The 68,859-nt window shown below is 46.8% G+C and overlaps 6 protein-coding genes across 14 annotated transcripts; 2 read left to right on the plus strand and 4 right to left on the minus strand.

Annotated features, from left to right (window-relative positions):
- Positions 1-649: 649 nt before the first annotated feature.
- On the minus strand, positions 650-6,768 carry LOC120708561 (interactor of constitutive active ROPs 2, chloroplastic-like). 6 transcript variants are annotated; one of them, XM_039993868.1, is made up of 6 exons: positions 6,473-6,768; positions 6,131-6,371; positions 5,698-5,813; positions 4,653-4,735; positions 3,256-3,394; positions 650-2,299 (listed from the first exon to the last, which is right to left on the minus strand). In XM_039993868.1, the coding sequence occupies exons 4-6, from the start codon at positions 4,673-4,675 to the stop codon at positions 956-958; spliced, it is 1,506 nt and encodes a 501-aa protein (XP_039849802.1). In that variant the 5' UTR covers positions 4,676-4,735; positions 5,698-5,813; positions 6,131-6,371; positions 6,473-6,768; the 3' UTR covers positions 650-955. The 6 variants fall into 6 exon arrangements, with proteins under 6 accessions (XP_039849802.1, XP_039849801.1, XP_039849800.1 ...); XM_039993867.1 differs by having other exon boundaries at positions 4,994-5,813; XM_039993866.1 differs by having other exon boundaries at positions 4,653-5,813; positions 6,131-6,274.
- A 2,310-nt stretch (positions 6,769-9,078) lies between these two features.
- On the plus strand, positions 9,079-19,931 carry LOC120708562 (V-type proton ATPase subunit a1-like). Its single transcript, XM_039993871.1, has 18 exons — positions 9,079-9,389; positions 10,405-10,449; positions 12,620-12,742; positions 12,865-12,972; positions 13,534-13,647; positions 13,727-13,900; positions 14,127-14,264; positions 14,423-14,530; positions 14,657-14,764; positions 14,862-15,010; positions 15,207-15,360; positions 15,962-16,122; positions 17,924-18,130; positions 18,205-18,388; positions 18,476-18,559; positions 18,777-18,970; positions 19,056-19,115; positions 19,265-19,931. The coding sequence occupies exons 1-18, from the start codon at positions 9,249-9,251 to the stop codon at positions 19,467-19,469; spliced, it is 2,457 nt and encodes an 818-aa protein (XP_039849805.1). The 5' UTR covers positions 9,079-9,248; the 3' UTR covers positions 19,470-19,931.
- Positions 19,932-22,612: 2,681 nt separating this feature from the next.
- Positions 22,613-24,876, minus strand: LOC120708563 (nuclear transcription factor Y subunit B-3-like). Of its 3 annotated transcripts, none has more exons than XM_039993874.1 (8): positions 24,723-24,876; positions 24,390-24,613; positions 24,143-24,272; positions 23,988-23,993; positions 23,410-23,502; positions 23,288-23,338; positions 23,114-23,152; positions 22,613-22,913 (listed from the first exon to the last, which is right to left on the minus strand). In XM_039993874.1, exons 2-7 carry the CDS (start codon positions 24,581-24,583, stop codon positions 23,132-23,134), a joined length of 495 nt encoding a protein of 164 aa, XP_039849808.1. In that variant the 5' UTR covers positions 24,584-24,613; positions 24,723-24,876; the 3' UTR covers positions 22,613-22,913; positions 23,114-23,131. The 3 variants fall into 3 exon arrangements, with proteins under 3 accessions (XP_039849808.1, XP_039849806.1, XP_039849807.1); XM_039993872.1 differs by having other exon boundaries at positions 23,114-23,166; positions 24,723-24,874; XM_039993873.1 differs by lacking the exon at positions 24,723-24,876 and having other exon boundaries at positions 23,114-23,166; positions 24,390-24,677.
- Positions 24,877-27,065: 2,189 nt separating this feature from the next.
- LOC120708565 (40S ribosomal protein S23) lies at positions 27,066-29,585 on the minus strand. Its single transcript, XM_039993877.1, has 4 exons — positions 28,817-29,585; positions 27,770-27,925; positions 27,563-27,689; positions 27,066-27,467 (listed from the first exon to the last, which is right to left on the minus strand). The coding sequence occupies exons 1-4, from the start codon at positions 28,819-28,821 to the stop codon at positions 27,327-27,329; spliced, it is 429 nt and encodes a 142-aa protein (XP_039849811.1). The 5' UTR covers positions 28,822-29,585; the 3' UTR covers positions 27,066-27,326.
- LOC120708564 (zinc finger CCCH domain-containing protein 11) lies at positions 29,146-33,206 on the plus strand. 2 transcript variants are annotated; one of them, XM_039993876.1, is made up of 8 exons: positions 29,146-29,501; positions 29,613-29,697; positions 30,073-30,213; positions 30,300-30,388; positions 30,992-31,180; positions 31,307-31,437; positions 31,511-31,613; positions 32,698-33,206. In XM_039993876.1, the coding sequence occupies exons 1-8, from the start codon at positions 29,325-29,327 to the stop codon at positions 32,881-32,883; spliced, it is 1,101 nt and encodes a 366-aa protein (XP_039849810.1). In that variant the 5' UTR covers positions 29,146-29,324; the 3' UTR covers positions 32,884-33,206. The 2 variants fall into 2 exon arrangements, with proteins under 2 accessions (XP_039849810.1, XP_039849809.1); XM_039993875.1 differs by having other exon boundaries at positions 29,292-29,697.
- Positions 33,207-62,931: 29,725 nt separating this feature from the next.
- On the minus strand, positions 62,932-63,523 carry LOC120708567. The gene has a single exon (XM_039993878.1). The coding sequence runs from the start codon at positions 63,506-63,508 to the stop codon at positions 63,215-63,217; it is 294 nt and encodes a 97-aa protein (XP_039849812.1). The 5' UTR covers positions 63,509-63,523; the 3' UTR covers positions 62,932-63,214.
- Positions 63,524-68,859: the final 5,336 nt, after the last annotated feature.

Genomic DNA, 68,859 nt, shown 5'->3' on the forward strand with positions numbered 1-68,859 from the left:
CTCATTCCATAGACGCGCCAGTGCATCCGCATCGCTGGCACGAGGACATGCTGTCGGTGAAGCACGACAGCCACCTCCAGCAACTCCATCCGACGTCCCCCAGCTCGAACCGGACGAGGTGGCAGGCCACGGCAAACACCGCGGCCAGCTCGGGGCCCAGCGAGAGCACCGCGGCAGCACTGACACCGGCGTCGCCGCGACTTCCAGCCGGCCACAGCGACCACACCATCGCCGAAGAGAATGGAAACGCGGAGGAGAAAGCAAAACCTACCTATTCATAAGCTAAATAGCTAGGCTATACACACCGGACGCCGATTCCGTAGCCCCCATCCGCCCCGCGCCCACAGAGGACGCCGCAGACAGACGAGCGACGGCGGAATCGGCACCGTAAACGGAGATCGCCTTCGATATCGCCCTCGGCTGTGAGTCGTCGGGACGATGATGATAAAAGCATTGGGCCGTAGGTAGTAGTGTAAAATTGTACCGGATCATGGCCGAGATGCACACAAGATCTGGGCCGAAACGCTCGCCACCTGCGCGGCTCAAACTTAAAGATCAGAGGTTCTCACGAGCGCCATTTCTCCTCACGAATCGAAGGATGCTCTCTTTCTGAAAACTAAAACCAGTGAATCGAAGTGAATCAATGGGATTTCCATTTTCAAAAGAAAAAAAACATCAATTCGAATTCTTGATGGCTAGACACTTTTGAATGTAACTATAAGAGAACCCCTACCACGACCTGTCACGCCCGGATGAATTGATCCCCTCCATATACCACGTTGTATAATACAGCTATGAGCACGTTTCCCCCCGACAAGTACAGCACTGTACTATGTTTTTTACACCACACGAACCGGCAAAACAATTACACCTGAGAGACCCCGGGCTCCCCGGAGCAGCAGTACAAGCCACGCCGCCGCCGCCGCCGCTCCCGCACAGATGGCCGATCGCCCTCTCATTTCTTCCACATCCCGCTGATCCTCCTCAGCACGTTGCCGTTCTTCCTCGCCGCCGCGTCGTCGTCCAAGTCCTCGCACAGGCCCGCGTACTTGCCGCCCTCCAAGGACTCGCTCCGCTCCACGACCTTGCCGTTCCCGCCCTTGCCCACGGTCAGCAGCGCCATGGCCGTCTCCGCGGCCTTGCGCCACTGCTCAGCCTGCACCCGCAGGCGGCGCAGCTCGGCCTCCATCTCCCCTTTCTTCGCCGCCTCCGCCGCGTCGGCCTCCGGCGTCCTCGCCGCCGCGGAGCCCTTCTCGGACTCGTACTGACGGAGCTCCTGCTTCAGCTGCCCGTTCTCCTGCAGCGCGCCCTGCAGCTGCTCCTTGAGCGCGTCGGCCGAGCTGTCCGTTCTTGCCTCGGCTTGTAGCTTCTTGTTCGCGTCCAGGGCGCGCCGCAGCTCCGACTCCTTGTCGAAAAGGCTCGCCTTGAGGAAGATGACCTCGGACTTGGCGCTCTCGAGCGCCGCGGCGAGCTTGCCGTGCCGCAGGTCGGACTCGGTCTTTATCTGGTCCATGAGCTCGTACGCGCACTGCGTCTCCACGGTGCTAAGGATCTTCTCTTCTTGGTACCTGGCCTCCGCGGCCTCCAATTCCGACCTCAGCTCGGCGGCCTCCGAGCCCGAGCAATTGCAGTGCTCGCTGGCGGCGATCCTCGATGGCGCCTCCGCGACCTCCTCCTCGAGAGCCTTGACCTTGGCGCGCGACTCCTCGAGCTCCTTGACCACCAGGCTGAACGAGTCCATCAGCTTGGAGCCGTCGGTGAGCAGCGAGTCGATCGTGGCCCGGCTCGCCTCCAGCTGCTGCTTGCACTCCTCGTGCATGGCGCGCGCCTGCGCCTCGGCCTCCTCGCTCGCCTTGAGCTTGACCCTGAGCTCGTCGATGGTGGCCAGCGCCTCCGCCACGTCCTGCCGGCGGTCGGCGCGCGCCGCGGCGGCGAGCTGCACGCGCAGGCGGTGCACCTCGCCCATGGCCGCGGCCAGCGCGGTCGAGTCCGCGGCGTGCTGCTTCTGCAAGGCCTCCAGCTCCGACTGCCACGACCGATCGCGCTCCTGCGACAGCCGGCGCAGCTCCAGGAGGCGGGCCTCCTCTGCCGACGAGAGCTCGGCGAGCTGGGCCTCGGAGTTGCGCACCTGCGCGGACGCCGCGGCGGCCTGCGCCCTGGCGTCGTCGGCCTCCTGCAGGGCCCGCTTCCTGGAGACCTCGGAGGAGTGGAGCTGCTCCTTGGCCTTCTTGAGCTCGTCCTGCAGCTGCGACAGATGGGCCTCCAGCTCTGACAGCTTCGTCGTCGGTGGCCTCCTTTTCTGGTGAGTTCATTGCATACAAGGACAAATTAATGCCGGCAATATCACTTATGCGAACAGTAGTACTCCCAGAGAACTTTTTTTTGAAAAAAAAAGGTGATGATCTGATTTCCTCAGTGACATGTTTAGCTACGGAGACACTAGTGAGCTTAAACAATGCAATGGTTGTGAGAAATGATGTGATAATCCTGATTAGTGTTCTGTACTGGAAAAAAAGACTAGCATGATGGGCGGCATATTAGCACAGATAGCCACCCAGCAGTGTGCTTGAAATGTGCAACCGCCTACATTAGTCCGCCTACTTTTCCGGGTGTTTGTCAGGATCATAATCAGTACAGACAGAATAAACGCACACAGGTGTCAATTACGGGTTGCCGGTCCCGAACAAGAGTTTGCATCAGTTCAGACACGCCTGTTTTGCCGTTGGTTGCAGAGACACGATTGGTAGCAGAACTGGTAGTCTGGTACCACTATCATAATTCGCCAGTTTGGTGGTAACACGAGGACGAGCTTCCATTATTTCTAAGGATCTGCTAGCCATTCAATATCCTGGACCATCTGATTCAGCTAAATACCTACTAAACATGTCGGTTTCAGTCTAATTGACAGTTTGCTCCATCCAGAGAGACAGAGCAAGACCCAAACTGCTCCTGATTGAGAGAGAGGGAATATCAGAGATAGACGGATATAAGTAGCAGTACTGTCTAATCAAATGAACCATGAGAAATGGATGGTACATAAATGGTCTTTCAAAACCTTGTCACGAATTTGTTGAAAAGTTAAAACTTGTCACGAATTTAATTGGGCGGTGCCCTGATATGACACCAGCGACGTACTACCAAACAGCAACAATTAAGCTTGCTTTATCTTTTTCCAGGCGGACTTATTACTGAAACCGCATTCTGAAATGGAGCAACTTCAGACTTTCAGAGCAGGGTTTTTTTTCGCCATTTTACCTCTCTCTCGGCGCTCATCGCCGAGCGGCGGTCGACCTTGGGCCTGAGCCCGGTGGGCGACTCGGCCATCCTCCCCGTCCGGCCGGCCTTGTTGCTTCCCTGGGAGGACGTCCGGGTGGGGTGTTCCGCGGAGCCATTCCTTTGCAGCCAAAAGAAAAACAACGGCGTCAGGTTGAATCAGAGGGACCTCAGATAAATCACACAAGGGCAGGCAAGGCAATCTCACAACCCGAAGCAGCAACATTACCTGGAGCTGTTGCTGCTGGAGTACAACTTGAGGAAATGCATTTTGTTCAAGGATAGCATGCTTAGAAGTTAGAACAGGGGGGACGTCTCAGCGTCTCTCCTCATGTCAAATGCAAGCAAAAAAAGGGGGAAACTTTTGCTTTGGGAGGCTCCAAAATACAAACCCAGTAGAACTGATTCAAAGCTCTGATGGGGGGAAACCAAACCAAAGAGCGGTGGAATCTAGCTGAAGCCGCCTCCGCCGAGCAAGGCGGATCGATGCTCCAGCTCAACCCAGATGCAAAGCGAAGAAGCAGCAAGACGCAATGGGGGAGCACAACAAAGAATCCGAGGCCCGGAAAGCGTCAGAGGCCGACAGGAAGAGGAGGGGAGGGGCAAACACCGAGCCGAGGAAAGGAGGCCGCCGCATTAGCTTAACATAATCCCCTCCGCAGCGTAGGCAAGCACGGGCGGGATCAAAAGGGCAGAGGGAGATGGCTGATGAGGGTGGAGAGGCTTTGCTTTACAGATGCGGGTTAGGCAACAAGTGGACCTGCCTGTCCTCCTTGGCTCCGAGCTCAAGAACGGGACAGCCCTTGCCCATGGAGCTATCTGCGAACAGTCGCGGTCACATGCGGCCCTGATTTGAAAACTTGGTCGCTTCCTCCTCGGCTCCGTGAAAAGATAGTAAAAAATAAATGAAAAGGCCGGACAGACAGATGGTGATAAAGAGGGAAGTGTAGTTTAGAGCCGCCCAGTCGCATAATTCCATCTCGCAGCTCGACGCTGGTAAATTCAGTGCTGCAGCTGTGGCTGCTCGGAGTCTTTTCTTTTTTTTTTCTTTTTTGCTATTGTTGAGCAAGGAGTACCGAGCATGAACAGTTCTCCCTGAACTTTCGTGAGCCGTGTACAGTCATAGGCTCATAGCTCGTGCGTACTCCAATTGAACATGGGGGCTAATTGCCAAACTGAAGAGTGAAGACCCAGAACATGAGAGAAAGAGAGAGAGCCACGGTGCATATGCAAACACATTTGACTTGGCGAGGAGAATCTAGCATCGCCACGATTGATGCAAAGGAGAGAAATAAACAAAGCATGCATATGCAGCAATCATCAGACGGCACATGGAATTTAGCGCGGAAGGGGGATGAAATGAGGCAAACGGGACGAACCTTGCCTTGGGCGCCGCCTGCATGGCGATATCTTTTATTCCCGGAGCTCAAGACTCTGAGCCGCCGCGCCTCCAAGAGGAAAGCTGCAAGGGGACAAGACACGAAAGCGGGGTCGTCAGCTAGCTCCCGCTCGCTCGCTCTGTCATGGACGACCTGGAGCGCCGGCAGGAGAGACGACAGAGAAGCCAAGCGAGCTATGGAGCTATGCAGCAGCAATGGCGACGGCCGAGCTGCTTGCTAGCTAGCTATCTCTCCCTCTTTCTGTCCGTACCTATCTTCACGCGCGCAAAGGCAAAGCAACTAAATAATGGACAACACGGAGGATTTGGCTGCTGGCTTACCCGTCTAATCTGGCACTAACTAGTCCTCCAACCACTTAGCCAACGACAGGGACAGCCGTGTGGTCTTTAAACAAACAGTAGCACCAAACTAACTGGCATCCTTAAACCGGGGGACACAATGACACATGGTGAGGTTCGCCGTGCGCGCAATCCGATTCTTTAAGCTTCAGTTCGCCACGGGTGATTGTGGCTTGGCTCTGGACCCTCGTCATGGCTCATGACCCATGATCGCTGTCGCTGCTTGCTACTAGTAGAGCTCTTTAGAGGGAGAGGCCATGTACATGGGCGTGGCATGGTCCGGTCCGGTCGGTCCCTCGGCGGAGGATAGCTAGCTAGCGCGCCACTACAACCACCAAGCTTAAGGCTGCAGAAAGGTAGGCCTGAAGCAAGCGAGAACCCACCACTCCACGGCTTCCCCTTTTGTTCGCTCTCGATCTCGCTCCCGCGCTCGCTTAGTCTTTCCCCTTACTCAACGCCGCCCCACACACGCACAAAACAAAAGCAGGCGGCGCCGGCCACACTCGACACCGCGGCCTGGAATCATGCGTGGTGCATAAGTAGTTGTGGGGTCTTTGAGGCTGAGATGGCCGAATTGGCGACCACGCCCACGGATACGGCAACCTTTTTGTTGATTAACTGAAGCACCACAACAAACAGATAGAAGAAGAGACGCGGATTGCTGCTGCTACATTAGATTCACGTACCTCTGGATAACTAACTCTTGATAGCCACAGCCACGCAAATGAGCTGGGGTTCGGATGCGTGGAGGCGATGAGACAAAGGCTTGGCGATGATCCAAAGCTTTACAGCTTGTCTGTACCTGGATGGATAGGTAGTAGGAGTAGGCGGTAAGCTTGCGAGCTAAACCATGCTGGTAGTAGCCTAGTAGGTGCGAGACTTTGACGGGTTAATTTTGTGAGGAGGAAAGTGAAAGTGGAGATGGTTTTGGAATGCATTCATTCTGAACCGGATGGCAAACTATAGCTCTGAACTTTTGGACCAGTTCCAGCATAGAGTTGGCAACGCAACGCGAGCATCCGGGGCCTGATTGATTGGATCGGCCATGCTTGCATGGTGCAACCGCCGATGATGTGATGCAATGCAGAAGAAAGAAGAAGAAGAAGAAGCGCCTCTCACCTCGCTTCTGCAGAATGGGCTGGACGAAGATGGCTTTCGTCTTCTCCTTCCTCCTCGCCGCCCGGCATTCATATCATGCTCCGAGACCGGGAAGCCATTGCCTGAAGGGGATGGAGGCGTGGATCACTGGATAGTAGTAGTCACCTGCGCTGCATAGGGCCGGGAAGTAGTGTAGGATGCCATCTTCTTTAAGTAAGTAGGATAGCAGACAGGTCGTCAGGATTTCTGAGAAGGCTGCAGCCTGCAGCGGCGAGACGAACTACAATCATTCCGTTCCGCTCGGCCTCTCGTGAGAGAAAAATCAGATGGAGAGCGACTAAGCGAGATAATCCGTATCCGTACCTGATGATTTTGGGCAATATTTTTGCGAGGAACTTCAACGCTCGCTGATGTTGCCGTTGCGCTCCCTCGGAGGTCGCTGATCCCCGGATAATGATCGTCCCGTGTTGGCCACTTGATGACTGATGATGCTTGGTGGCGTCCGGCTCAAAGGATGGGAAAGCGTGTAGACGCTGGCACAGCACCGCCGCAGCACGTGGCAGCGGCGTGATCAAAAGATTCAAAGGCCGCCAACACTTGTGCTTCCTGAATCCTGAGCGTCTGCTGTGTTTTCCGCGATACACACGCATCCCCGATGGCAAATGCAGTTACCGTTCCAGATTTAAAATAAAAAGAACCAGCAGGTGACATTTTTATCCAGCAGCAGTTTAATTTCTTTGCTAGATCTACAGTGGCATTCTTACCGCCAGAAAAGGACCAGCAAATCCACGGGTTTGTGCTCTACAGCTCTAGCATTCCGGCGCGCATGCCTGCCGGGGGTTCCCCACCGGTACGAAACGGTCACACGAGCGGGCGACAAGGAGACTGGTCAGTCAGAGCTGGGAGCCAGGACACCCCGCCCGCCCCCAGCTCGCGCCCGGAACACGACAAGTATCTTTCTTCCGAGCTCGCTCGGCGCGGCGGACCACTCGTCGCCGCAGCAGGCGCGCGTGACGGCGCGTCGGGCTAGCGTACAAGCGACGCGCGCGGCGGCGACCCGTGCCGTGCCCCGATCGATCGCCCGGTGCCCCCGCCGTGCCTCGCGGCGCGCGGCCGGGTGCGCAGGTAGGCGCCAAGCCGGCAGGAGCCGCCGGCGCGCATGTGAACGCCGGGCGCGGGAGAGTCCCGCGCGCCTGTGACGAGCCATCCTTTCGGAAAAGCGCATGCCGGGGCCGGCCGTGTCGCTAGTTACAGACGGACGTGGCTCCACCTCCACGGGTAAATTCCCGAGATGTACTGTACTGACCTCAATGGAGTTACATGCGTGTTTCTTCTACACACCGATCTGAATCTGAAGCCGCAGGGCTTGTTGCCTCAACGCTGAAGGCAGTGCTGGGAATTCGAGATCGATTTGAGACGATCATCTGAAAGCGACTCTCCCTGGCTGCGGTCTCCATCCCCAGCGCAGGATCGCGTCGACCACGCAGCTGCCGGCGGCGGGTGCGCGTCGTACTCGACTTGCTTGCCGTCGTGTCCACTGCTCGCCGGGCACCTACGTCCGTCCAGCTCGCTCCGCCGCCGCCCGCCGCCGCCCACCACCGCCCGCGCGTGCCGCGAACGGAACGCATTCAATACGCCCGCCCCCTGCTCGCGAGCGGTGTCACCATCGCGACGCCGACGGCCGACCCCTCCTCCCGCTCTGTTAGCAACCACCGGAGTAATGGCGGAGAGATACGGTCGCCCGGCGTGCGTGCGGCGTGGCGCTAAGCTAATCATGCGGACGTGCTCGACGGTCGGCGTCACGTAGTGGTAGTAGTACGTCGGCGTCGGGAGGAAGGGTTTCCGGTCGCTGCTGGGTCGGCATCAGACGTCGGTCCCGTAGCCTCGAGCCCCCGTGCAGCTTGGAGCAATGGAGCTCCGCTGACCAGGCAACGGGTGTAGCGGCGGCCCTCGTCTGTCTACGTTGCTCACTGTATCGGCGAATCACGCGTCGTTTTCGCGAGGTGGTTTCCGTCCGCGGGAGTCTCTGCTCAGACGGTTCCAGCAGCGCATCGGCCAGTTCCAAGTCCGGACCTTTTCTGGCTTGACGTTGCGGTTCACCGTTTAGACGAGGAAGAGACGAGCTGGTGCCACCACTTTAGTGCAGAGCTGCCGAACAAATGGTGAAAAATGAACGTCCTGACCAAGACTCGTGAAAGTGAGAATTGTGCTTGGACTGGACGCATTGACAAGGGAGCCACAGAACCATCATGGTGAATCAGTGGGAGTAGCGGAGAATGTGGACCGGAGCAACGCAGCACCTTGGAAGAATTCCCAAGTCAAAAACTTCACCAGTATCACTTCCAAAAAAAAAGAAACTTCACCAGTATCACACAAAAAACCCTTCACCGGTACTCCTTACTGAAGAGACGCTGCGAAAGCAATTTTGTAACTAGCACACACGACATAACGTGAACCGAGACGTCGAAGTCGAGGATGCCCCCTGTCCTGCACGAATGGGCATCTCAAACTGCGTGATCACTCGCAGATTTTGCGTGGGAGAAGGGTTCATCGGTCCATCCAATTTTTTTTCCCTCGACAGACGGAGCAGCCAGACTCGGGTTAGGAATTCCCAAGCCAAAATCTGCAAATGGGCTGTGCCGATTCCATATGAACCTGATACGGCCCGTGCATATTCCTCCCCACTAGCCACGCACAACAGGGCTACCAACAAAAATCGGCCTGGGCCCAACCCATCCGGATCGCGCGCGCCAGCTCGGCCTTTGCGTTCCACTCACGTCTGTTGACTTGAGGCCCAGTCCTAGAAACGCGGGACCGACAGGGTCACTCGCGTGAAAAGCACCAAACCCGGGGTGCCGAGCGACCAACCGAATGAAACACCGGCGCCCACCAGGGTTGGGCCCACGGGCCAGCCACCGCCCACCGCGCGCCTCCCTTCCGAGCCGCTCCCTCCCTCCCTCCCCCGCGATGGGGCTCATGGCAGTTGCGCACTCGTAGAATAGAGTGGAGAACAGAATTAGGCCGCCCCCTCAGATCTGAGGCGCCACCCGGCCACCGCACCGCGGCGTCCTCCTCCGCGCGCTCGCGGCGCCTTCTGGAAGCTTCGGGAGGGCGCGCTCCGCTCCGGCGGGCGGGCGGGATGGGTGTGTTCGACCGGCTGCCCCCGATGGACCACCTGCGGTCCGAGAAGATGTGCTTCGTGCAGCTCATCATCCCCGCCGAGAGCGCGCGCGTCGCCGTCACCTACCTCGGCGAGCTCGGCCTCCTCCAGTTCAAGGACGTGAGTCGCCTCCCTCGCCCCCCCGCCGCTCCTCGCTAGCCTCTCCGCCTCTCGCGTTCTCGCTCGGATCTGCCTGATCCAGCCTCGGGAGTCGTGATCTCTCTCCAGACCCCGCTCGCGCGCGTCACTCTCTGCGGTCTGTTGGATCCAGCTCTAGGCCGTGGTCGAATTGGAGGGGTAGTGTTTGATCTCGGGTGTCATTGGATCCCGGTTTGGCGCGTGTTTCATGTTTGAGCTTGTTTGGGCACCTGCAATGATCGATTAGTGTGGGGTGGTTGTTTTAGATTGGACTATTGGAGGGCACGAACCTGGCAGTCTCGTTGGGGCCTCAGGTTCACGTGAATGGGTTAATGTGACAGAGCTGCAGAGGTTTTCATGACAAGCGTGGAACTGGATCAGTGTGCTTCAGCTTCATTTGAATATTCATAGTATCCATCTGTACTGACTTGAACCAGTTTAAGCAAATGAACGCCACTGTGTCTTTTGTGACAGTCTGCACAAACGAATTATTAGAGGTCATCAAAACAATACTATACACCACATAGTTGCATGCTTTGAAATAGAGAAAATCATACTCATATACTGGTTCAATAAAATGAGTAATGGCGTTCTTTTTCTATTTTGAGATTGGGTGTTCAAACCCCTGTATGCGTAAATCTTTTTTTACTCTCTTACTTCTATAGTCTTTTTATGTACCAGCCTATTATCATCACGTTTGATTATTATTTTGAGGAATCAGGTGCATTGTTAGTTTATTGCAATGTTGGGCGGATTCAAAACAATATTTTTGTTGTTAATTCATTTCAGCTATTGGCTTTATTTGAAGAAAGAGGCAATATTTGTTGACTTTGTTGTTGCAATGTCACTGTAGAAAACTTTGTTACTGTATGGGTATTGTGGTGCCATCATTGGGTGGGGATAGAGCCTACTTGTAATTTTTTAAAGTCTGTTTCTGTTCGTGTTAGCTGCTACAATGGGTTTTGCTGATTTCTTTTATCATCTGTATCTGCTGCAGTCGAATGAGGATAAGAGTCCTTTCCAGCGTATATTTGTCAACCAGGTACTCCAGCTTACTGTATTCTTCATTTCACGTTTTCCTTTTTGTGTTGATGACCTTGCTTTGCCCGCACATATCTTTTGATTCTACTACAGAAATGCCTTTACTTAAACATGGAGTTTGGAACATATTTTATTTTGTTTTATTCTTCAAGTATGTCACTGCTTTGGTTAGCTCAGAATATTTGCTGTGCAGTCAGATTACTAGTTACTTAAGAATTAACAAGACAGAGCATTACAAGGGAATTACATAGCGAGAAACATTTTCAGAAAGTTTTATTTGATCTGTTGGAATTTAAATCGAACACAATAAATTAAAGCAATTTGCTGCTATGCGCTGTATCCTTGTTAGGGGCTGTTTGGTTGCACGCTGTCGGTTGCCACGCCTAAAGTTCAGCGGCTACGGCCACTGCTTGGTTCCAGCTTAAGCTACGGCTGCCACAGCTGTCGTTTTCCTGCCTGTGCTTGTTGTTATCCTGTGGCAAGGCTGTGGTTTGTGGTGGCCATTTCGGTCGCCACGGCGCTGTGGCGCTGCCGAACGTTAGGCATGGCAGACTGTGGCCACAAACCAAACAACCCCTTAGTTTCTTTCCCTGAAAAATAAGTATCATCAGCTAAGTTTGTTTTCCCCCCTTAATTGTGGAGGCACATTAATTATGACCATTCTGTTCTCTAGTACAAGTGCAAACAAGCATCATGGATTGGGTGTTTTACTTTAAAATATTAACAATGAATGTTGCTCTTCATAAGTCAACTACAAAGAATATATAGGATTATATTGAATCAATTTATCATATGATTGAGACTAATATTTCTTTCCCTTTTTGTTAATGAGAGCTGTTGGAAGCAACTGATAAAATAAGGATTTTAGTATTATATATGTGAGACATGACTCTTGTTGGGGAAGGGGTAAAAATACATGTGTTGCTGTAAATAAGCCATGGCTCTATTTGGTATTGTGAGTACTGTATGTTCGATTGAGTTGCCTTTTGAAGTACGCTAATGGCACAGAGTACAGATTGTGTAGATGATGGAAAATTGGAATATTATGATGAAGCAATGTTTTACAGTCGTCCAGTCGAACCTAGTCGCCATGGCACTGATAAGGTGATTAGTCGAGATTAGTCGTCGATCAGGCCGATTATTCGAGCCTAGTCGAGTCTAGTCGTCATATCATACCAGGACCGATATGATATGTATACTATACATTACATTGCATATATCAAGCATGAACACCGCAATGATGCAGTGCTCTAGAGTAGGTTGAGAAGTCCTCGATTGATGCCTATTTGCTACTACTACTTCTGGTGGATCACAAAGCATGGAACTTACTGACTTGGAGTACTTCTGTGTTTGTGGGTTTTACTGGACCAGAAACTATGAATGAAGTGATTGCAGTTTGAGCAATTTTCATCTTGGCATGCTTGACCTTTGTCTCAGAATTTGGTACCGGTACTCTTGTTGTTCCTTGTTCTGCGGTTTCAGCCCCTTGCTCTTGTTCACCTTCATCTAATTGCACAAGCACAATTCTTGATTTCTTATTCAAGTAAGCATGCGTGTCTTTCCTGACCATCTCTAGAGCTTTCGGACATTTCACTGCATCCCCATAACCCCCAGCAAGGTGCTTCTTGAACCTTTTAATTCCTAAAGGAACAACCTTCTTGCAAAATATGCATTGCACCATCTCCTTCTTTAGAGGATACCTAAAACCTAATGGGCCTAATACCAGCCCAGTAGTCCAAACGCCCAGTGAACACGGCCCATTACAGCAAAATTGATCGTTTTTCAGCCTAGTCGGCCGACTAATCGCCGACTAATCGGACGACTAGAATTCTAGTCACGCAGACCTAGTCGTTACTCCTTATCAGTGTTACAGGAACGATAAGCCCGACTAATCGCGATTAGTCGGACGACTGTAAAACATTGTGATGAAGTCATCAGTAATGGAACTTATTATTTCCATTGAAGTTAGTATGATCATGGCACTGCTCTGTCCTATATTTAGCACAATTAGAATGATGAAATGATCAATAAATTAACTTTTTATTTGGGCTGTTGCTTTTATTTATAGATATTTCATGTACACCAACTCCCTGATCCCATCCAAAATTAAAAAAGATATATCTGGTTCCAAGTAACTTTTTTATATAACAAACCTTCATAATTCCCTGCAGGTAAAGAGATGCGCAGAAATGGCACGTAAACTAAGATTTTTCAGTGACCAGATCAACAAGGCAGGTGTCAGATCTTCAGTTCGACCTGCACTTGAACCTGATATTGATCTGGAGGAGCTAGAGGTGCATTAATAATCTTTCCTAGAACAGAAAACATTATGCGTTTTTCCCAAAGTAGCCGATCTAATCGACAATAAATAGTACGCTTTGTTGAAAATAAACACTTGTTCTTGTTGGTCCTCTAGGCAAGATTGGGTGAGCATGAGCATGAGCTTCTTGAGATGAATACCAACAGCGATAAGCTACAACAGACATACAACGAACTTCTTGAATTCAAGCTGGTCTTGACAAAGGTTGTATCTCTATTCTTGTTGAATATGGAACTATCAATCCATATATTTCCTACGTATGTTCCATGGAGATAAATGATCTGCACTTATATATTTATGATCGCATTGGTAGCCTAAGTGAATTTTCTTATGAATAGATGGAATGTGCCAGAAAAATACAGCATAGTTAATGATTGGTGCCTTGTTTTAACCTATGAACTGTAATATTACTTGGGCCTTGTTTAGTTCTCTTCAAAATTCCAAAACTTTACAAGATTCCCTATCACATCGAATCTTTTAATGCATGCATGAAGTATTAAATGTAGCTAAACAAAATAACTAATTACACAGTTTGTCTATAACTTGCGAGACGAATCTTTTGAGCCTAGTTAACCTATGGTGGGACAATAATTACCAAATACAAACGAAAGTGCTACAGTGCTTTACACCCAAAACTTTATGCATCTAAACAAGGCCTTGGCGAGCATGCCTTTATTGTCACTTGCCAGTAAAATATTGACTTTGATTTAAATATTGCGTTTGCTCTTCTTTCTGTTCCATGTTTTCTCAAACAACATCTTGCAGGCAGGTGGCATCCTTGCTTCTTCTCACAACCATGCAGCTTCAGCTGAACGGGAACTAGATGAAAACATATATGACAGGGAAGTGGACGAGGGAAATGCCTATTTGCTCGAACAGGTCTTATTTCTGCTCTGATCCATAAAGTTAACATTATTCCATTTTCCTGTTCCATTATCATAAAGCAAACTGTTGCCAGGGAGTGCATCAAGGATCTTCTGGAAATTCTGGGGTGAGGTTTGTTAGTGGGATAATATTAAAGTCTAAGGCACTGGCTTTTGAACGGATGCTTTTCCGAGCGACAAGAGGGAATATGCTATTCAATCAGGCACCTGCAGGGGAACCTGTTACTGATCCCATATCTGGTGAAGAGGTCTGATTAATCATGGTTTGCCCTTGCTAATTCCTGTGTATATTGAGTTAAATGTTTTGCTAAATTTGTCTCAAATTATTTACTGATTGCACTAGCTGCACTCTATTCAAATTTCCATTTGGTTCTGCCCAAATCAATACATATTCTAGTTTACAAATCCAACTTTGTGTGGTGCAGTTCATTTGATACCTTTGAAACATCTGAAAATGTTTTGACATTTTGACAGGTAGAGAAAACTGTTTTTGTAGTTTTCTTTTCTGGGGAACAAGCAAAAGCAAAGATACTAAAGATCTGTGATTCATTTGGAGCAAGTTGCTATCCTGTTCCTGAGGAGATGATCAAGCAGAGACAGATTTTCAATGAGGTATTTTAGTTCCCTGTTTGCACCCTAGTTCATCAATTCATTTGTGCAATTTGAAATGCAATGCATCATTTGATTTTTTTTATTCTCCCTATTACTATATTATTGGAGTGTTTTGAGGCTTCTATGATAGCAACTTACAATTTTACGACTTCTGTCAGGTATCTGCACGCCTCTCTGACCTGGAAGTTACCTTGGATGCTGGAATCCAACACAGAAACAAAGCTCTTGAGTCAGTAGGATCACAATTGTGGAGGTGGACAATCATGGTAATAAAGTAAATACCAATTTCTCATTTTCTCTTTCTGTACATTTTCACCCTACAAGGTCTTTGTTTTTTTTTTCCATGCTGGTACATGGAACTGTGAATCATAACATTTTTGTATTCCTTTTAGGTTAAAAAGGAGAAAGCTGTATATGACACACTGAACATGTTAAACTTTGATGTGACAAAGAAATGTCTTGTTGGAGAAGGATGGTGTCCTATATTTGCTAAATCTCAGGTCAACAACTACACATTTGTTCCAATCGTTGTGGCCATTCCTTTTTTTCAGAACAAAAGCTTTAGAAGATGTTTCTTACTTTGAACTTGCGTTTCAGATCAAGGATTGTTTGCAGCGTGCAACACTTCACAGCAATTCACAAGTTGGAATAATATTCCATGAGATGGACACCCTTGAATCACCACCTACATATTTCCGAACTGATAAATTTACCAATGCTTTCCAGGAAATTGTTGATGCATATGGGTATGTACAAAGATGTCAAAGCCAGCATGAAAGTGAAATACTCCCTCTGTTCCAAATTATGTCTAGATACATAACAAAAACTATGCATCTAGAAATGCCCAAACGACCAATAATTTGGAATGGAGGGAGTACTTGTTCTGATAGTTTCATCTTTTATCTTCCACACTGAATTGATTGTGATTTTTTTTTGTTGCAGTGTTGCTCGATATCAAGAAGCTAATCCAGCTGTATATTCTGTTGTGACATTCCCATTTCTTTTTGCTGTTATGTTTGGAGATTGGGGTCATGGGATATGTCTGTTACTAGGAGCTTTAGTACTTATACTTCGTGAGAAGAAACTCTCCTCACAGGTATACTTGGTTGAATTTGGTCCTTCTTTCTTTCTTTCTTTTGCGTAGCCACTAGAAACAAATCTTGTATCATGTTATTACTGTACTAAATAGTTTCTTAATCTGTAGTTTGAGCAAATATTACAAAGGAATTTGGGCAACTGAATAAAATTCTTAAAATGGAAAAACAGTCTACTCCGTATTGTTTCTTGAACATCTACCTCATTTCTGATTGTAGTGGTATAAAGGCACAAGGGACCTGTTATGTCATAGGACTCGTTCAGAAACATGGCAGATAAACCTGACATATTTTCATACAAGTCGAGAAAATTCCTTATAATGTAGACGGGATCCAGTGCAACATATCTGCATGCAGGAACCCAGTAAAGAGGTGTTCTGGGGCTTCTGGCTTGGGCTGACAGTTGTCTGTTTAAGTCTTAGTATAATTTTGTGCATTAAAAAAGTTTCCGTAATAAATATGATATTGTTTGGAAGCTATTAGTTGCTTTAAGGGTATCTTTGAGAAACTTAATCTGAGCTTGGCATCTTGCCATTTATTCCACATTGCGTATGTGAGTTTGCTTAACCTCTTCAAGTAACCTCTGCCAATTACTTATTTCAGAAGCTTGGCAGCTTTATGGAGATGGCATTTGGTGGACGATATGTTATTCTTCTGATGGCAATATTCTCAATATACTGTGGCCTTATATACAATGAGTTCTTCTCGGTTCCATTCCATATATTTGGCAAATCTGCCTATGAGTGCCGGGAAAAAAGTTGCAGGTATGTCTGCTATTTGTGTGTTCAAGTTTTAGTGGGACAATTGCTATGTTACACGGATACGGGTATCGGATACGCGGATACACACTTTCTCAAAAAACACCGATACGGGGATACGGCTAGAATAATTAATAATTATATATAAAATATCACATAATCAGATATCCATCCTTATCTAATCTCGAGGCTCAGAGAGAAACTGGTGCTAAAATCATCAGGATCGAGCGTACTGTAGCCACGGGACCTTATCCCTTCCTCCCTTCTTCCTCCGCCAGCCAGCTCCCCGCACAGCTCCAGCCGCCGCCTTTGGCCTGCGCGTTGTGCCCCACCCACGCGCCACGCCCCACCTCTGTTTCTGGCCCACACGCCGCACCCCGCCTCCACCGCCGCCCAGCTCTCCGACCGCACCTCGCCACCGTCCGGCTCGCGCGCTGCCGCCCCACTTCCACTTGCTCCCTTCCTCCCCGCCATTTGCTCGAGCGGGAGATGGCGAAATCGAGGGGGCTAGCAGCAGAATCAAACGGGCGGGCAGCAGAATCGAGCGGGGGTCGGCCGCCGTCTCGCCGCGGACCCCCCGGCACGGGCCCAATCGCCGCAGATCCAGAGGGGCGGGGCGACAGGGAAGGGCGTGAGGGAGAGACCTCTGCCTCCGGTCGCAGCCCCTCCTCTGCCTCCCCATCCCCTCCGCAGCAACGACCGCCGCTCCTCCTCTACCTCCTGTCCGCAGCAGCTGCCGCCGCCACTCCTCTGCCTCCCCTTCGCACTCCGTAGCAGTGGCCGCCGCTCCTCCTCTGCCTCCCCTCCATAGCAGGGTGAAGTATTGGGCCGTCTGATGGTTTGGGCCACGTATCGGATACACGTATTCATAGTAGTACGTATCCAAAATTTTAGGATACGGCTTGGAACGTATCCGAGGCGTATCTAGGGCGTATCCGTATCCGATACGTACCAGATACGAATACGCCACCCTCTTGACGTATCCGTGCAACAGAGGACAATTGTTCTCTGGAGTTTCTAAAATGCTGGGGAAATCACCTAAGCTATATTATTTGTTAATTAAGAGTCGGTCAGGATCGGCTTCTCTTCTCTCGGACTTCGTAGTAGAAAAATCTGTTTTGGTTAAGAATTACTGTGAATCCATTCCAATCTAATATTGAGTAATCAAATCCTTCACTTCATTGTTTTTGAGATCTTTAAATAAGTGGATTAATCGAACGGGGATAAAGAGAGAGTCACCTTCTACATGTTAATACTGACAACAATAAGATTTCTAGTAAAAGGAAAATCCATTGTATTCTGTTTTGCTGGTTGCTGGATGATCTAAATCCCTACAGTTTTGGGTCACAGTATCTTGCGATGACATCAATCACTGTATCTTCATTTTGCCCCCATGTTGCTTTCACAGAATATACAGTCTACGTGATAAACATATTGAATTACAGGAAATGAGGAAATGTATCTTTTGTACTACTAAAGAGCTATATGCATCAAACATTAGACACGCGCTGTCGCTCATTCTTCAGAAGAGAGCCTTTATAAGATACACACCTACTACAAAAATCATGGTCGTGAGTTTAATTTAGTGCATTGGCTGTAGTAAAGTTCGTGCTCAGTGAGACATATTTGTTGCTCGGTGCTAGTCCTTTTTGTTGCATGTTTGTAGAGCTTTGTGCGCTTGTTTATTCCTTTTCTGAATGTAGCCTCGTAGTTAATGAAATGTTGGACCTCCTTGAGTAATGGTGTGAGATAGCAATGTGCCAAATGTTTTATTCTGGAAGATCTAATACCAACCTGTGTGCTTCAGTGATGCACATACTGCTGGTCTCCTCAAAGTCCGTGATCCCTATCCCTTTGGGGTGGACCCAAGTTGGCGTGGAAGTCGGTCTGAGCTGCCCTTTCTAAATTCATTGAAGATGAAGATGTCTATACTAATGGGTGTTGCTCAGATGAACTTGGGAATTGTATTAAGTTATTTTGATGCGCGGTTTCATGGAAATGCCCTTGACATAAGGTATTGTATCTTCTGTTGGGATGTAACCGAATTTGAGGGAACTTGCAGTATTTTTAACTGTTAACATTTTTCAGGTATCAATTCATACCACAGATGATTTTTCTGAATAGCCTTTTTGGTTACTTGGCACTCCTGATTCTTATCAAATGGTGCACGGGCTCTCAAGCTGATCTTTATCACGTAATGATATATATGTTCCTTGATCCTGCTGGAGATCTTGGAGAAAATCAACTGTTTTGGGGCCAAAAGGAACTCCAGGTTCAATAAAATGCCCCCTTCTTAGAATAGAAGACTCTGTATTTCCAACACCCTTTATGTGATAACTTATCTGCTTTTCCCTTTCAGATACTTTTGTTGCTTATGGCTTTGGTAGCTGTTCCATGGATGCTCTTCCCAAAGCCTTTTATCTTGAAGAAACTTCACAAGGAGGTATATTGATATTTGACATGGAAAATGTACTTGGGAAACATATTAAGGAAACTTTCTATACTAGTTGCTTTTTGACCATGCCAACTAATTAGGGCACCCCGAAAATTTCTCAAACATTCAAACTAAATGATCAATGCTTATGAGAACCAAATTGAAATTAATACCTTCTCTTTTCAAGTATGCAAGGTGAATTACTAATTTTCATACCTGGATGCAGAGATTTCAAGGTCACACCTATCGTTTCCTAGGGACATCTGAAATGGATCCAGATTCTGAACCTGATTCAGCCCGAGCACGTCATGATGATTTCAATTTCAGTGAAGTCTTTGTGCATCAAATGATACATTCCATTGAGTTTGTACTCGGTGCAGTTTCAAATACTGCATCTTATCTTCGGCTTTGGGCCCTGAGGTTCGCCTCTTGTGATGTTTTGCGACAAAAATCTTATTTCTCCCAGTTCTACTGCTCACTTCTATGTGTTCTTCATCCGTTCCAGCTTGGCACATTCAGAGCTGTCAACAGTTTTCTATGAGAAGCTGCTGCTACTTGCCTGGGGGTAAGCACATTCTTCCTCGACTCCGACAAACTCCATATATATTGTCTACATCATAAAAGGAAACTGTATATCAAAGTTTTTTTTATTTATACTGGCATGATGCACAAAATTTAATGATCGTTCACTTCTTCATTCTTTATTATTCATAGGTATGATAGTCTTATCGTGAAGTCAGCGGGACTTGTAGTTTTTGCTTTTGCTACTGCCTTCATATTGCTCATGATGGAAACACTGAGTGCCTTTCTGCATGCATTGCGTCTGCACTGGGTTGAATTTATGAACAAGTTCTACCACGGGGATGGCTACAAGTTCAAGCCATTTTCATTTGCTCTGCTAGCAGACGACGAAGATTGATGCATGCGAAATTCAACACTTAAGGAGATTCAGTTCGTTTCTTGCAAATTTTTGGAGCACGGCAGTGGAACTTTGTGGGCGAGATGGGTTTTCCCAATACACAGTATTTTGTCAGACCGCCGGACTCCTTCCCAGCACATGCGTGCAGTCGTCATTTGGATTGCCAGCGTCGGGAAGGAGGTTTTGCAAGTTTACGGCAATATTGTAGAGGGCAGGTTCGTCGTACAGTTCCTCCAACAGAGATGCAGATTATAGTTGCTAACAAGAAAGATAGAAATGTAGATTTGCCCCCACCTACTTTTAGCTTTAAATTTTATCAAAGTGACTGGTCCTTACCACTTAAATGGAAACGACTTTTTTGGCCATTCTTGTGCCGAGGGCTGGAAGAAAGGCATGACAGATATTTTACTGTATTGTTTTACGATTCAAATAAATATTTATCCTTGTGCTTATTCTTTTAAATGCCGCTCTTTTGTCTGCTGTGTCCAGTGTTCGTGTGTGGGTTTGGCTTTTTGGAAGTTTAATTTTGAGTATGCAAAGTCAGTCGCAAAACTGTCATTTCTGTAAATCACCTAGAAATATTAAAATATTGATGCACTCCAGTGTATTATTTGCATAGCTGCCACGATGAGCAACAGCATCCTCATTTCCATGATGCGTGGCTGATGTCTTTCCGGGACGGGCGTGACAGGAACGTTGTCTTATTGCAAATTTTAGTGATGGTTGGATTAAATTCCATAATATACAAGTCTTACTCCGATCTATACCAAAATAAAATTGTCTAGTAAAGAAAAACTGGCAAAAAAAAAACACTGCAAGCTAGGGAAGTTTTTAGAACCCCTACACCTCAAGCACTAACAGTCCCTGAGATTTCTTACACCACTTTAGAGATGGGTTAGCGCAATGGCAGGGGCCATTTTGGACTGTAGGTGGTGAGCAAGTAGGGATATAAAGCCGCCGATGATTACCGATTATGCAGAGAATGGAAGGAGAGGAGAAAGAAAGCGAAGAAGATAGTAGGACTGGACTTTTTTTTAGAAGAAAACACGGGATGAGGAATAGCTATTACCAATTAGCCAACCGCATGGTCAATATACTGGGGTGGGGTTAGAGAAAAATAGAGGCTTCATAATATATAGATAGATCATTTAGGTTCGCCCTACCTTCTTCCCCGTTTCCTTCCTCTTCTTCATACGTGGATGAGTGTGTGGGTGGGGGGGGGGGGGGGGGGGGGGGCTACAGCCCCCGCTAAGATCCGCCCTTGCCTATGAGTCTATGAACATATCAGGTGCAAAACAATCTCTCCGTGCAAATTATAGAAACTTCAATCTGGATCATCAGATAGACATCCAAGGGGAGGGGTGCAGAGAGGTGGGAGGGAGGATTTGCAAAAGTGTTGTCGGTACACTTAGACAAGGGTGCCCTCTCCTACAAGACAAGGACGAAGGCGCTCAGGAGCGGCAACCACAGACCACGAGTCCGGACCCCCGCGGACAGTTCCCGAACCTCCGCGGGCCGGACCTGGGCCTCTACAAGTGGAAGCCGGACCTCCAGGAGGCCTGAGTCATCAAGCCTCAGGATCTCCGCTCCCCGCTCGGGCAGGGGTCCGGAGCCGCCACGTGCCCCTGTGGGCGCGGCTGCCGACCCCCCGGGTCCGGTGCCGCCATGTGTCCCACAGGCGCGGACCTCTGCTGCCCGCTCGGGCAGGGGTCCGGAGCCGCCACGTCCCCCTGAGGGCGCGGCCGCCGACCCTCGGGTCCGGTGCCGCCACGTGTCCCACAGGCGTGAGTCTTCTGCCTGAAGCCAGCCTTCCTGCCGCATTAAATGCTGGTGGTTGAGGCGTGCGCTGCCAGAGCAGGGCATCGGATGCCCTCTCGCTGGACAGGCGTGACATGACAACACGGTAAGTCCGCCTATTTCCAAGGCGGCTCGTCTGTTACCGAGGCATGTAGCAGTGTCTCAGCGCCGCGCGCGTGGGCGACGAGTCATGATGACCAGTTACTAACTAGAGCAACAGTGCACGCTGCTACAGCGGACTGAGTCAGTAGTTCGGCGCTTCATCATGACCTCGACGCGCGGCTGCAAAGGCTAGACTCTACTCCAACAGGACAGCTCAAGACCATCCCTAGTCAGAAGCCACGCACGGAGGCCGACGACAAGATCTCCGAATCTGAGACATTGAAGGTCGAAGTCTAGTTTATAATACATCGCCGGACCCACCTGTCGGGGTCCCGCTCAGTGTACTGCTCCCCTTGGGCTTATAAAAGGGAGAGCACACACGGTAGAAAGACAAGTTCACACAGACACAAGTTCTCGGGACTTCTTCCAGGTCTCTCTCCTCCTCCACACTCTCGCTCAAGCCCAGGGCTCTAGCAAGCTCTCATACAGCACTCTCTAAGCTCTGGCAATACAACTCACAGTGGATGTAGGGTATTACGCTCCGGCGGCCCGAACCACTCTAAATCCTTGTGTGCTTTTCGTGTTCGTACGCCTCTAGATCGAGCATTCCTTGGCTGTCCCCAAGCTCATCCTGCACTTAGGATTAGGCGGGTGCAATCCGCCACCCGGCTGGAGAAATCCTGCGACAAGTGTGATTATCCAGTCCAAAAGCGGGTCCAGATTGTAAAATTGCTCAATCTCTCATTCCCCTTGGATGTTAATCTAGTGACTCAGATTGAAGTTTTCATAGTTTGCACAGAGAAGTTGGTTTGCACCTCATACGCTGCCTAAAATTTGTGCAAGGAGGGGAAAAAAGTGAAATAACATATGAATAGTACAGAGTTGCTGCTTAGGAATGAACAGTTCAACTCACAAATATTCTTGTGCTGATTTCTCCCTTTTCTGTTTCTCCTTGCACAATATTCTGTTGAAGCTCAAAATTGATTGGACATAGATGAGCATATGATATATTCCTTTATATATCTTTCTTGGAAAATTCTATTCACTTTTAGAGGCGTTGGTAGCACGGTAGACCTAAATTGTAGGAGCACGTAAACACCCAGTGCCCTCAGTGGAAATGCTTATAGCAGCCCTGCAACACACGTCACAGAACTCACGGCCGCATCAACTAGGATTCAGGCAACCCTCACATTCTGATCGGAGGGGCAAACATAGCAGGATTTAGGTTCCAGAAAACGAGCATAGGCTGATAGCAGACCTGTATGGTAATCACCATTATTTGCTCCTAGGACTACTACATTATATTTATGCTCCACAATACAGATCTGTGAATGTAAAAGGCTGCCAAAATAGCAACGGTCAAATCATTCTGAATATACAGACAAAAGCAAGCGCTAAACCATATAGGCGAACTATTCTCAAGGAAGCCAATTTACATCTGAGAGGCAGCCCTAGCAAAAGTTGAACACCCTTTTTAGGTGCCTTCAATTTTCTGCCAATAAACATAGAAGCAATGCAGCGACTTCCCTAGATGATGGATAACCACTGGAGAAAGAGACAGAAGCAACAGTCAGTCAGATCAAAGAAAATGAGGATTTATGCATAGGGCATAAAGAGAATTTTCTGCTTTAGAGCTGAAAAGATGCATCTTTAGGTTCCATTGTTAAACAAATACAGATTTCAAAAGAGAATAGAAAATTTGCGTATGTCATGAAAAGAAAAATGCACAGGGGCAATAAGATTACCATAAATTGCTGCTGTCTTCAGTTTTTCCCCTTTAGGTATCCCCATTATAGTACTGAGTGTGTACATGGAAAAAATTGTCAGTGAAATAATGCGACGTTTAAAATTTTGTGCCAGGTTTAGTATCAGCTATTTACTAGCAGTGTTTACTGACAAGTGAAAGGATGGTAAATTACCTGTGGTTGCATATAGCCCATCCCTTGGTTGTAAACTCCATGTTGAACCAACTGCAGGTGACATGATTAGGTCAGTTTCGGGAATAACTGGGAGGAGATCGATACAAGTTAAAAATGCTAACCTGGTTACTTGAGCTACTGGTACCACCATGGGGACTAATTGCATCCTTCTTTACAGAGCCCTCACCAGCCTTTGTAGACAACTTACTATCACCCTACCAGAATTTAGCAAAAAATTGTGATCAGTATTACATTGCATCTTTGATGTGCAAATATTACATGAAAGTTCTAAATTGCTCACAGCAACCACAGCAAAGAAGCTTTGGTAGCCCAACAAAGAATAGGCTATTACCAAAAACAAATAGATCATCTATGCAATGTTTCTCAGAACTAGCATCTACAAACCATCAGGTACCTTACTAGATGGCATACAAACCATCAGGTACCTTTCCTAGGCTGCAAACTAACCACAATAAGGATATATCCAGTCCTGTTCAGGTGTAATGTTTGCTATTATGCATTCCTCAAAGCTAGTTATGCGCATTTCCTGCCAACTGCCAAATATTTTCTAAGGGGTTATAGCTCAATAACCAGAACCTGAATAGGTTGTGTAGACAGTAGACTACACAGTTCAGCGGAAGCAAAGGCAAACAAGTGCTGCTATGATGGAGAAATTAATAAGCGTATGAAGACCAGATACCTCCATCTGCAGTCACCAGCCGGTCCCCAAAGAGAATATGCAAGGAGCACAGAGAAGCGTCATGAGACAGATGCACAAAAACATTAAAAAAAAAGAAAAGACATTGAAGAAGATCCACATCTACACAACAGCGAGCAGGAGCATCACTGACTGACCTCTCTGTACTTATGTAGGTACATCTTGAGGGGCTCGACGTACTCCTCGAATCCGAGCGTAGCCATCGCCCACAGCAGATCGTCGCCGTTGATGGTCTTGCGCTTCTCCTTCTGGCACTTGTCGCTGGCCCTGCACGCACCCACCGGCGCCGCCAGCGCACAAATCAGAATCATCCCAGAAGAAAAGGGCGAGAAGCCAACCTGATCCGAGGCCGAGGGGCTACGCTACCGGGCCGTGTCAACTCACTCGCTGGTGACGAAGGAGATGAACTCGGAGACGCACTCCTGCAGGGTCTCCTTGGCGTCCTTCGCGATCTTGCCGTTAGCCGGGACGGCCTTCTTCATGATGCGGCTGATGTTGGCGATGGGCAGGAACCGGTCCTGCTCCCGGACGCCGCCGCCGCCGCCGCCGCCCTCGTGGCTCCCGCCGTCGTCCGCCATCGCCGGGGACCGGGCGCCTCCGCCGAAACCCTAGATCCACCAAGACGAAGCCACACGGCATCGATCGCGTCAGAGCTCAGAGGCGCCGCCGGGAATCGGCAGGTGGCGGGCGGGCAGCGTGTCGACGCGCCGTACGTACCTTATAAAAACGCGCGCGCGGGGAGGCGAGGCGGGGAGGAGAGAGAAGGGAGAAGGGAGGAGAGAGAGAGGAGGTGGCCGCGGAGAGAGGAGGAGAGGAGGGGAATGGTGATCGGACGCTGGAGAAGAGGAGGCGGTCTGGGTGGGTGCGATGGAGGAGGCCGGGGTATCCGGGCCGTTCGTCAGCTGCAAATAGGGACAAGGAGGGGAGTGGGCCCTGGGCCGGTGCCCCCCTAGATCTGCCCATGGACCCGCGGGGCTAGATGCAATACAGTTTTTTTTTATTTTCAATTATTTTTAATTTTTTAAAGAAAAATGAGAAAACTTTGGATTGCCATATCTTGTTTTCTTACCAGGGTTGGAATATAAATCTATTTCAACATGTCAATTTTCGTCGAGAGATTTTGTCTGAATAATTTTCATTGAGAGATTTAAACCACACAACAATTAAAAAGACTTGCCGTACTAAATACAAGACTATTTCCTTAACTCTCAACTTAAATATAGCAAATTTGAGTAGGAGTAAAGGTCTATGGAAGTATGGAACCAATCAGCCAAATGCCTAATGAGGAATCAACTTATCTAGAATGGAATGGTCAGCTATCCATTGATTTTAGTGGGATGAATCAATTCCTCGTTAATGTAGACTTTAACTGTGTATTTGTGAAGGATGATATTGTGATGGATCAGTTTATTCTACTCCCAAAACCATACAAAATTGTTAGCAGCGAGACTATGATGGATCGCCTCATTTCTCTAACCAAATGTTCCACGGATGAGGTGCCATAACAAAACTTGTACTTAATTTCAATGATTTGAGTACTTTCTCCAATTCACACACTTTCTTGGCTGCCCCTCAACGTGGAAATTCAAGTTGGGTTTCATATTCTTCGAATCTTGGGTTTCATATATTCTTCGAATCTAACATGGTTGCAACCTAGCACGCCCCAATTTTCCAGGATTGCTTTAATGTTAAATTTCAGGAGTGGTGTTATAAGCTGTCACTTGCATCTAAACATATGTATAGCTTTAAAGATAACCATATATAACAATCCAATCATTAGTAGAATTCAACAAGTTGAACAAAAATTGTTACAGCTAGAGCCACAAGGAGCCGAGCATTTTTCCTTGTAGCAAAATCACAATTGCATCCAAGACATTGTTTTACCACACCATAAGCACCCCATCAACAGGAAAAGTATGAGCACCAGTACATTTTTCCTTATTGCGAAATCACCATTGCATCCCATACATTGTTTTAACACATCCTAAGCACCACGTCAACAGAACAGAATTGCGCCAAGAACCAGGGTGTTGTGGGGGTTCTAGGGGTACCTACAGCCGGGTGGCGGAACGCACCCGCCTATTCCCAGTGAGGGAGTACTCGGGGAAGTACTAGGCGACGGGGCTGGATCTACGCTGAGACAAGGACTCAAGAACACACGATTTAGAGTGGTTCGGGCCGCCGGAGCGTAATACCCTACGTCCACTGGGAGATGTATTGTTCTTGGTGGTGTGTCTGAACCTATCCTCTGCTGGCCTTGGCTCTTGCCCAGCCTGAGGTTTTCTAGCGGCGCCCCCTCCTTTTATAGATCAAGGGGGAGCGGATACATAGGACGTTGGTGCCCCGACAGGTGGGCCCAACGTGACTGTGGCTACAGTGGTAGCGAATCTTTCCTCCGATATGCGTACTGCTGCTCCTCTGACTCAGGGGGGTCTTTTCTTGTCCCGTCAGCTAGGCGCCCGTTGGAGTAGCGTAGCTTGCGGCGTGGCCTGCTGAGGCTATTATGTAGCGTCATAATGGGCGAAGCTGAGCCGTTGCATCCATCTGGCAGACGCAGTATGGGCGGCGCCAGCGGCTCCACTGCCTTGGTAATACGCGATCAATAGTATCCCTTGGTCAATGAAACGCCTCAGCTTCTGCTATATCAATGCAGACGTTCACCTACCGCAATAAATGCAATGGTGGGTGAACGTTGGTATGGAAACTCAAACGGCCATGTCTTGCAGACACGTGGCGGCCCCGGACCACCCCGACGCGGGGCGTCGATCTCTTCCCTTAGTGAGGGGTCCGGTTATTATGCAGGGGGTCCGGGACCCCGTGGGAGGTCCGGAGCCTCGGCTGCTCGCGCACGAGTTCCTGCCTCCTCCGGGACACGTGGTGTCTCCGGACCTTTCCCAACTGTGGAACGGTCCGGGCCGCTGCTGGGAGAACAGGACTCCGGACCGCAGGGGTCCGATTGTTTGGATGTAGTTAAGGATAACTACAAGATCCTTGCCTAGACACAGCAAGAGGGGGTACCCCAGTCCTGGGGTACCGACACAGGGAGCAATGTAACCTCAATGAAAAATAATCAGACATGAATCGCAAAAACCAGATATGATTCTGCCCAAAAAAGGCAAGGGGACTAAACATTCTCGGTGAACAAAACTCATGATAGTACTATTCTCTTAACAGAAGAAAAGTCTGACGGGAAGTTTTCACCAATAGAATCTTAGGTTAACAACAGCAAGAGTGCGCTGTAAACATAGCAAGCAGCCATTCTTAAACATCTAAAGCCTTCAAATTTTCTACTCCATGCTTGCTGATAGTGTCGAGAGCAATTTAAGACCTTGGCTTCTCCTTCTTCTCCTTGAAAAGGGCAAGCAGAGACACACCCGAGACCTTGACGACCTTGAATCGTACACCGGGAATATCTCCCACGGCGTGACCCTTCCGACCAAATCCAGCAATCAACACCTCGTCCTGGACAGAGACACGAGGAAAGACAGTCATATTTCTGATGCACCATAGGTTTTGAGATAAGCATTCAAACTTAAAGAGCTCTGGATGAAGAATACATTTTCCTCGATATAGTTCAAGCAACCATCATTTGGCACGAAAGCAGCAATCTTCTTGCCATTCTTCACAAGCTGAACACGAGCACACTTACGGATAGCAGAGTTCGGCTGTTTGGCCTCAATACCACTGCAGTTGAATCAGTGTCATTTGCTCAGTTGCATTCAAAGTGAAGTGTCAAAAATAACAAAGTTTCAGCATATGCTTACATCTTCTCCAGAACGATGCCCTTGGCATGAGATGACCCAGCAAAGGGTTTCTTCCACTCATTGCCCAAATGGCTCTTCTTGTATGCTTTGTCAGCCCACCTCTGGTTCCTGCGGTGGGTCTTGAGCTTGCGCCCAGCTCCCATACCACGTGTCTTCCTGTATAAGACAACTTAAACATGAATATTCACAGCTAAAACAGACAGCACAATCACAAAAATACTACCATGGTACAATTGACAGTCCATCCAAGCGAAATGCCCAATAGCAATATGCTAGCAAAAAGCATTTATTAGGGTCAATCAAGTTAATGCATAACAGTTAGAATAATCAATAACAGAAAAAAGCCATGGTCAAAATTCCAAATCACAACATCCGAATAAAGTAACAGTTGGCATAGCTTGAAATGAGCCAAAAAGTTGTATCTAAGCATACAACACCAGACACTGCCACATTTATCTATAACCAATTACCAACAAATAACAGTTTTAATAAAGAGACTTGAAGTTCTATCGCCTCACTGTACAATAGAATAATTCTTCAGAGCACGACACTTAAAAGAGCACCACTACCAAATTTTTACTGGAATTGCCTAATGGTTGGCTCTTGGATGGATTGAACTCTTCAAAATGTTTCACGGCACCAACGACGACTTCGTGAAATGTTCGGAATGAAGTGTATGCTACCACGCATAACTTCCTAGATCCAACTAACCGGATCAAGAAAGATATCGCTACAAGGCAGCAACGAATTATTATCGCTTATGAGTATGTTTAGCACTGACGTTTTTGAATCTGATCAGCACTGGACCGTCAATAAGCTTGGTTTTATCTGACTTAATAAACTAATTCTCAATAAAACAGTCAGACAGGGATAAAATCCGCAACAAAGCATAAAAAATCACGTAGTATTCTGGATACCAGGGCAAGAACGCATCACGCTACCAGGTGCAGACACACCAAACCACACTGGATTCATAATCGCCAAGACCAGAAAACCGACAGTGACACGAAGAGATCACAAGAGGGCGAATAGGAGAGAGTGAGCTACCCCATGTTGACGGAAGTGTTCCGAAGCGCTTTCGCGGCGGAGGTGCGGCGGCGGCGGCGGCGAGGAGGAGCGGAGCACGGGCTGGGAGCGGCGGCGGCTGCAAGAGAGGGGAGAACAGGGGAGGCGACGAAAATTTATATGCGGCGGCTTTGCAGTCTAGGGTTTGGCCGTGCTGGTTCCTGCTTTGCGATCCGTGCCTCTCTAGGGAACCAACGGTTGTGATACTGAGTGAAGGATTTTTTTTTAAGTGGAGAAACACCACGGTAATACTCCTCTCCTCCGAAGGCCCAAATCCCTTACCAGGATACCCCCGCTTCCTCACATCGCCACGTGACCTCCACCATCTCTAGAAACTTCCTCCTCGCCTCCGCCATCCCCTTCCTCACAAGCAGCCCCCAAACCCACGAAACCCTCCTCTCCTCCCCTCGCCGCCGCTTCCTCCTCCCGCCGCCCGCTCCCGAACCCAACCCGGCCTTCGCGACAGCGGGAATCGGAGCCGCGGGGCAGGATGCCGCCGAAGAAGGCCGCCCCGTCGAAGGCGGAGCTGGCGAAGAAGCAGAAGGTCGTGGAGGACAAGACCTTCGGGCTCAAGAACAAGAACAAGAGCAAGAACGTCCAGAAGTACGTCCAGTCCCTGCACCAGGCCGTCCAGCCCAAGCCCGACCCGACCAAGACTGCCGCCAAGGTACCAGAGAACGCTCAGATCGAGAGCGCTTCCGTCGCTTCTTCCTCCGATTGCCTAGCTCTCTTGATGTTTCTTCTTTTCTTTGATGTGGATGTGGATGTTTGTGTGCAGAAAAAGAAGGAGGAGGAGAAGGCGCGCGAGAAGGAGCTTAATGATCTGTTCAAGGTCGCCGTCAGCCAGCCCAAGGTCCCAGTTGGTAAGGCATCTTCTCCTTGCACTTAGGCGTCTTGAGTTGTCCCATCATATATATGCTGTATAGTTCGTTTCGGTTTACATGTGGATGAAATGAATGATACACACAGTTCCTTTTGATGTCACTTTTATTATCAAAAGTGGTCTGCACAATGTTAGCGTGATTGTTTGACAAGGTTTGCTTAATTTTTGTTTAGTGTAAGTTGTGCATTGTGAAATCCCAACACCTTAGAGCTCTTTCACGCCCTGTAGGGTGGACATAATACATAGCAAGTTATTTAGGATGGTTGCAACTGCGAGTTTTAGTGTTTTACATGTTGTGGCTGCTATGTTGGTGCACAGTCTGACAAATGTTGATGCCTCAAAATATGTTCTGCAGGTGTTGATCCCAAGTCAATATTGTGCGAGTTCTTCAAGGTTGGCCAGTGCCAGAAGGGTTTTAAGTGCAAGTTCTCACATGACCTAAATGTCCAGAGGAAGGGTGAAAAGATTGATATCTACACAGACAAGCGTGATGCAGGTATTGGACCAAACATGATTAGACTACCACCTTCTTCAATTCAAATTGGTTTTGTATAAATTCTTATGCTATTTTGTTATGGCTAGAAACCATGGAGGACTGGGATCAGGAAACTCTCGAGAAGGTTGTTGAATCGAAGAAAACAGAGTATCAGCAGAACAAGCCTACTGATATTGTACGCACTACTCTGAGCCTATTTTGCTGTCCGTCTGTAATTCTTTTCTGTCCAATGATGCATCCCCTTCTATGTTCCTTTGCATGTCATGCTAATATCTACATTTATCAAGTTTTAGACTTGCTAGAATTGTTGTTATCCATCTTGATTATTATGTCTGAAACATTCATGAGTTGAAATCATAATTAAGTGACTTAACATGTTATAAAATCCTACTAAGAGGTTATAGTAGTGAATTGCCATTTGGCAGAAAATCTTATGAATCTGTGAACTTTTGTATGCTGACTAACTGAATGCAAATGTATATGCACTGAATATATTTTTCATGAGTGCAATTTTGAAAAGATTTACCATGCTATGATATTCTGATGTAAAGGCACATTGGAACTAGTGTTCCAGTTTTTATTGTGACTGGGCTATAGCTTTCATAATCAGAGTTTTGTTTCTTTATATGATGTTCTTTGTTTTTTCTAGAAACGTGGTATTACAACTGTTTCTTTTTGTCATCAGTTGGCAATTCATTTACACTAGTGCCTTGTGTACTCAGTCTGCAAACTGTTGTTAAATAGAAAGCACTTTTGGTAATTTGTTTGTTCTGTGCAGGTCTGCAAGTACTTTCTTGATGCTGTGGAGAAGAAACAGTACGGCTGGTTTTGGGTTTGCCCAAATGGTGGTAAAGATTGCCACTACAGGCATGCCCTTCCGCCTGGATATGTACTAAAATCCCAAATGAAGGCCTTACTGGAGGAAGAGAGTGAAAAGTTATCTATTGAAGATGAGATTGAAGATCAGGTAAATGAACTGTAATAGGCATCATTTCTCTGGAACTGTGAAGTTCCTGTTCCCCCCATTTCTTTTGTGTAATTGTATTCCTTTAACACTGTGATTACATATTGTCTTGCTGTGCTGGTTTCACAGCGCAAAAAGACAAAGTCTACCACTCCTATGACCACGGAATTGTTCATGGAATGGAAGAGGAAGAAGGCAGAAGAAAGAGAAGCTGGCCAAGCTGCCTTGAAGGCAGAAAGGGCTAAGAATGATCGCATGAGGTAACCTCCTTTTCTTTAGTTAATTGTTTTCTGCCCTTCTCGATGTACTAAATGTTGCTGTACTTGTTTCCAGTGGTCGTGAGTTGTTCATGGCTGATGCGAGTGTGTTCGTTGATGATGCGGAAGCATATGAAGTTTATGAGAGAGAGGAAGAGTCTGAGGCCAACGAAGAATCGGTAAATTTCCCTTCCTTTGATGATATTTGTTCCATGTTTAGTAGGCATGGTCAAAGTGCTGATAGGCACCTGGTCCTGTGATCCAGGTAAGTGCTGATAAGTTAGTAATTCAAGAATTTGACTGTGAAGAAGACCTAGGCACCTGGTCCTGGCCCAGCCCATGCTCATGAAACACAAATTATCCCACCGCCCACCCAATCGGAAGCAAAGTGGTATATGTCATGTTGGTTTCCGCTGAAATTATCATGGACATGTTGTGTATCTTAACGGAGGAACACAAGAATGAGTAGGTTGAACTACTCAAGAAACAAACCTTTCTTGGTCCTCACATGATTTACCATATCCATCCTATATCCATGTATTATCTTGACCTCCAAAATGTCCAAAACATAAAGTGGATGTTGCTGGTTCAGATGTAGACTTAGTGCCTTGGTCCTAGCTGAGCCTTGGAAGTTTCCCTCCTTCGCCATGTGGCAAATCCACAGGTGGCCATTTATTTGTCTATATTCATTTAGAAGTTGGGTAGATAATTTTTGGATGCATTTAAGAATCAAAGGAGTAATCCAGCATCTTATTCTGCACATATTGTATGGACTGCACAGAGATTTATTTTTCTCACACCTGATATTAATCTCAGATAGGATGTCTTACTACTGTGATGATTTTCACAAGCTATATCTCTTATCCTCCTTTATGCTGAGAAGAAATACATAGGCCTGGAATCAACCATTAAATAGGAAAGATGGAATCAACCATTAAATAGGAAAGATGATCAAGTCATGGATCTCATATCACAATTATGTCAGCTTAATGAATTGAAATACGTATTCTGGAAAAGGAACTTTTGCTATCTAATTTCTTTTTCTTATCCTTGTTAACTTTTTTTTTGTGAAGTTATCCTTGTTACCTAATTCCTAGTTAATGGTGAACTGCTTTCATACCTGCTGAATGGTTGCATGTTTTAGCTTGGAATTTGACAGATGCTTTGATAATATATCTATACGAAGGCTGGTTTTCAAACTTGCACAATATCTGTTTTCTCTGTAGATCTATTCTAATATATATTTTGCCTCCCACGTGACAGAGCAAGAAAAGTCAGGATGCAGGTCCAAGTTCATCAACTTCAAATGGCAAGGAGGTTGAGGAGCCCGATGACGAAGATATCGATGTTGATGATGACTTGGACATTGATGAATTGAATGAACTTGAAGCAAGCCTGTCGAGAACTTCCATCCAAATCCGAGAGCCTGGCGAGGGAACATCATCTTGAGCAAGTAGTATAATGGAAGATTGTTGAGAAGTGCTCTCTATTTTTGGGCTCCTCAAACCAATCTAGTTGCTATTGGAAACAGAAAGGTGGAGCGTAGATGCAAGTGGAATGTATTTCTAGGAGACAATGTGTCGATGTTCACTTGCTATCTCGAGGGAGCAATGATCAACAGATGACGCCCAGTGTTATGATTACATGACAATTGATGCCCTTTGATCCTGTGACCCTTTAGGGATATATGCTGGTACTTGTGAATAACAGAACAAAATTATTTTTTTGTTGACTTTGGACTCGTGAGTAAATTTTTTGATCCGATCGTTACACAGCGATGAGTCACAATGATGATAGTTTGTTGATTTTATTCGGTCGGTGACGTGAGTAATCTGCAGTGTCGTTTATCAGCCACCCATTCTGATTATTGTTCCCTTTCTGTGAAAAATAGCATTACAATGCCTTCTTTTTATTGTACACGTGTTGTTTCTTCCTGTGGAATTGTATATATTTTCCCCAATCCATTGTATCTATAATAAAAGTATTTTTTGTAAATTCCTATTGCATTTAACAAATCGGCTGTCTCATTACGATGCGAACCTCGAAATGACAAAAATTTGGTGATAAGATCAAGCTGATTCGCATCAATGATAATCGGAGCATACGATCTCGTTTTTCGTCAACGACTGCATTCTGCTCCTGTCGATTTGGCGAACCATTCCGGATAGGCACTGCAAGGCCAAAAGCTCGTAGTAACTTCGATGCGAGGACCTCTGAGTCAAGCATAGGCGTCTTAGCATTTTCCCCAGGATAGCGGACTGTGTTGGGCAACGAAGGAATCTACTCAGGCTGTGTTTAGATCTATTTTTCAAAATTCTAAATTTTTTGTAAATCGTTTGCATGATGTATTAAATATAGTCGAAAAAAATCGCATTACACAAATGGGCTGTAAATCGCGAGATAAATTTAATAAACCTAATTAGGTCGTGATTAGGCACTAATTTGCTACAGTAAACATGCTCTGATGATGGATTAATTAGATTCGTCTCATAGTTTACAGACGAGTTCTGTAATTAATTTTGTAATTAGTATATGTTTAATACTTCAAATATGAAAAGATGCCCTTTTAAAATTCAAACTAAATGAATCTAAACACGGCCTTATCTCGATTCCGGCTCCAATCAAACTGTGTGTCATGTTAAATTCTGCAAGGTGCTGGGTTCTGCATTTCTGCTATGGGCAATGGATCCACGAATCCGATGGGGTCCGCGAGACATCCACGGGTAATTAGTAGCAGCCGAATGGACCGGAGATGCTCTTCATGCTTACTCAGCTTGGCCGGCGCCCTAACCCGCCCGACCGACCAGTCGGAGAGAATATGCCGTTCGTGCAAAAGCGGCCACAGATATTATGCACGGGGTGGTAACGAGCGTCAAATTTGACTTCAATAAGAGCTCTCATCTTATATAATTTTAAATTGAAAAATTTAAGAATTAAGTTGGACTATGAAGTGACCACTAAAATCACTATCCAGTACCGTCCCTATGCACAGCTAGGGGTGGTAACAAACTGTTAAATATGGTCTAGATAATTAAAAAATCGGACCATAAAAGAGCTAGACTCTAATTTTATATAATTTTAAGCTAAAAATTTAAGAGTAAGTTGACCACTAAAGCCATAGCACATTACCATCCGCAAGGCACGACGTACCATCAGCCGTTGTTGCGCTTGCGCACCGGGCACCGGCCGTTCACAAACGGAAGCGGGTGAGTCCCCATGCACACGGCGAGCTTCACCCGCGCGTGTGAGCGTGTGCGTGTCCCCCTCTCGCCCTGGCATCGGCTACACCAAGCAGGACCGACACCAAGGTCAGGCAATTGAGCAAAGCCAAATGACGACAGAACGGCTAATTCTAGTGCACACTAGTGGGACTCGTGACGTTGTAGAAGGCCCATGTTCATCTTCCTCCCCTGGCGGCCGGGCTTCGGAAAGGGGGTTGCTGGGGCGCCAGTGGCCCTGGCCACTAGCAGAGTCTTGGGGGTAGGGGGTAGGGCCGCAGGGGCAGGGAAGACCGGCGGTGGAGGATGGGAGGTGAGTTGTGAGGGCGGTGCGGCGGGGGCCCGTCGGCCACTGGTGATTAGGGGATAACCGATGGGCCATGTTTAGTTTCTAAATTTTTTTCTATATTACTCATCACATCGAATGTTTGTACACATGTATGGAGTATTAAATATAATTAAAAAATATAGTATATCTAATTAGTATGGGATGAATCTTTTAATCTTAATTAGTCTATAATTGAATATTAATTACTAAATAACAGTGAAAGTGTTACGGTGTCAAAATCCAAAAAATTTCGCGAACTAAACGGGGCCTTTTAAGTGTGGACGTGGGTAGAGAAGGCGGACCGGGGGCGGCGTCGCTCACGTGTTGCGATTGGATGAAGTCCAATCACATGCGTGATGAATAGGCTCCCCTTGACGGAACAGCCCAAACCATGAACTTGAACTTTTCCTTTATCTAAAAAAGATGTCCATGCACCTTTGAAATGAAAGTGTGGTGCCCTGATGATTTACAGCTAAAACCTCTGTTGTTCTCGTCAGGTCACCATTAGTCTCAACTCGATTGTTATGCTTGCAACAGCACTTGAGGCACAGAGAGTACAGGGGGGAGAGGTTGTACACAGTAGCGGAGCTGGCCAAAAATTTTAGCTGGGGCAGGATTTACATAAATTTTGAATGGTGCAAATGCTAAATCCATCTTTGCTCGCTGGCCACAGCAGTCATGTTGTTGCCGCTTTGGTCATAAAGAATTATAATTTACATCAATTTTGAATGGTGCAAATGCTAAATCCACCTTGTCTAGTTCCTACGACAATTGCGGCTTTACTCGCTAGCTATAGCAGTCATGTTGTTGCCGCTTTGGTCATAGAGAAACATAAATGAGATTGTTTCATCTTTAATTCAACCAATTGTCATACAAGTTAAACTAGTTCAGTGACCCATTTACATTCGTGATGAGCACCGCTGCATCACAAAGATCATGGAAACACATGAATAATCCCATAACCATAAAGGCATGTATTATAGTTCCATTAGTTTGCTAGGATATAAGACGTTGACCGGCTCCAGTGAATGTCTTGTGCCATATTTGAATGCTACAAGCAAAGCATGCATTTCTGTGATGCCTCAACATGCACAGCTGCACAAATGCATATAAAAGAGCTAGCCCGTTTGGGCATACCCACGTTCTTTAGGTGTTTTAAAACTGAAGCGTCATCTTAGGCCACACCCCCCACCTAATGTCGACCCACCAAATGGGCTATTATCGACTTATCTACTCCGGGCCCATATCTATTCATCGTCTTCTTCAATTAACCACAAGATGATGTCTGACGTCTAGCCATCCAGACGTTGCCGCAAGCTTTGATTTGAGAGCCACTAGATCGCAGGGAAGAGAGGGGAGGGGGGTTTCGTGCCGCGGAGTAGCTGGGGCAGCTGTCCCACCGTGCAGTATGGGCAGCTCCGCCTATGGTTGTACACCACGCAACAACATCGTTATCATGCTTTTTTTTTGAGGAATCATCGTTATCATGCTTGGTTACATACGTTTACACAAGAAAAGATCAGAACATAATACTCGGCGACCCTTCCTCCTGTTTGGTAATCACACAGTTACACACCCTGACTAAAAGTTACTCAACTTTGACACAGCAACCATAACCCATAAGCTTGGACACTCTCACTCATCACAAGACACCTACGGGCTACGGCACACTATTACCATCGTAACAAGTGCACTTCCCTGACCAAAGCCAAACATCGCTTAGCTAAACAGCCAAGCACACAAAGGCCAACTTTACCTCCCGGCCCGTTAACTACTCGACACAAGACGAGCATACTCCTACATACAGTTAGTTTGCATTGCACCTAGTAGTTTTACCTCCCTCTAGTCGTCTCCGACGATCATTTCTTCTTGGCCCCGGCGTCTTTCTTGCCGGCGACGGCCGCCCTGTCGCAGGCGAGGACCGCCGCCGTGGCCAGCGCACCGGCGATGTCCTTGACGATCCTCTGCTTGACCTGGCCCCTCCGGGGCAGCGGGTTCCCTGACGGCGTCTTGCTGATGCACCGCCTGATGGCCGGAGCGGCATCGCTGCTGGCAGTTGCCATTGACTACGAAGATACTAGCTCTGCTGCAGCTGTGTGCTTGGTGAAGAGCTGGCTGGCTTGCAAAGTTGCAACCTGGCACCAAACCCCACCCGTAGCCGGGTATAAATAAGGGAGGAAAAGGCAAGGCAGGGGAGACGCATGGAACGCAGAGTGCCCGCCTGGCGAGCGTCGGATCCTCGCCGCGCCGATTCGCCGGCGATGGCCGGGGTGGATGGATGAGGAATAATGGGGCGCTGGTCAAGCCGTCGACGGCGAGATGAGGTGGTCAAGCCGTCAACGGCGAGCACGGTGGTGCGTGGCCGGTCGCGGTTGCCGGTTCGGGCATCTCAGCTGTTCGCAGTGCGTTCGTTCGGATTCTCTGAACAGTGGCATGGAATTATTGTTCGAGACAAAGGAAGAAGGCCGCCGACTGGGGATGCTGCTAGCCTGCAACTGCAATAAACTTGCAGCTGTTGGGGATCGCGTACTCCCGAAGGTGGTGTGACACGAAGGGGTACCGAAGGTTCCCGAAGGTCCCCTAAAGGTATGCCGAACCTCGACGAACTCTTCGACACTTCATCATCTTCGAAGAACCTTCGGATTGATGCTTCGTCATCTTCGCTGAAGCTTCGGCATACCCTTGGGGGACCTTCGGGAACCTTCGGTACTCCTTCGTGTCACGCCACCTTCGGGAGTACGCGATCCCCAACAGTAGCCCCTCGCGGGCGAGGTCCGACTCCGGCCGGCCGAACCCTCGAAAAAACAAAGATCGGCCAAGACATTTATGCGAAAGCATCTCCCCCGAAGGTCGGAGGTGGTCGAGACCCGAAGGTATGTTGTTTACACGTGTCGCGGTCTGATTTGCCGTCGTTCTGACTTCTCGTTTTTACTGTTGTGTGAACATCGCGAAGTTACCCCCTATAAAAGGGGGCGGGGAGGACAGGTCGCTTTCACGCTCTTATTCCTTACGAACTTTCGCCCGCTTGTCGAATTTTGACACGCGGCACTTTCTGATTCGCCCCAGTCTTCGGGTTGTGAAAGCGACCTGTTCCGTCCCATTCTTCGCGGTGGTTGTGGAAAGGGAAGGATTGTTCTGCTAAGTCTTTGTGAGTTTTCGCTTCGACTTTTTGCTGGGATCTTCGAGGTTTGTTCATTACGATTCTGAACATTTGGTTTGTTTAGGGATGGCTCGGTTGAAGGTTACTGCAAGGCCAATTGGATCCGAGGACATCGAGCCTTCGGAAGAGGAAAGAAGGCAGTTGTCTGAGGGAGAGGAGGATTTGACCAACGTGGACGCTGATCCTTCGGAGCTGATGGGATCCCGGGAGAAGCCTCCTGCTACTCTCATTTTTGGTCAGTCGTGGGCAACCCGGGAGTTGGTCGAGAGTTATGTGCAGAAAGGGTATTTTGGCCCCGGAGTTTGTCGTGCCCCTGGTGATGAGATTACACCTGTAACGGCCCAAGGTTTTTAAATAGCCAATTTTAGGGTAATTAGAATCAAATTATGCATCATGTGCTTAAATTGCTTGAAAAAGGATCTTTTTGTAAATATAAAGGTTATATGTGTAATTATGATTTTATGCAAGGTCCTTTCTTTAGTTATGTTGAATAGGTTGCGTAATTTTAACTTTTGTGGAGGGTGTTTTTGCAAAATTTAGTGCATTTATTGCATGGCAGCAAACTTTGCTTTTAAATCTAAATTTGAAGTGAAATTGCTTTGAAAAAGACAAAATTTCCTAGAATTCAAAATCCCTTCAACGATTTTAATTTTAGCTCTTGAGTCTTCGGTCAAATAAATTTTTGCACAACATCAAAGTTGTATATCTTGAAAAGTTGAACAACTTTCATGTTGGGCACTTTTTCATTTGAGCTTTAGTTTAAAAGTTATTGCTTGTTTACAGAGAGGTCCCTGGAATTTTTGATAATTGCAAAATCGCCCTTATCACCATCTCCCACCTCCCTGCTCTGCTTCTCGCCGCCGACGCCACCGACAGCGCCGCTGCCGACGCCTTCCCGGCCATTCCGGCCATTACTCCGCCGTGCGCTGGCGCCCACGCGTCGCGGACGACCTCCTCCCCCTCCTGTTGCCTCGCGCTGGAGCCTCCACAGCCGAGCCACGCCACCCCGGCGAGCCCAGAACCTCCTCGCGGCCGCCACCGCGACACCACCGTGGCGAGCTCGCCACAGAGCCCCAGCCCTCAATCTCGCGCGCGCTTGAGCACTGCAAATAGCCCCGCGACCCGTTCCCTTCGTTTGTTTTCCGTTTCCCCAACCCCAGACCCAGGAACACCACCGCCGCCATCCGCCAAACGCCGGTGAGCCCAGGCCGCCGTTGAACTCACTCCTCCGCCCGTCCTCGCCCCAAATTAACCCCTCCAGTAGCTCCGACTTGGCCCCGCGCAGCTCCCTAGCCCCTTATCTTCCACCCTCGACCACCGGATAACCCTAGCCGCCGTAGAACTCCGCCGCCGACCCGCCTGCTCCGTCGAGCCGCCGCCTCCGAGCCCCTTCCCGCACCCCTAGGCCACCCAGAGGTGCGCCTTGCACCCGTGAAGCTTACGCACCCCTCCACTCTCGCCGCCGGTGAGCCCCTCGCCGGGAAACGGCCGGTCAAACCCCGCCTCCCCTCTCTGACCCGGCCAGGGACGTCGGTGTTAGAATTTGGAAAAGCCCAGGGGGCTGTCTGCGAAGCTCTAGACTCAGAGGAATAGTGCTCTAAGGACTTGTTTGTAATAGTTTGCTGTGATCTTTGAAATTCAATATCAATTTGTAGAAAATTCGTAAAATAGCAAATCTTGATGTTTTGGAATCCTCTTGAAGAGCTCTATGCAGTAGAACCATAATATGTTAGGCTTTAGTTACAAGTTTTTGCTGTAGATTTTGATTTGTGTTATTAGGTATATAAATACTTGTTCTTTAATCTTTTCCTTATCTGATGCTTGAAAGCTTGTATTGCTCTGAAATTTTTGTGGTGGTTGAATCATGTTACACTAGTTTTTCTATAAAAATTTCATGATCAGTTCTTTGTTGTAGCTTTTTATTTGATTTAATCCTTGTTTAGTATACTTTATTTATGATAAATAGTTTCTGTTCTTGTTAAATCCTGAAAATATTCCTGAGTGTTCATCTGGAGAATATTAGCTTTTCTAGGAAGTTTGAGCCTTAGTTCATGACTAGAACAGGAGCTAAAATTGAATCTTGCTAAACTGATGTCTGTTTTGTTTATTTTCTCAGAATTAATTTATTGTAGATAAAATCATGAAAAATTCACATTAGATAAATCATCCCTGTGTAGAACTCCTGTTAAATTTTGAGCCTCTTCTTGGCTCTAGTTTGATCTGTATAATTCAAGATTGTGCTAGGTGTTGCCTGCATAAATGATTTGTTGTGATTAAATGGCTACATGTATTGGCATGATTTTTACAGGGTAGCTTAGTATGTTCATGTTCTGTTTAGTGTAATTTTGGTAGAATTTATTAATATTTGTACTCTGAGTTGTTGATTTATTTGCAAACCATGACTTAATCGTATAGGAAATCACCCCACTTGTTTATAAAGTTAGTCAACTTTATTTGTGCTGTTGATCATGATGCCTTGTGTAGTTAAATTTGGTATTTAACTACTCTATAAACGATTGCCCATGTATGTTTATAATGTTGTTCTTGCATTACATATAGACACGACTGCCTTATCGGACGGGACGTACGAGCTGATCCCGGAATCTGACGGAGGTGATCTCGAAGCTCAAGTGAACACTGCGGAACTAACTGAAGCCCCGGACCAAAGTTCGGAAGAGCCTAGAGCTGAAATAGTTAGCAATTATCGAGAAGGCAAGCCCCGGACATAACCTATACTTCAAATTAATATCTTTTACTGTATTATTTTACTTGTGCATTTACAGTTCTTAGGATTTGAATTGAAACCCTAGATGCATGATCCTAGGAACCTATGTACTGAACACTAGACTTGAGTTCGACTACTTGCTAAGCTTATAGGACCGGTAAAAGTCGAGTGATTGCCTGTCACTCGCGAGTTTTATAGGATTTGTCTGTTTACTTTCTGTTATCAATATAAGGACGACAGACGGGGTTGTGATCGATATCATAACTTCATGTGAGACCCCGTCTGTGTTATTGAACTTGCTAAGGTCGCGGTGTGTGGTAGCGTTGGTTAAGTCTTTGAAAGTACTAGCCACATGCTGTCAATATGATACGCGGCAAGCCTAGTAGCCGATTGGACCGGGGAGTGGATATACCTGATACTCTCTCTTAGGGATAGGTTTTATTTTTATGTTGCGCAACACTGCGACTTCAAGGGACAAGGGTGGACCTCGTAGAAGGGTGGACCTTGGAGCCCTGTAGTCGGGGAGAGTGTTCCTATCCACAAGCCGGAAAGAAAGGTCAACGGTTGTTTGGGAATGACCCGACGGTGTTCCAGACGTGTGTGCTAGGTTATCCTTGCAAGGTTGAATTTCGATTCAGAATCGTCCGCCTCTCACGATGAAATGAGACTGCTTGATCTCTTTGCCACACAGAGTAAGAAGAGCAACAATACTATAATCAATCTTGATGTTTACTTAATTTTCTACCATGATTGGATAGTAGCTGCTTACATAGAACGGTTAATCAACTAGAACCTTGAAAGCTAAAACTTGAAAGTAAGGACATACTCTTTATTGCTTTTCAGCAAAAGAAAACCAGAGCCTCACAAAGCCTTGCATAGTCTAGCTAAGGTGGGCTACTTATACCCGTTGACGGTTAAGTCTTGCTGAGTATTAGAATACTCAGCCTTGCTGTTGAAACCCTTTTTCAGGTATGAGTTTTGAGGATCAGATCGCTAGCTTGACCTATCCTTGCTCGTTGCCTCCTGGCTGGTCCGTAGAGTGGGATACGTCTTCGGCCGGCAATGACTATGACGAGTGATACCATGCTTGGGCTAGCTTGGTATACTTTTGCGACGTGTTGTAGTCATCGTGTTTCATCTTCCGCTGTTTAGACTCTGAACTTATAATCATAGCTTGTATAACTGTTATTTAAGTTGGCTTTGTAATAATGTGTTTAACCGGTTTGTAATCATTATTATGCCTGAGTTGTAAAATTGTGGTTGTAATATCTCTGAACTCGCCTTCGTACGGGGTATGCTTGTTCGATCCTAGAATCGGTGGTTGTATCGGGACGTTACCCGACAGACCAAAAATTGTTCCGTTTGAAGTGCGTTTAAGCTAATGTTGCCTTTATGGTGATGGCCTGCGCACTTGAGCCGGGATAATTTAGGCGGTTCTGCCACAACACCAGACCCTCGCGATGGAGAGTGTGTTGTGTTTCGGGACTTCTTTTCTGCCGGTCTGCGTTTTCCGCTGGACCCCGTTTTTCCGAAGATTCTGGCCCGGTTTGGTCTTCGGATGCACCATCTTACCCCCAATGCCATCGTGCAGCTGTCGAAGTTTTTCTGGGCGGTCAAAACCTTCGATGGGCCCGCGTGGATGCTTTCTGTAGACTCTACGAGATGCATCCACAGACGCGGAAGGTTTCTTTTGGCGAAGATCCACAAGTATAGTATGCTCAGAGTGGGTGTTATTCGTTCCACCCAAGGAGGACCAACAAGACCCAAGGGATCGACAGAATAGAGCTATCTTATTGCCAGAAGAACAAGTGGGAAGATGATTGGGAGCAGTACTGGTTTTATGCCAAGATAGGTTTTCCTAGTGTTGATTCTTCGGGAGGAGTCTCCTATCCCCTTGCCTCGAAGGTTGCGGAGTTCAAACATACTACCAAGGCAGATTTCCGGAGGACAACGGCCGGCTACAAGGAGTGCTGCTCCACGTTTGCTTCTGCGGCGCGTGTCGTGAGCGGTCGGGATCTGATCGAAGAATATCTGGCCGCGAAGGTCTGGCCGTTGACGAGGGATTGGTTACCAGGGGCCTTTTCGAAGGTTCAAGTTGATGGCTTGAAAGATAAGCTTCCTTTCCCAGATTTTGGCTTGCGGAAACCCGAAGGTGTTTCTGACGATATGATCGTTGAAGAGATCGAGCAGGAGGCAGTTGCTATTGCCGGTCCTTTTTTGTCGAAGGAGCGTGACTCATTTGAGGCTATTTGCTCCGAGAAGGTTAGGGTGAACCGGAGTTTTCTGAAGATGGGCGTTGCGTATGGCCCCCGCGAGGCTCCTCGTGAGAGGAAAAGGGGGGCAAATACTTCTGCGCCCTTCGTGAGGTTATCCGAAGGTCCGACCGCCAAGAAGGCTAAGAAGGCCGAGCCCGTTGTTTCTCAGTCTGCGAGGGCTCCGAAAGTAGTTGCTGAGAGATCTTCGGGCACCTCCAAGATCAGGCCTGCGGTGGGCACGGTGAAAGATTCAAGGGGGAAAGGTATCTTTCCTTGCGGTTACTCTTTTCATATTGCTAGGGAGGATTTGGGTAGCGATGCTTTTATGCGGGAGCTTTGCGCTACGGAGAGTAGCGTTCCTTGGCGCTCGCGCACTGGTGAAAGGGTTCACCTTTATCTTGATCAATTTGGTTCGTTCCGTGCAGAGCCAGATACTGTAGGTGCTGTCTTGACGGCAGTGCAAAGGGGGGTCAAATCTTCCCTTCGGGTTGTGAATCTTCTGGACGAGGAAAGTGACGAGGAGGCACCTTCGGTTCTCGCGAAGGTTCAGCCTAAGAGAGTTGTGGAGCACCCCCCGGCTCTTGCTTGAAGAGAAGTTATCCCCAGAGAAGGATGATGACAGGGATGGGGGGAAGGATGTTCCCACTGGAGGATCCCAGGGTGCTGACGGGAAGGATGATCTCATGGAGGCCCCGAAGGATTCGATTGCTTTTCAGGCCGGCGAAGACGACAAGGCCCAAGGGATCGCGGGGGCTGATGGCCACTTGGTTGAAGCGAAAGATCGGTTTTCTGAACTAGGTACCTTCTCGATCTCTAGGTGCCTTGCTTTCCAAGGGCCTGACATTGGCCCTTATCTTCGGTTCCCCTTTCAAGTAGATGTTGCAAGCGTGATGAAGGAGCTCGGGGATTTGTTGGAGCTGGAACCTTCGGAGGATGAGGCTGGGGTCGCGTCGAGGGACCAGCCAGCTCTCCCTGGGGATGTCGAGAATTTTGATGCTGAGGGTACAGCGCTCTGGCCTTGTCTTCTTTTAGGTCTTGTATTTTGTGTAGGTTTGTCATGTGTTTTGGCGTGTGTAGGTTTTATGAAGGGTTTGGGAGTTTACGGGACCGGAAGTCTTGGCCGAATCACAGCTTCATTGTGCGCGAAGGTTTATGCCGTGTGTTGTTAATTTTTCTTTGAATGGCGCTGTTGGTTTTAAGCCTGGTTTTCTTTTCAGGCTTTGCTTGCCAGCCATGCGGTTGTGGGTAGTGCGAGGAAGGATGAGCATAATTTTCTTGCTCACTCTGCTGAAAAGGCTCGCCTGTTGGAGCGGATTAGCACTTTGGAGAAAGAAAACAAGGCCTTGGAGAACCTTCGCGGTTCTTTGACGTCGGAGAATGAACTCCTGAAGGGGAGGGTATCCGAACAGGAAGAGACCATTTCGAAGATGCAGGAGAAAATGAGTCTAGACGAAAGTGTTCTTGAGAATCTTCGAGGTGTGGTAGAGAGAGATGCCGTGAAGGTTGTTAACCTTCAAACGGAGGTTCGCCAGCTCAAAGCCGATGTTGAGAGAAAGAATGTCAAGATCTCAGAGCTTGAGAAGGAGGTTGAGGAGGACCGCGTGATGTGGGAGTCCTCCTCGCAGGACATCTTAAACAAGAGCGCGGCCATCCGCGAGGAATACCGCAAGGCTTTGGCGTCTTTCGGTGCTGAGCCCTCGCCTTTCCCGGAGGACTCCGAAGGTGGCGCGTCAGGGCTGCTCGATTGGCTGTTGGGTGAGTTTGAGGACTTGGGTCGGATTTTGGCTAGCGTGTCGGACAACACTGCAGTGATGACTTGTGAGAGTGTCATGGTTGTTTTGGCTCGCGAAGGTTGCCGAGAGCTGGAAACAATTGGCATGCGGGACTATGCCTTTCCAGATTATTCTGAGCTTGAGGAAGAGATTACGAAGGTTCAGCCTGTTAAAAAGGCTTTCCTTCGTAAATTTTGGAAGCTTTCTGGTCGGCAAGTGGTTCAGGAAGCTGCGCGACGGAGACTAGAAGAGGTTTGTTTTTCCTTTTACATTCTGCCTTCCCTTGGGGAACAAACTTGATTATGCTATTGACTGTTTTGATCCTTCTTCGCAGGCAAGACGTGCTCGCGAAGCCGCGAAGGATGTTGTGGAGGAAGGTGCGCGGCTTGAGGACATCGCGGGAGGGTCCATGGCTGGCGGTTAGGGGTTTTTGTGTGGTGGGGAGAGATCCAGTCTTGTATAGCTACTCACTCGTTGTTTCTTGATTAGGCAATTGTGCCTGCCAACCATGCTCTTTATGCTCGACCACTGCGTATCCATGGCGGAGGTGTTATCGTGAGCGGGACGGATTGGGAACGCTTTAGTTTTGCTAATCCAGGTACTAGTGTCGCTGAATTCTTGAGGTGGTTTGATGGTAGCCTCGTTTAGTACTTGGATTCGTGGATACCTGACTTTGTATTGGATCTGATTCATCCTTTGAGATGGCTTTAGCTTATATGTGTTCCATCTTTCGTGGTGGCTCTTGTTTTGGAACTGTTCCATCCTTCGTGATGGCTTTTGTAGATCTCCGGAGGGATAAGAGCTTTTTATTTCAAAAGCGTCTCCCCCCCTCCCAAGCTCTTGTTTCTCCGGGGCTTCATTGTTTTGGTGTGACGAAGTCTTTGGGTGGAAGGCTGCAATGTTTTGCGGAAGCGTCTCCCCCCTCCCTTGCAGTCTTGCTCTAAAGACTTTGGTAGTTTGTACTTCATTTTAGCCGAAGTCTTCTTGGCTTGTTTATTATGCACTTTAATTTTTAGCCGAAGGTTTCTTGGCTTCGACTCGTGTTTCGAGTCGACAACCCCTTGGCTTTCTTGGTGTATAGCATACACTTTAATTTTTTACCGAAGATTTGTTGGCTTCGACTCGTGTTTTGAATCGACAGCCCCTTGGCTTTCTTAGTGTATAGAATACACTTTGATTTTTGCAGCCGAAGGTTTCTTGGCTTCGACTCGTGCTTCGAGTCAGTAGCCCCTTGGCTTTCTTAGTGTATAGAATACACTTTAATTTTTACAGCCGGAGTTTTATTGGCTTCGACTCGTGTTTCGAGTCGGCAGCCCCTTGGCTTTCTTAGTGTATAGAATACACTTTAATTTTTGCAGCCGAAGGTTTCTTGGCTTCAACTCGTGTTTCGAGTGGACAGTCCCTTGGCTTTCTTAGTGTATAGAATACACTTTAAATTTTGCAGCCGAAGTTTTCTTGGCTTCGACTCGTGTTTCGAGTCGGCAGCCCCTTGGCTTTCTTAGTGTATAGAATACACTTTAATTTTTGCAGCCGAATGTTTCTTGGCTTTGACTCGTGTTTCGAGTCGGCAGCCCCTTGGCTTTCTTAGTGTATAGAATACACTTTAATTTTTGCAGCCGAAGGTTTCTTGGCTTCGACTCGTGTTTCGAGTCGGCAGCCCCTTGGCTTTCTTAGTGTATAGAATACACTTTAATTTTTGCAGCCGAAGGTTTCTTGGCTTCAACTCGTGTTTCGAGTCGGCAGCCTCTTGGCTTTCTTAGTGTATAGAATACACTTTAATTTTTGCAGCCGAATGTTTCTTGGTTTCGACTCGTGTTTCGAGTCGGCAGCCCCTTGGCTTTCTTAGTGTATAGAATACACTTTAATTTTTACAGCCGAATATTTCTTGGCTTCGACTCGTGTTTCGAGTCGGTAGCCCCTTGGCTTTCTTAGTTTATAGAATACACTTTAAGATAAGTATGTACAACTTATTACGGTTACGAGTTGTACTGACTTAATTATTTTCAGCCTTGGTGCAAATGCGAAGGTCGATGTTTGCGATCCTGTGGTTGCTTCGACATGAGACATTTTTCTGAAGGGAATTGTTCATATAATTTGGGGAATTTACATAGGAACCGCCTCATTAAAATCCTCACCTCCGAATTGGAGTTCCCTTCTGTGAGGAAAAGAGTACGGTCCTAGACTCAAAAGAAAGAGAAAATGACGCGAAGGTATGAGCTTGCTTTCTTGCCGCTCATCCTTTTACAACTTTTACCCTAGACATGATACTTCTTGAGACTGTCAGCATTCCAGGAATGCTGCAGCTCGTTCCCTTCGATGTCCGCCAAGTGGTAAGATCCTGGCCTGTTGGAGTATAACACAATATATGGTCCATCCCACTTGGATTGAAGCTTGCCGATGGTTTCTGCGTTTGGCTTTCTTCTTAGAACCCAGTCTCCTTCGGCAATTTCTCTGTTGGCTACTTTTTTGTTTCGCCACTTCCTTGTTTCTTCTTGGTATGCTTCTAAATTTTCCGAAGCTTGCATGATATCGAGTTCTGTGAGATCTGCTTCTATCGAAGATTCGATGTTGTTTAGAACTCTGGCACTTTTGTGTTTGAGTTCTTCTGGGCTCATAGCTTCGCCTCCATACAGCAATCTGAATGGGGTAAATTTTGTTGCTCTGCATTCAGTTGTGTTGTGGGACCAGATGACCTTCAGCAGTTCGTCTTCCCATTTTCCTGTTTTCAGTCCGAATAGGCATTTTTTGATAGCGTTGAAAATTATGCCGTTGGCTCTTTCCACGGCACCATTGGACTGAGGGTGATACACTGATGCAAACATGACCTTTGTTCCTACCGAGTGGCAGAATTCTCTGAACAGTTGAGAATTGAATTGCTTCCCGTTATCAACGGTTAGTTCTTTTGGCACTCCGAACCTGCAGATTATGTTTTGCCAGAAGAATTTTTTGACTGCTTCGGAAGTGATGTTCACTAGTGGTTTTGCCTCTATACATTTTGTGAAGTACTCCACTGCAACCACAGCATATTTGTAGTTGGCTTGAGCTGTTGGTAGTGGACACGCCGGAGGTATGAGTTGTTTTGGTTACGAAGGTCTGTTTGATTTGGGTGCCATCATTTGGCATCCTTCGCAAGTTTTGACTATCTTCTCAGCATCTTTCAATGCAGATGGCCAAAAGAATCCTTGCCTGAAGGCTTTGGCGACCAGAGGTCTTATGCCAATGTGTGATCCGCAAAGTCCGGAATGTATTTCCTTCAGTAGTTCCTGGCCTTCGGCCGTCGTTACGCACTTGAGCCAGGGGGCGACCACTCCAAACTTGTAGAGTTCACCTTCGTACAGGGTGTAGCTTCTTGCCCTTTGGAACATTCATTTTCCTTCCTTTTCATCCGAAGGCTCGAAGTGTCCCCGAAGGTATGCCATGATTGGTGATCGCCAATCTTCGCTTGCTATGACGTTAACTTGTTTTGTTTTTTCTTGTTTTGTGGAAGGTTTTGTGATTTTCTCGTAAAAAATGTCCGGAGGTAGTGGTTCTTTGCGAGCAGCAGCTTTTGCTAACTTGTCAACTTCGTCGTTCTGGCTTCTTGGTATGTGAATGGCGGTGAAGCCTTTGAAATATTTCTCCATAGCTCTTACTGCATCTAAGTACATTTTCATTTCTGGCTTCTTCGCTTCTGACTCTTTTTCCACATGGTCGGTTATGACCTTTGAATCTGATTTGATGACAAAGTTTGGATGACCCAAGGCCTTCATTTTCCTGAGGCCTAGCAGCAGTGCTTCGTACTCTGTGGTGTTGTTTGTGCAGGGGTCTGGATCACTGAATTCGAGGCGCGCGGCGTATCTTAGCTTTGTACCCGAAGGTGGCTGAATGATTGCCGCGACGCCAACTCCTTCGTTACACCATGCACCATCACAATGTACTGTCCAAGGTTCAATTGGTGCTTCTGTATCGAAGGTTGGCGATGTCCAATCCACCACGAAGTCTGCCAGGACTTGGGATTTAATGGCTGTTCTTTTCTCGAAGTCAATGTAGTGCTCCGAAAGTTCTGAAGCCCACTTGCTTATTCTTGCCGAAGCTTCTCTGTTATGGAAGAGGTCATGCAGTGGTTGGTCAGTAATTGCTACTATTTTATGACCTTCGAAGTAGTGTCTCAATTTTCTTGATGCCATGACAACGGCATAGGCAATTTTCTCTAGCTCAAAATAGAATAACTTTGAACAGGAGAGTGCCTCTGAAGCGAAGTATATAGGCAGTTGTTTTTGCCGACCTTCGATTGTTCTTTCCACAACCAGGGCTGCACTAACGACTGTTTGTGAAGTAGACGTATATAGCAGAAGAGTTTCCTGGGGATTGGGTGAGGTCATCTTGGTCAAGTTTTCTAAGTATTCCTTTAGTTCTCTGAATGCTTTCTTCTATTCTTCTCCCCACTCAAACTTACTGGATCTTCGGAGAGTTTTGAAGAATGAAGAGCTTCGGTCTGCTGATCGAGGGATGAATCTGTTCAGCGCTGCGATTCTGCCTGTCAGTTTCTGCACATCTCTTACAGATTGTGGCTCTTCCATATTTTGAAGTGCTCTGACTTTGTCTGGGTTTGCCTCTATGCCTTTTGTTGAAACAAGGCATCCGAGGACTTTGCCTTTGTCTATTCCAAAGACGCATTTTTCAGGATTCAAACTTAGGTTTGCCTTCCGATGGTTAGCGAAGGTTTCGTCCAGATCTGCCATATGTTTTTTTCTTTCTGCATTAGTGACCACTATGTCGTCAACATAGGTCAACACATTTTTTCTGAGTTGAGGGCCCATAATTTTTGAGGACATTCGTGAGAATGACTGTCCAGCGTTTTCAAACCTTCGGGCATCCTGACGAAACATTATGTTCTGAAAGGTGTTGTGAAACTAGTTTTTTCTTCGTCTTCTCTTTTCATCCAGATTTGATGGTATCCGGAGAAGCAATCTAAGAGTGACATCAGTTGAATGTTTGATACATCATCGACAACTTTGTCGATCCTTGGTAAGGGAAAGTCGTCCTTTGGACAGGCTTTGTTTAGATCAGTGAAATCTATGTACATTCTCCATTTACCATTTTTCTTTTTTACTGGCACAGTGTTGGCCAGCCAAGTGGGATACTTTACTTCTCTTATGACCTTCGCATCAAGAAGCCTTTGGACTTCTGTTTTAACTGCTGCGACTTTGTCGTCAGACATCTTGCGAAGCTTCTGCTTTTTGGGCTTTATCTTTGGGTCAATGTCCAGTTAGTGTTCTATGATGTCTCGGCTGACGCCGCGAAGGTCATTTGCTGACCAAGCGAAGACATCCTTGTTTTTGTTTAGGAACTCCAAGAGTTCGCGCTCTTCTTCTGGCTCGAGGGCCGCGCTGATTGTTACTTGCCGGTCCGGCAAGAGCTTGTCAAGTGGTACTTTTTTTACTTTGCACTCTTGTTGGAATGTTTCTTCTTTGTCCCTTTTTGGCTCTTTGAGTGGCGGGGTTTTTTGTCAGCTTCGACCAAATGGACGTTTCTTTGTCCGGGAGCGACACCCCGCTCGATATCTCTGGCCAATTATTGGTTGCCTCGGACTGTGATTACTCCTTTGTTTGCAGGCATTTTCATGCACAGATACAGCTGATGGACGATTGCCTCAAATTTGTTGATGGGGCCACGGCCGAAGATTGCGGCGAAGGTGTTGACCTTCGTGATGTTTGGAATGTTCAGCAACTGCGTGGGTGTTTGGGGGTTCTTGCGGTTGCCCAACTTCTTCCTGCATTTTCTGGACTTCTACTTGCATTTCTGCAACTCTGCGTTTTGCTTCAGCTAGCCTCTGAGCTTGCTCGGCTGCTCTCTTTTTGGTCGCCAGTTGACTGGCCAGGTGAGCTTTCTTCATTTCTAGTGCACGAATCTGAAGGTTGAGCTCATGGTGCGTGTTTTGTTCGAGCTGGTCATCTTCAAGCTAGGAGAGGTTGTTTAGTGTTTCAATTTTGGTTGTTGTTGTTGTTGCTGCTGCTGCTTTTTTGCCTGTTGCCGCGGCCTTTTTTGCCTCAATAGCACATTCTGCTTGGACACGTTTTTCTTTCTCAGCCAGCTGAGTCGGGGTTGGTTCGATTGGAGGAGATTGTCCGATGGGGACTTCGTGAAGGTTTGAACCTTCGGCGTTATGAACGCCCTGGTTGGTGGTTTTTTTCTTTGTGGAGCCATCGTAAGGTTCTTCGAAGATGATGAAGCGTCGAAGAGTTCGTCGAGGTTCGGCGCAGAAGATAGTGCCCTGAATCGCCGGGATGCTTCGGGAAGTGCGGAGGCGAAAGATGATGAAGGTGAAGTCCCTCGAAGCTTGTCGAAGGTCGTCGCTAAGGGTCGTCGAACATCACGGAACCCGGAGGTTTCGAGGACCGTTCGAAGCCACACTCTCGAAGGTTATGACAAGAACCTTCGGGTGCGGCGGGCGACTCAAGAGTGGCGAACGATGAAGGCGGCGCCACACGAAGCTTGTCAAGGACCGCTACCGAAGGTTCCCGAGGGGCAAAAAAATGTGATCCGGGTGGGAGTATCCAAGTCGGACTGTCCAACCTAGGGAAATTACCAAATACCCATGTTGTAACCTCTTGACCTTCGTGGGGACCGGAGGGGCATTTTTGGAAAGATGTAATAAGGTTGGGGGTATAAATACCCTCTCCCACCCAATGTTGTACGGGTTGGAACATTTCGTATGGGCTATAGTGCAATTTTTATTGTGCAATTCGTGTTCTAGTGTTTTAACCTTCGTTTAAAGAGTATTCTCTCTGTCTGGTGATCGGCCCGAAGATCCCAACAGAAGCTAAAATCTTGCCCAGATAAAGTTGGCTAAATCCGGAGAGATCGTATGACGCGCGGATGGCCTCACGGGCCGACGTCACATGCCGCCGTGTCATCGTCGCCCACGGACATGGAAAAAACAAGCCAACAAAGGATTTTTCAACAAACCGGGAAAAAAAGATAGTGGTGCTCGCAACTGCTTAATTTTATAGTTTATAATCAACAACTTGTGGTTGTGGGTTCTATAATATTTGATCATCTGTGATATATTTGTTGCCGAGGCTTAAAGACACAGAGTATGTGATCATATTCTTATTCGAATACATGATAATAACTTAAGTATTCTGGAAAACATACTTCCAAAGATTTGGATATATGAACTTGATGTGAATATGATTAACTTATTAGAAAAGGTTTAGTCACATTTGCCCCCCAAAAATAGCCATGCAATTTCAAAAGTTAATGATAAAGGTGTTTTTTTTTACTTTTTATAAACCTTTTTTCAATGATGTGGATACAATTAAAAGGGATAAGAGCGAATAATGCCAACCGAGAATCCACAAATAGTTCATATTATTACTAGATCTTTATCACAGACGCAAATTTCACTAGCATAGTAGCATCTCCATATAGTTATCTTTTAGCCTAGCTAGATTAGTGCTTCTAATCATTGCGGATATCGTTCCTAAATCCTAATCCAACAACACTTGGTTAATAGACTGTTCCTATCGCCATGCTCCGGGCCTTCTAGTGGTTTTATTTCCTGCCTGGCAATGTGACACAAGATGATAACGACCTAGCTTGTTAGCATGATGCCATGATCCTTAATGATTCACAGTAGTATATATGGAGAGTTTTTGACAGATTTTCCCCCCTTCTCTCTCCTACTGCTGAGACCTCCGATATCTAGTACATAACAGCGACCTGCTGAGATTCTGCATAAGATTTGCAGAACAATGTTTAATTATCACATCAGATACAGACACCAAGTGCAAATTGGTTAACACAACACAAAGGCCAGCCATACCCACTTGTAGAGCATAGAGACCATTGGAACACTGGAGTTCTGAACTGCACCGGGTCACCGGAGTCACAACCATAGGGCGGCTGCCGTAATCGAAAGGGACGCACAAGTACCGAATCGAGGCTCACCTGTCACCTTCCTCTTCAGGAAACATGAGTGAGCATGCGTGCCAGTGCCTGCACCGTTAGCCAGGGGCGTTGCAACGTTTCCTTGCCAGCGTTCCGGTTCAGAACACGTGGCGCCGGATGGACAGCATGGGAGGCCGAGGTGAGGAGGCTCTCCAATCTCTCTCCAGCTGCAGGAGTGCAGGACGGAGCGGCTGGCAAGACCACCGTCGGCGGTGGATGAGCAATGGAGCACGCCCAGAACATCCCGCACGGGCGCCGCCACCTACGACGGCCGCGCGCGGTCTCCCACGAGGCCACGACGCACCTCCACCGCACGTGATCCCTCCGCCCGGTCAGCGATGGGCTCGACACCGCTCCACGCATGGAGCGGCCGGAACGCGGCGGCGCTCCGGTGGCGGTGGACGACGCAGCGACCCCGGGTTGGACGGTAAATGAAATACCGTCCACCCAGGCGGTTCTTAGCCGTCGGATCAAACATGCACGGATAGTATTAGCCACACGGATAGTTTGTCGGATCAAACATGCACGGACAGTATTAGCCATCCGGATAGTTTGTACGTAGAGGGAGCAGCACCCTTTATTACAAATTTGTGATTTCAGGATAACAACCTAGATCTTCATGACAAATAAATTTTACAAATTAGAGATAATATACCAAATATATTCATATACCGTGATTGGCAGGTACACCTAATGTTTCCATCTATAAGTCGACCCCAGTCCCACAGTGCTGTCTATAAATATGAGACGGAGGGGTACCCTCTGTAACCTAATCAGTTAATCTCGCGATTAGCAAAACACCAATCAATTAGGGCACTAGAGGGGCTAGAAGCGCGACTTCCTCATCTACTTCGTGGCAAGCACCGACAGGAGTTGCTGGTCATCATCGACATCAAGATCTTCATCAACAAGAGATCTAAATCTCTCTAATTGGTGAAGATTAAACTCTACTTCATCTACGTCAGCCCTACTACTACAACTACAGAGGCGTTCATGGATTCAAAGGTTCTGGTGAGTATTAATCTAATTAATTCCGCATTAAATAATTAGTGATCATGATTAGACTAAGCTAAGATCCTGTTCATGATTAATTAATTCTAACAATGGGTATCAGAGCCTTCTTAGATCTGTCATGATCCTAATATCCAGAGCCATTATTTTCTAAGCCTCTGTTGATCTATGATTGGATCTAGTTCATGCACAGTCATCTTTAAGTCATGGTTATGCCTCTGTTGTTTTGTCAGTTTAAGATGCATCAGTTTAAGATGTATGTGCCGTGTAGATTAGATCCTATTGTATAGTTAGGTTTGAATCATGTTTTAGATGCAATCAAGTTCATGCAGTAATGTTTTGCATGCAACTAGATTTATTTGATGTTTAATTAAGGTACTGAATGCATGATTAGATCTAAATCATGGTTAATTATGTTTCTGAACACGAGATTAGATCTAATCTAATTCGGTTTAGGTCAAGTTTAAGATTAACCTTGGTCTGTTTATGCTAAAAGTCTTGGATTAGATGCAAATGATTAAGTTTAATGCTAATTTATGTTTAGACCGAGGCATGATGAGGTTTATTTCATGATTAACTTAATGGAACTATGCAATTAATATTCAAAGGGTTTTCGGCTGCTAAGTTTTTCCCCAAATAATTTCCTAAGTTTCACGAATCCTTGCCTAACGCCAAGCAATTAAGATTTGATTTGCCAAATTAAGCACTCGTTAGCATTGAGAAGGAGGGGAACAAACTCGAATTGCAAAGTTCATGAAGAAAATTTTCCCAAAATGCTAATAATCTGACCCTAGTCATCATGAGTTGAGGAAACTTATTTACATCTCCGTAGCGGCATGAGTTGTCTTCGTGACTGGCTGCCAAAGAGACCTGCTGCATGGCCGCCATTAGATGTCGGCGAGCCATGAGCTCTGCACGCCAGCACCGATGCACAGTGAACCACCCAGGCCATGATTTGCGCCCCAGCGGAGCCCCTCGATGGAGCCGCGCGCGACCTGGTCGCATGCGACGCCGGCGAGAGGGCCCGCAGTGGTGCTCGGCCTGCGGCAGCTTGCGCGCAGTGCTTTGGTGCAACGATCTCTCGACACACGCGACCATCACGCACGGCCGCGGAGAGTCGAAGCTCGGCCATCACGCAGGCCTGCGGACGCTCGGCGACTGGCCATCATGGGCGGCCCTCCCGCGCGGCGCATCAGCAGGGCGGATCCTCAGGACCCGCGAGCGTGGCAGCCAGCGGCAGCAGCACGCGTGCCAGCGGCACACACGGCAGCCCGCGCCCCTCCACCGCACACGACGCATCAAAGGAGCAGCGGCGCGCGGTGCCCAGGCAGGCGCGCGGCGCACGCATCAGGCGGCAGCGGCCTCCGGGCCGAGCCGTATCATGCAGGGGGGTCCCGAGGCACGAGCCGCTCGGCCGGCTGCTGGGCGCGCATGGCCCTGGCGGCGGCGTGTGGCACGGTGCGGGGGCTCCGGTCGGCCAGCTGCCATAAGGACGAGGCGGCGCGCGCGTGCTGGAGCGCCTGGTGGCGCACCGAGCTGGGCCAAAGCCATGAGCCGGCGGCGGCGCGTGAGATGAGCTGAGATAGGTGCTGTCGGTAGAGAAAGGAGAAAGGAAAGAATGAAGATTTATGGTTTCCTCTCATATTTTATATGTGTGCAATTTTTGCTCCCGGCCATTGGATCGATACGGACGACCACGATCAAGCGTCGCGATTAGGGTTTGCGGCAAGTGGGCTGAGCTGGGCCAGTGGTGCGCTATTTGGCTGAGCTGCACACTATGATGGTTGGGCCAATTCAGCGTTTTAGGTCTGTTAAATGTTCTTTTAGTCCATTTTTTTAATGTTTAAAGGCTTTAATTATTCATTGTTGCACTTATTATTACCAGTCTTATGTTTATTTAATGCCCATGAGTATTTATTTTTCCATATTTGAGATATCTATTGTTTATAATTTCGCAAATAAATTTATTGTTTAATTTATTTATGATAGATATTACTCAATTATGCATAGTGATATTTTCCATAATTTTGATATTATAAGGTTAATTTAAGAATAATTATGGAAAATTATCACTGATAATGAGCTTAATTTTAAGCTACTGATGAGCCTTATTTTTCAGCACAATTAATTCATAATGTTAGATGTGCTTGCTAAATGAGAAAGAATCTAAAAATTAATGAGCTTTATCTTTTATAAGTGCAATAAAATTTTAATTTTTAGTGCAATTAAGTTTAATAATATTTTATGCACTGATTATATGGTAAAGTTTAAGATTTTATTAGGCTTATATTTACAGTGAAATTTAATCTCTTTATGATTTATATGTTATTTCACTGCTTAAGTTTGAGTTTAAAATTCCAGAATAAGTGTATTTGCCTTAATGTTTTCATTATGATATTGATAAACATTGCATTAGTTCGCATTGTTTAAGCTGAAAATTATATGTTTTCCACCATGTGCAATTAAGATGCTCTCTAATCAAATGGAACCATCGAGAAGTTTGATTAGAGTACACTTGTAATTAATTCTGGCCATCGTTGTTTTAATTATGAGGATTATAAGGACTTACTAAGTACCATTGAGCCCTTTAATGGCACCAACTTTCCTAAGTGGAATAATGAGGTGTGTGCAGTTCTCAGAGTTCTGGACTTTGATTACGCACTTTATGAGTATAAACCTGTTAATCCTTCTATAAGTACTGAGATGAGAATCATAATGAGCAATTAAGTTGGAGAAATGGTAAAAATCTAACGAATTTGCAAAATTAGTTATAAAACATTCGATCTCAGATGCCATAAGAGGAGCATTTCCTTATAGGAAGGATGATAGGGAACTAAGTGTTAAGGAGTTTATGAACTCCATTGAGGAATGTTATAAAATTAATTATTCCAACTTCCTCATAAATAAGCTGTCTACCTCACGTTATGATGGGCGCAATGGACTAAGTATACACATTAAGAGCATGTACAATATGGCTGCTGAGTTGAAAGCACTTGGCAGGTTCATCTCTGATGATCTGCTGGTGCCATATCTTATGGCTTCTCTACTAGAGAATTATAATAAGCGTGCTCAAAATGTGGATACTCCAGTAAGATATAAGTTATATGAGTCACTTCATCAAGTGCAAAGGAAAGATAATAAAGTTGTCTCATAAGCTCTTTTAAGTTAAAGTTTCCCCTAATTTTTTGTGGATTGATTGAGATGCATTCCCAGTACGTCATTAAGTATGACCCATAAGATCAGGGGAGTTCAAGGGGAGCAAAGTTTAATGATGATGATGATGATGATGATGTTAAATGCTTCGCATTAGTTTTATATATTTAGCCATATTTATTTTCAGTAATAAGTGATTCTGAACATTTGCTAATTTTGAGATAATAAGTATATCATCATTGTTGATTTTGCAATCTTGTCAAGGAATTATTTTATTTATTTCTTGCATATTGTGTAATGCTTCAATAAGTTGTTGATGAGACCTTGTAGAAATTGTGATATTATTAGTTAAATCACAATTCGAAGGGGAGAATTAGAATGTCTCATCAAGTATAAGAGATACTCTAGTTGTAATGTTTCATAAGAATGAGAGATACTCCAGTCATTAGATGTAAGACAATAAAGAGTTATCACCATATTTTATTTGCTCATAAAGATTGGTGAATATGATGGAGAACACTCTAAATATAAAAAAACCATTGTGACAGGAGAATTACTCCATAAAGCCAATTGTCTCAAATAAAGTTAAGTGTGACTTGATTCATTTTTCTAGTCATCGCTGTTTGACTAGTTCAATGAATCTTGAGACTTTTGAAGTATGGCTTATATTTATTATTTCTGGCCATCACTGTTTGGTAAATATTTGACCATAAGCTTTGCTGCTTTTGTTCATTTCTAGCCATCGCTGGTGTGAGCTTGATTAGTAAAGGAAATTGATAAATGGTATACTAAAGATAAAGAACTTATGTCATGATGAGTTATCATTTATGGATATGCTAATAAGTCTGAGGAGTACCATTTCTACCAGTATAATTGTCTCAACTATTGTGTTTCTAAAAGAATGCAAAGATCAGTTGTTTCAACTGTTGTGTTCTTAAAAGAATGCAGAGATTAGAGGGAGTCAGTGGGAGCTCACAAAGGAGGAAGAGATGATTTGGAGAGATGTGGGCTTAGTTATCCCGCATCGATGATTCAAGTAGCAGATTCTCATAATATTTAATTCATGCCATTAGTTAAGTAAACCTCCATCTTAAGCTACCATATATTTTGTTGAGGATTCTCATAAGTTGATTAATCCCAACATGAATATGTGATATATAATAACAGTTGATGTTGGCATAAAAGAATGACCTCATTCATTTTGAAGGTCACTATAAAGGAGGCCATAAATTGAGTCTACGAGCTTTAGTATAAATTTGTGATGGAGTCAAATTAGTATCTTGCCATGATTACTGAGCTTATAGCTTACCATGATTAAATGTTCATGGATAAAGGTATGTACTGAGATTAAGGTGGAAAAGTTACTATCCTAATACTTAAGTGGATGATGCTCTACTAAGTAAAGTGGCGATTAGAATATGCTACTAATGTTGAGAGATTTCCTATCATCATTAAATTAAATTTAAAGTAATCTTGGTGAAAGCCTCTTATGTTTTGGGCATCAATGTACACTAAGATTGGATCAAGAAAGTGTTAGGATCATCACTTGAGATGTAAGTTGTCTAAAGTGATACAATAAGAATAAATATTAAGATATACTATTCTATTAGCAAATTATGTCTAATACCCTAAGAATAAAGTTGAGATAAAGTTAAGAAAGACGTTCCTTATGCTTCAATCTTTTGAAGCTTATGCATGAGTCTCTAAGTGATTGACTTTGCATTTGTAAGCCGGAAATCCTTATGTGTTTAATATTATTCAAAAGAGGTCCATTGGACAATGTACAAGACACCATAGCATGCTTGTTTATTATAAATTATTTAGCTAAGAATTCTGTAAAAGTGTGAGGATGTAAAAGTGCACATTAGATTATGTCCTTCACTTTCGCATAAAAGAGCAATTTTATTGAGAGCTCTAAGCAAACTTGGCATAATGAAAGCTGAGATTGCATCAGGCATGTTTTAACTTATCAAGCTTTAGAATTATATTCCGGTGTTAAGTTTATGGACAGCAAATTTATACTGCTATGATTGCGGTATTCATTCGAGTAACAATATAATTATTGATGATGTCTAGACTATTGATGATTAAGTATTATGTTGTGAAAGAAAGGTCCCACGATCAAAATATTAAAGTTAAAGAAATAAGTTTGAGTTTATGCTAGCAAGTATTATTCAAGACTTGTCACTCATCTCATTTAAATTTTCGCGAAATTAAGTATGAGATTTGTGAACGGTCTTGGACCTGATTCTGAATACATGATCATTTCCAAATAAGTAATAAGTGTTCTATCGAGGTATTGCAGTGAACTGTTGGTAATGGAGTCCCGGTAGTGAATTAAATACTACTGACGACGCATTGGTCCGGTCTTACTATTGTACTGAGTGTGAACATAAGTTTAAAGCGAACATAAGTTGTTAACCGTTCGATCAAGTGGGAGCATGTTAGAAATTTGTGATCTCAGAATAACAACCTAGATCTGCATGGCAAATAAATTCCACAAATTAGAGATAACATATCAAATATATTCATGTACCGTGATTGGCAGGTACACCTAATGTTTCCATCTATAAGTCGGCCCCGGTCCCACAGTGCTGTCTATAAATATGAGACGGAGGGGTACCCTCTGTAACCCTAATTAGTTAATCTCGCTATTAGCAAAACACCAATCAATTAGGGCACTAGAGGGGCTGGAAGCGCGACTTCCTCATCTACTTCGTGGCAGGCACCGACAGGAGTTGCTGGTCATCATCGACATCAAGATCTTCATCAACAAGAGATCTAAATCTCTCTAATTGATGAAGATTAAACTCTATTTCATCTACATCAGCTCTACTACTACAAATACAGAGGTTCTCATGGATTCAAAGGTTCTGGTCAGTATTAATCTAATTAATTCCGCATTAAGTAATTAGTGATCATGATTAGATTAAGCTAAGATCTTGTTCATGGTTAATTAATTCTAACACCCTTTTCCCCATCCTCTGTTCCCACCGCACCGCGTGGGCGTCCCGTGCCATCTCCCGAGCAAGCAGAAGCTTCTAGAACATTCACGGCGGCACGCACGAGACGGTGGTGCTCTGCAGCAGGTGAAGTCGGCGGCGCCCGCCTCGTACTCGTCGGAGGAGACGGAGTTCCTGTACGTGTGCAGTGACGCCTCCGCGGCCGTTGCCGGCGTGGCTGCCGCGCTCGCCGGCCTACTGGCCCGCCGCCGCCTCCGAGGTGAGGGCTCTCTTTTCATGCTCCTCGATGCAGTTCCGCTTGCACTCGGCGACGATCTGAGCTCCGGCGAGCGTGGCGGCGGCCAACGGCCTAGAAGATCCTCTCAGACGGTGGGAAGGAGGGTTCGCCTGCTTACTAGCCATCTCCAGTGTCGCCTCCGCACAGCCATTGTGACCGATCAACGCCGTCACAAACAAGGACAAAAGATAGGCAGCTCGGTACGGACCAACAAAGAAGAGAGCATGCCAGTATGCCACTGACGGCGCACGGCCGGAGCTGTGGCCAGTACCGGAGCACACCGTCCTCTTCAGGGACATCAATGGCGTAATGAGCACGCGTCAGCGTGTGCAGCGGCAGCAGGGGTGTTGCAACGTTTCCTTTCCGGGCTGCCAGCTGCCGGCCGTCGGCGGCGACGGACATGGCTGGCACGATCTCCGTCAGCCGTGCTCAGAACTTCCCTCATGCACGCTGCGCCACGGTCGCGCGCCGTCTCCGTGGGGCTCCGCGCACCGTCCCTCTCACGGAGCTCGGACACGACGCCACTCGCCGGAGGAGACGGTTCCGCGCATGGAGCGGCCAGAACGCGGCAGCGCTTGGGTGGATTGGCGACGATGGGGGCGGACGGGGTTGACGGTATTTCAATTACCGTCCACCCCTAGGTGGTTCCTAGCCGTCGGATCATATTTGTACGGGCGATTTCTAGGGAGCAAGGCACGGGGCACCCCTTGGTCCCGGTTTCCCCTTCCTGGTCATACCGCGCCGTCCGGGGCCGAGCAAGCGGAATGTTCTAGAACCTTCGCGTGCGCGCCGCGCGAGACGGTGGTGCTCTGGTGCACGTGAAGGCGGCGGCGCACGCCTCTTCGTCGCCGCCGAAGGCGGGCGAAGAGACGGAGTTCCTGACATCCTGTACGAGTGCACCGACACCGTGGTCATCGCCGGCGTGGCTGCGACGCTCGCCTGCCTACAGGGCCTCCTCCTTCTCCTCCTAGAGTTTGGACTGGAAGAAGGGATGTTACCGTCAAGCCCAGGCAAGAGGAAAGCCACTGATGATTCCATCTGTCGCCATGGTTGATTCCCTTCTCATATTCCGGTGAATAAGCTATGAGCACGCTCAGACCATCCCGCACGCGCTCGACGCCGCCACGGCCGCCGCCTCCGTCGGATTCCACGCGCGCTGCTCCTCTCGCGGAGCTTCATGGTTCTGTGGCATTCGTTCCTCTCCGATCGAGAACCTCAGGACAGATCCTGGCCTCCTACGCGCCACCACTGCCATGGCACGGCGATATCTCCCCGGCCGGCCGGCGATGTGCTCGGCCGCTCATCATGACGACGCCACACGCCGCTGGGAGTACTCTGGGACCCCCTTTAGGCTTCCAGAGGGCGGACAACACGGTTCCCCGCATGGAGCGGCCGGAACGCGGCGGCGCGCCGGTGGCGTAGCGTCCCGGGGGTGGACGGTAAATGAAATACCGTCCACCCCCTGGGTGGTTCCCGACCGTCGGATCATATTTGCACGGCTGATATTAGCGCCCAGGATAGTATAGGGAGCGCCCTCTTCTCCTTCCTCGTCTCCAACAGGGCACCGGCCACCATCCGTACCGAACCAACAGCGGAAGCTTCTAGAACCTTCGGGGCGGCGCGTGGTTGTGCTCTGCTGCACCGGAAGTCGGCGGCGGACGTGGACGAGGAGACGGAGTCCCTGTGCGATGCCTCCGCGGCCGTCGCCAGCCGGCATCGCTGCCGCGCTCGCCTGCCTACAGGCCCGCCGCCTCCGAGGTGAGGGGCTCTACGCTGACCATGCCACGTCATCTTGGCTTCCGTTGTTGGTCGATGACACGAACATGATTCTCGCACCCCCTGTGCTTCCAAATTCAGTTCAGAGCTGTTTCTGAATTCAGTTCAGAGCAGCCACCCCTCTGTTTCTGAATTCAGTTCAGAGCTCAATTTATGAATCCCGTTAAGCAGCTGGCCGAATGGTCCAGAAACGGCTACCAGGCCAATTCGGTCTGAAATTCAGCATGGTTTTGGAAATTAAAAACCCAATTATCAGGCAAAACTCTTGCCAGTTTCTTTAAAAAAAAGGTAAAATCCAATTTTCACCCTTCAACTATTGCAAAAGTCTGATTTTCAACATTCAATTACGAAATCGGACAACATAGACCGTCCAACTGTCAAAACCGGACAAATTTAGCCTTTAGGGTGGTTTCGAAGGTGGTATTGCATTTTCTAAAGAATTAAATAAATCTAATTAGATCTAAAAAAAGTCAAAACTTATTCACTTTAAATCAGAAAAATATGAAAATAGTATCAATTTTTTTCTAAAAATGTAACATATCTATTATTGCTCCATTTGAATCTTAGTTATTAAAAATAATAGGTATAACTACAAGCAACCAAATATTATGAACATAAAAAAATAGATCTGAATAGCTCACAAGTCATGTGATAATAGATAAGTTATATTTTTAGAAAACTTTTGATACCCATTTCATAATTTTTTGACATAAAATGAATTACTTATAAAATTTTTAGTGTAAAATTGAATATTTTTAATTCTCACAAAATGGAAAACCACCTTCAAAACCACCCCAGGGGCCAAATTTGACTGGTTTTTGACAGTTGAATGGCCTATGTTGTCCGGTTTCGTAGTTGAAGGTTGAAAATTATACTTTTGCGATAGTTGGAGGATGTAAACTGGACTTTTCTCTTTAAAAAAAATAATTATCATAAAAAACATCCTTTCATAGATTGCTTCTAACCATACATAAAACAACAGAGAAATACACATCTCTCTCCCCACATTGCTTCACCAAAGAACAGAGCTCTAAGCTGCATTCAAGCAGCTGAAACCTGAAGGTGAGCAAAAGGGGCAGAACCAAAGGATCAAAACTTGGCACCAACTACTGCCAAATTAAAGAAGAAAACTAAAACTCACTTCACAATCCCTATGTCAAGCACTACACACCATACATCTAAAGTGTTCTATCAGCTAGCAGCAGCTTGCTCATCTCCCGAAGCTGCGCTCCCTGTTGGCGGCGCCGGCGCCGGCCGGCACCACGAGGTTGCCCAGCAGGGTCTTGGCGATCTGCACCTTGAGCTGCCCCCTCTTGAGCGGCGGCTTCTTCTCCTTGTTGCCGCCGCAGCCGTTGTAGGGGTACCCGTACTCCATTGCTAGATTCTGGCCGCTCCCTCTGTTCGTGAGCTTCTGGTAGCTCCCGGTGGCCTGCGCTGGGCTGCTGGTGGAGGAGGCGAGAGCTGGCTGGCTGGCTTGGGATGGAGTGTGCAGGGTAGCGACCATTTTATAGCCGGAGATTTCAGACATGTTGTGTTGGGAGATGGGAACGCGTGTTCTTTGTTGATCATCCATCTGCTGGGGCCCGGGAATAAAGTTGCATGGTTATTTTGAGCATGTGGTTGTCTCTGTTGCTAGTGAGGAAGGTGTCACTTGACTTGCTCGCAGCTCTGATTCCCCACTACCTTTACGGCTTTACCTCGCATACTCAGAGTTCTTCGAAGCATCCATGAAGGACAGGCGGGCCAATTAGCAAAAAACAGGATTAGGGAGGGATTAGACTCATGGCAATTAGAGATTAGGCGACCTAATGTCATGCTAAAAACAGGATGCTCTCAGGCGCCTCTTTATAGGACTAATGCGTGCCTCTTCGTTCAAGGATATTTTCAAGGTCACACTTTGGCCCTTTTTATCATATAATATATTTTTATAGTTAAAAATTAAATAGTGTGCAAAACATTTTTACACCATTTAAACTTTAATTTTACTAATTATTTGATAAAATGTTCATTTTAAAAATTAAATACCTTCAAGCTTTTTTGAACGAAGAATTGCTTGCTAACTTCTTTTGCAGCAACTCAACTAAAGCTTGTGAGAATGTCCCATGAATGTAAAGTTCTTAAGTCTTCCACTTAAAACACAATTTTGGATTATATAAACATTACTATATTTTTATATAACCGAATTTTAATGATCTGATGTGCATTTTATAGATATTTTAAGGGAAGATTAGTTGTGTAGCACTCAAAAATAACGACTTCCGAAAAATAGCACTGAAAGAGTTTGCTCCCGTAAAATACTATTGAAAGGTACAAACGTTAAGGTTCACAGAAAACTTATTTTCTCTTCTTTCATTCAGATAATATGGGCATAAAATGACACCTCTACCCTTAAGCTGAAAAACAAGAATCACAACACCCGGCGCTGCCTGCGCCTCACGGGCGCCACCGCCAGCCCGGCAACCCACGCCGCGCGGGATGGCCGTTCCTACTCCAGGCCTGGTCCGGGTCTGGCGGGAGCGGGAAGAGGACGGGGAGGGACCGCGCCCGCGCCTTTGCGTCCGCCCTGTCAGAGCCTCGCGATGTCCGGGAACTTCGGGAGCACAACAGCGGGCGGCTTCGGTTTCGGCTCCGGCGGCGTGGCGTTGTTCTTGAGCCTGCGGTTGGGGTCTCCGATCGCGAAGCGGCGGGTGGAGGTTGGCGGGGAGACAGGGCCTGGGCCGTTGGGCGGAGTATCTCGCTCACCGGCGGCTCGACCTTCGACGGTAGCCCGAGAAAGAAGGTAGTCGCGATTTTATAGCTCTGGTGATGGATTCAAGTCGGGAATGTCTCAAATGGATCGCTGAGGTTGCTGTGATGCTGGTGATATGAGGAATTGTTACCTACGATTCTTGCATCAAACCAGGACATTTCATTGAGCCACGTCATCTTCTTTTTCCCCAAGCCTTGGATGAAAATCGAACGTCAATCAAGCCCTTCAACGTGGCTCGTAGTTGTGTGCGGTTTTATACCTTCTGGAATCTCAGGGAAGTCCCTGGATCCCGTAGAGATGCAGTCACATCTCCAACAGCGCCGATCCCCTTCCTGTCGCCAGACGGCTCGAGCTCGGCCCTCCCCTCATTCGCCTCCGCCTGCAACACGCTCCCCACGCTCACGCTGTTCCGCCCCTGCCGGCTCGGTGACCACAGCTCGGGCCGCCCACCGAGGAAGAGCGCGGCTACGCGCGGTGGTCCATCTGGAGGAGCACGCAGCGGCTCGGCGCGACTGTCCTGCCTGCTCACGGCGCTGCGCCTCCGCTTGCCTGCGCCCGCCGCCATGCTCTGGCGCGGGTGACGGCCTCAACAGCCCGGCGACCCCAGCTCGGGCCAATCTCGCCGGGAAGCACTAGTATGGTTCATAAAACGCTACTGCTATACTACTAGTACCTGAAAGCAACGCGAAAAAGCTTTTCAAAAAAAAAAAGCAACAAGAAAATGCTACCGTCCAATTCGATTCTGCCAAGGAATTAGCGTAGTGTACTCCTACTAGTATATAGAAAGGTGAGTCAGCGTGTGACCGTGAGGAATGCTGAGAGTTGAATCCAACTGACCTTCGTTCGTGGGAGCTACAGCCCGCAGACACAAGTAGAGTACTTGGGCTGTTCACAGCACATCTGCCTTCTGGCGCCGGTGAAAACCAGGTCTCCGAAATGCACACGCAAACGCACAGCGGGGGCGAGGAACATTCAAAGCACGCGCGTACACCACGGTCGCCGGGAACATGTACGTACGGCGGATCGCTGTCGCCGTAGTAATGGCGGCGAATACGTAGTAATCGTGTCAAAGCTAATCGCCACCAAACTCCATTGTCTGGCCGCCCAGCTGCCGGGCGGCAGGGGGGCCGGCCGCCCCGTTGTCGAGCGACCGGCTCCCAGGGACCTGCGTGTAATTATTTGAGCAAAAGTTTTTACACAAAAGCCCCTGCCGCCCCGCTGCCGGGCGGCCAGGCCCGGCAGCGGGGCGGCCGGGTATATTTCTGTAAATTTTCAAATCAAAAATATATTTTTGTTAAAAACGAAAATAAAAAAAATAAAAAAACCGCGCACGGGGACACACGGTGGCGGTGGCCCAGCCGAAGACGCGTAGTGGCCCAGTCAGAGATGCAGCAGCTCGCCTCGACTGCCCAGCGACCCCGGCGCAAGCGGGATTCGGTCGCGGCCATTCCCAGCGCGTGCGGATGCCCCAGCGGCCTCTGCAACCCCGTCGCGAGATTGGGATATCGATGTTGAAGCAGCACTGACGCTACAGAAGTAAGAGATGCCGCCCTACCCGCCAAGCCACAGCCTCTGCTGCTCCGGCGCCTCGTACGCTCAACCTGCGGTGCCACACGAAGAGCAGAGCCACGCCAAGAATGAAGCCTTGCTAACGAGCTCTGATGCGCGGCCTTCATCCCTTTTTCTCATGCGTTCAGACCTTGCTTCCTGCTCCACCATATCACTTTAATGCACAATCCTTCAATTTAATTTAATGTGCCAACTAACTTCCTATCAAACAAAGCAAGATGTTCAATGCCCATACTACCAACAAACCTGATACAAATTTGGGTGATACAATCTGCAATTCTGGTCGGAGATTTGCTACTAAATCATTTCATTGCACTTACCATATTACAACCTCTTATCTCTTTCTGGAACATCAGTGACTGACTGCAGCCTCAGTTTTGGACACTACCTTAATATTTAGATAATTTCAGGCAACCATAGTATTCTTTACAGATACAAAAATATGGGTTAGCCATGTGTTCGATCCCACAACTATGCTTATTGATGAGTGACCCCAGTCAGATTACTATATGAGATGCTATGTTGATTTCCATTGTTTCAATATGAGTAGTACTCGCTTTCGAGTGTTACGATTGGTGAATTGGGTACTTTTGAACACCTCTACTGCCTCGTTCCCCTGGTCAGCCTGTGCGTACGCAAATATTGTAGTAGTCCAAGAAACAGCATTTCGACTGTGCATATTATCAAATGTGTCTCTTGCTTGTTCTAACATATTGTTATGCATACGATCAAAAATTTGTCTCACAAACCTATGGTTTTGCACTTGGCATACATATATAGTAATCAGCGCATTGGATACATAGCTATTGTACTGAGAGCCGGCCTTTACTGCAAGCGAATGCACTTGCTTTCCTGTCTCGAGAGCTTCAATATTCGAACAAGCAAATAAGCTACTGGTATTCACTCCTCCCATTTGTGCATATCCCGCAATCACGCCAGCCCAAGATATTGTACGTGTTCCTAAAGGGTATACGGCTAAAAAGCTCTTCTGCCTCATGCCCTCATCAACTAATTCATTTTACATCTACCCAGTTGTCATGGCATTCCTAGATACAATAAGATATCTACGTACCTTTTGGGAACGAAGATTAAATTCACTGCCTCTAATAATTTGTACTGTTTATATATGTTGAGAATTTCTCATTGCCTACGATGTGCCCATACTTCTTATACAACGGCAATAGATGTCAAATCAACTAATAAGAAGCTACTGTACCCGCTAATCATAATCCGAGAACTAACAAGCCCACCTATACTGGACATACGCGGCAATGCCGCGAGCATTTCTAGTTGGATTGGTTTGGCTTGCTGATGGCGAATTTGACGGCGGAGTGAACTCTGGGTGAGGAGCCCCTACTACGGGCACGTGCTCTTGTTTGGGAAAAGCAGTTCTGCATTGGGCAAGCTGAGCAGCAGGATCTTGCAAGACTGTGACCTGCTGCAGGTTCACCACCTGCTGGCGCCGGATGCACATGTGCATCGATCGATCAGAGGTAGAAGATGTACAGTTTGGGGGTATTTTTGTCTCAGTTAATAGAGGTGACGGCTAAATCTAACGGAATGGTAATTTAAGTTAGATTTACATCTTTCAGTGGTATTTTACGGGGGCAAGCTTTTTTAGTGGTATTTTCCGGAAATCGTAATCTTTGAGTGCTACACAATCAATTTTCCCATATTTTAAATGTTTTAGATACCATTTAAGAGAGACAAGAGGGAAAAAATATTTCAAGTGCATATATATATATATATTATATTTTATCACATGCCTTAAATATAAGTCATTTTAGGATTTTTGTAATTCACATGAATAAGATTGACTTAAAGAGATTCATGATGAAAATTACTTTCATAAAATATCTTTTTATTCGAAACTCCATGTTCTTTTTACAGAAAATTTCGTTGAAAGTTCTATTAGGCTATGTCGATATCTTAAACGGAGTTGTAATCATGATCCGATCCAATGGTGCACATACTTTTTTTTTGCGGGTACCGGTGCACATACTTTTCACCAGCACCTCTATCACATTTAGCTATCTTTTAGCCTAACTAGTGATCCTAATCATTGTTCCAAAAAAAAAAAGTGATCCTAATCATTGTTCAAAACCCTACTAAGATCCAACAACACTACATCAGTAGCAGGTTCATATATCCCCATGCTCTTGTTGTAGTAGTGGCATTCCTGCGTGGCGATGTGATACATGATGGCTAATGATTAACCTTTGCATTACTTTGCTGTATCATATACGAAACAATCGCCTAATCCTGATTTTCTCGTGGCCTGCGAATTTTCCAGAGCAGCCACCACCCACCACGCTGTTCTTAGCTTCTCTTGCTGATGATTAGCGAGCAGGGGATTGCGTGTCTGCATATATCGGCTTTGTTTAAGGCCTAGTGTCTATAGTATCATATCGAGCAATTACGAAAATCGCTTTTGAGGGATTTCTTTGCACTGTTGAGATCTCGGATATCTAGTGCTGATGCCCCCATAAGATTTCGAACTCAATATGAAATGATTGGATACGCATAACAAATGCAGG

The sequence above is a fragment of the Panicum virgatum genome, chromosome 5K (assembly GCF_016808335.1).
Source record: "Panicum virgatum strain AP13 chromosome 5K, P.virgatum_v5, whole genome shotgun sequence".
Taxonomy (NCBI): domain Eukaryota; kingdom Viridiplantae; phylum Streptophyta; class Magnoliopsida; order Poales; family Poaceae; genus Panicum; species Panicum virgatum.

Excerpts from the sequence above, each read along its gene's own strand:
- LOC120708565 (XM_039993877.1), bottom strand. Across the intron at positions 27,690-27,769 it reads GGCATCGTTCTGGAGAAGAT|TGGTATTGAGGCCAAACAGC; the intron begins GTAAGCATATGC and ends ATTCAACTGCAG. Across the intron at positions 27,468-27,562 it reads TGAACTATATCGAGGAAAAT|GACGAGGTGTTGATTGCTGG; the intron begins GTATTCTTCATC and ends GTCTCTGTCCAG.
- LOC120708561 (XM_039993864.1), bottom strand. The coding sequence starts at position 3,561 with ATGCTATCCTTGAACAAAATGCATTTCCTCAAGTTGTACTCCAGCAGC. Across the intron at positions 3,395-3,502 it reads TCCAGCAGCAACAGCTCCAG|GAATGGCTCCGCGGAACACC; the intron begins GTAATGTTGCTG and ends TTGGCTGCAAAG. Across the intron at positions 2,300-3,255 it reads CGATGAGCGCCGAGAGAGAG|AAAAGGAGGCCACCGACGAC; the intron begins GTAAAATGGCGA and ends TGAACTCACCAG.
- LOC120708562 (XM_039993871.1), top strand. The coding sequence starts at position 9,249 with ATGGGTGTGTTCGACCGGCTGCCCCCGATGGACCACCTGCGGTCCGAG. Across the intron at positions 12,973-13,533 it reads TCAAGCTGGTCTTGACAAAG|GCAGGTGGCATCCTTGCTTC; the intron begins GTTGTATCTCTA and ends AACATCTTGCAG. Across the intron at positions 14,531-14,656 it reads TGTGGAGGTGGACAATCATG|GTTAAAAAGGAGAAAGCTGT; the intron begins GTAATAAAGTAA and ends TATTCCTTTTAG.
- LOC120708567 (XM_039993878.1), bottom strand. The coding sequence starts at position 63,508 with ATGGTCGCTACCCTGCACACTCCATCCCAAGCCAGCCAGCCAGCTCTC.
- LOC120708564 (XM_039993875.1), top strand. The coding sequence starts at position 29,325 with ATGCCGCCGAAGAAGGCCGCCCCGTCGAAGGCGGAGCTGGCGAAGAAG. Across the intron at positions 31,438-31,510 it reads GCTAAGAATGATCGCATGAG|TGGTCGTGAGTTGTTCATGG; the intron begins GTAACCTCCTTT and ends ACTTGTTTCCAG. Across the intron at positions 31,614-32,697 it reads CTGAGGCCAACGAAGAATCG|AGCAAGAAAAGTCAGGATGC; the intron begins GTAAATTTCCCT and ends CCCACGTGACAG.
- LOC120708563 (XM_039993874.1), bottom strand. The coding sequence starts at position 24,583 with ATGGCGGACGACGGCGGGAGCCACGAGGGCGGCGGCGGCGGCGGCGGC. Across the intron at positions 24,273-24,389 it reads ATCTCCTTCGTCACCAGCGA|GGCCAGCGACAAGTGCCAGA; the intron begins GTGAGTTGACAC and ends GGGTGCGTGCAG. Across the intron at positions 23,153-23,287 it reads TGGGCTATATGCAACCACAG|TACCTAAAGGGGAAAAACTG; the intron begins GTAATTTACCAT and ends CTATAATGGGGA.